This window comes from Pistacia vera, unplaced genomic scaffold, assembly GCF_008641045.1.
Source record: "Pistacia vera cultivar Batoury unplaced genomic scaffold, PisVer_v2 Contig408, whole genome shotgun sequence".
In the NCBI taxonomy this organism is placed as follows: Eukaryota; Viridiplantae; Streptophyta; class Magnoliopsida; order Sapindales; family Anacardiaceae; genus Pistacia; species Pistacia vera.
In genome coordinates, this window is record NW_022196233.1 from 485,018 (window position 1) to 557,106 (window position 72,089).

The following is a 72,089-nucleotide window of genomic DNA, read 5'->3' on the forward strand; positions in this document are numbered from 1 at the left end:
TAAGTTCCAGTCGATTGGGCCTTTTGCTTTCATTTGGGTGTATAGTCTAGGACATCTCTTCCTCCCTTGAAGTTTTAGATTTTGCTCTGACACCCCTCATGTATGATAAACCAAGTCACCTTCCCCAACCTTTAGGATGCATTTAGTTCAAGGAATGTTGTATTACTGGGAGGGTGTGTTTGGTTGAAAGAATGTTGTATTACTAGGAGGCGCGTTTGGTTAAGAGAATATTGTATTATTGGGAATTTTATATTAATGGAAAGATGAATTACCTTGAAGATTACTGAGAATGTTTAGGGAAATGTGTTTGGTTATGTTGGAATAAATTAGTAAGTATGTTACATTGATATGTTTGGTTATGAGGTAAATGGGTGAGTATGTTATATAGATTACTAAATTGCCCTCCTTTTAAAATATTAATAAAATATTATTTTTTGCATCATTTTTTTTAAACCCCTACATTTGAAATTTTGTTAAAACACCCCAGTCATATAAAACTTTAATTTGTAGCAAAATCACCCCCACCCACCCCAAGCCACTATTAGCAACCAGCCACCACCGCCGATGCCGTTGACCAATCGTCAGAAAGGCGTACAATCAATCGGATCTGGCCGGTTATGCGTCAGAAACAACTAGATCTGGCTGTGAAAAGGCCTGATTTTTGGCTGTGATATGGTTGTTTCCGACCAGATCGAAGGTTGCAAACAGCTAGATCATCGTGGATCTGGCCAGAAACGGCCTTCAATCTGGATGGAAACAGCCAAATCGGCATGGTTGACTAGATCTCGTCAGTCGTGCACTGATATGGCGATTGCCACCGGTGGTCTTGGGTGGCTGGGGGTATTTTGTTAACTTTTAAACTTTTTTATGGCTAGGGTGTTTTAGTTAAATCTCAAATGTTTAGGGTTTAGGTAATAGTTATTTGGTAGACATTTGAGGGCAATTGTGTCCGAAATAGTATTTAATTAAGGGCAAAATAGGTATAAAAATTCAGTGCATACTTTCTTTGAGAGATAACAATACTAGAACTGGATTGAGCAACTTCTATACCAAGAAAGTATTTAAGCAGCCCCAAATATTTGGTCTTAAAGTGTCTAAACAAGTGTTTCTTCAACTGCTTAATGCCATCTTGGTCACTTTTTGTAATGATAATATCATTAACATATAAATGCATTGCTTTGTTGATGTATGTTTATAGAAGACTGGATGATCAGACTCACATCGCACCATACCAAACTCTTGGATGACAATACTGAAACGTCCAAACCAAACACATTCTGAATGTGGATCAGGGTGATTAGTTTGAACAATATTAGTTGCCCGAAATGGGCGGCCATGCAACTTGTAGCATTTCTCCTTGGTATGCCCCCATTGATTACAGTAGCTACACTTGGGTCGACCTCCCTTGCCACCACGGTCCCTCTAATCTCGTTTATAAGTGTTCTGAGTCTAAGAAGCCAAAACTGAAGAGTCAACAAAGGGAGATCTTGTCACAACACTAGGAGAGGAGACACGAAGTAATCGAGCAAACATTTCATCAAGAAATGGCACAGTGGCAATAGCCAAAATTTGATCTCGTACTGGAGTGAGATCAGGGCTGATAGTAGCAAAAGTAAGGATCATGAAAAATTTGTCTTGTTGTGCTAGGTCTTCTGTTGCAGACTTGCTGGCAGGCAATAACAAATCAAATTTTGCTTTAAGAGAAGTCATCCTGCCAAGGAAGTCTGACATACCCATATCATGTTGTTTGAGAGTAACCATACTAGACACAACAGAATATAAGCGCTAGATATCATTCGTATAAAGCAATTTAGTCTGGTGCCATACCTCAACACAAGTTTTGTATATTTTATAAATAGGGTGAAGGGGAGGGTCAATCGTCTGCCATAATAAACTATATGATAAATCACCAGTCTTTACCCAAACTGCCTTATCTTCTTTGATACCTTCAGCCTTAGTAGTCAAGTAATCCTCCAGGCCTTGTCCCATACACCACAATTCAACAGAAGCGGCCCAGAAGGAATAATTAGAACTACCTATTAACTTTTCAGGTGTGATTGGAGGAAGAGAGAAGAATGAAACAAATCTTGATGTAGATTTGGATCCTTTAGCAGACATGATCAATGTATAAGAGAGATTTAATTGATCCGAGTAGTAGCAAATTTTTTTTTTTAAACAATATTTCCGACGACAGAGAATGTTTTCCGACAATGATGATGATGTGGCAGGCATCAGACAGTGATAAGACCCAAGGTTCTACTTGTTGGTGTTGTTGAGGTTACTGGTGTCGACGGTGAGATGTCACGCTTGCCGGAGAAGGAGATCAGAGAAGAAGCTATTGAAAAGTTGATCGATGCGTGGGATGGCGAACGAAGATGATCTTTTCAGGGTTTGAGGCGAGAGAGAGACGAACAGGCTGGTGTTTTCGGATTTTAGAGTCAACACCAAATGGAGGCAGCCTAAACTTTACCAAAAAAAATTGCCGAAACATAAAAGAAGAAGAGAAAAAAAAATTATAGGCTTTTGATTTCTTTACTCTAATACTATGTGAAATCAAAAGATATTTTTCTTAATATCATTGTGATCAATGTACAAGAAATATATACATCTAGTAATCCATGAAATAAGAAAATGAAATAATCATATTTCTAATAAATCTGATCCTTATCCCTAATGTGATCTTGATCTTGATCCTAATCCTAATATGATTTTGTACAACTCAACAACCCCAAACCAAACGCACCCAAAATGTTATTAATGGAAAGATAGATTACCTTGAAGATTACTGGGAATATTTAGAGAAATATCTTTGATTAAGTTAAAATAAATTAGTGGGTATGTTATATTGATATATTTGGTTGCAAAGAATAAATTGGTGGATATGTTTATAGATTATTAAATTGCGCTTCTTTTTAAATATTAATATAATATTATTTTTTGAATCATTTCTTTTAACCCTTACATTTGAGATTTTGCCAAAGTACTCTAGCCACATAAAAGTTTAATTTCTAACAAAATCACCTCCACCCAGCCCAAGCCACTGCCAAAAAGGCGCAAGACGTGCCAGATCTGGCCGATCGTGCGTCGATATAGCCATGGATCTGGCCAAAAACAACCAAATGGTCGTTAATCTGGCCGGAAATAGCCATAACCTATTTTGACCGTTTTCAGCCAGATTAATGGTTGTTAATGGCTAGATCTATAGCCGTTAACAGCCATGGATCTAGACGTTAACGACCATATGTATTCAGGTGTCGTGCGACATGGATCTAGCCGTTAATGGCCAGATCTACCACTGATTTGGCTATTAACGGACCGGTGCACAGTCGACCAGATCCAGTGGTCGTGCGCCTTTCTGGCGATGTCAGTCGCTAGTAGTGATGGCTGGTGGGTGGTGGTCCTAGGTGGCCGACAATTTGTTTTAAATATAAGGGCATTACTATCCAAAAAGTTAATTAATAAGGGGTAAATTTGTAATGACAAGTTCATTAAATTAATTTCAAAATAAGGGTATTATTATCCAAAGATTTTAATAGTTAAGGGTAAAATTGTAAAAAAAAAAAAATTAAGATTACGAAGTAATCTTAAAATACTTAAGAAAATAGAGGTATACAGATTACCAATATAACCAATGGTAATTACTATTGGATTTGGAAGATTACCAGAATCTTATAATACTTGACAATCAAACGTGGTAATTAAAGTAATATAAGATGACATTACGTTAATAATGAGGGATAACTCCCAACCAAACACCTTGTTAATGAAACTATAGTTAATTCTCTAACCTATGTCTTCTAGTTTTAATTAGAAAGCAAAGTTCTAATTATTTCATAACTCATCCTAGTATTTCATTAATTATATTTATAACATTATAAAAGTAAAATTAAACTCCATTTACTAGTGTAAATATCACATCAACAAAGCCTATATATTTATCCCACCACAAATGAAATGAGAACCTTTCCATCTTTATTTTAAAAAGTTTTTATTTATGAATTGAAGAAAAAAATCACATATAATACACCACTTCATTTGGTTCACTATTCCGATGTTTTTTAGAATAGTATTTTGGAAAAAGTAAAATTGGATTATCTTTATGGAAAAAAGTAATTATTAATGTTTTGAGAGTTAAATAAAGTTGAATTGGATTTCGAGCATATTGAAACAAATACACTTTTGGGTTTTTAAAATAAAATAATGGAATAGGATAAGATAGTAACAGTGAACCAAAGGGGCCTGGTTAGGGAGAATACCATAAACTACATTTCACTTAGTTCAAATTTATCATTCGAATCTTAACTTCCATACTTTTCGTTAAATAGACTTAAAGCTGGAAAATTGTGCACTTATACTCCTATGGATTACAAGAATAAATTACCCTATTACCCCTATTAAAATATGGTTTTAAAATTTGCATTCAACTTCCCCATCTAAAGGTGGAGTTTCAAAATTATATTTCTTTACAAAATTATTAAACACTTTCTCATAAGAATTATCTGCATGGCAATTTCAAGAACTTTAAGGATAGTTTATGATATTTTTCCGATTCAACTTCGATGGGTACAATACCTTGGTGGCATTCTAAATTTAAAGGAATAATTATTTATATTATTTCTTAGCTAATTAATAAGGGGCAGAACGACTTACACATACCCAAAGTTTGCCTAATGACAATTTGGTATCCAAAAAGTTTTGAAACGACAAATAGATACCTTCCGTCATGTTCTGTTAGTGATTTTCGTTTGATAATAGTGAAAAGACTAAAATACCTTTGAAAGTTTAATATTTTAGCTTTTTATAAATTTAAAAATTTCTAAAAAACCCCCTAGGTTTGCTAATTTACTAAATACCCCAATATATAAAATTTTTATAAAATAACAAAAAACACCCCCGTCACCCGCAGTGCCAGATTCCGGCCACCACCTTCGGAATCTGGCCGAAAAATTGTGTTAGGACACAGACCCGTCAGATCTATGTCATAACGCGTCGATATGGTCTTTTCCGACCAGATCCTCCACGGATCTAGCCAGAAAATACCAGATCGACGTGTTACGACACAGATCTGACGGGTCTGTGTCGTAACGCAATTTTTCGGTAAGATTCCGGCCTCGATGGTCAGATCTGGCCGTAGATCTAGCCTTTTCCGGCTAGATCAGCCATGGATCTTGCCAAAAATGCCAGATCTACGCGTTACGACACAGATCCGACGGATCTGTGTCGTAACGCAATTCTCCGGCAAGATTCCGACGGTGGTTGTAGGAATCTGGCACTGCAGGTGACGGGGGTGTTTTTGTTATTTTATAAAAAATTTATATATTGGGGTATTTAGTCAAATTAGCAAACCTAGAGGGTTTTTTAGAAATTTTTTAAATTTATAAAAAACTAAAATATTAAACTTTCAAGAGTATTTTAGTCTTTTCACTATTATTAAACAAAAATCACTAACAGAACATGACGGAAGGTACCTTTATCATTTTAAAACCTTTTAAGTACTAACTTATCGTTTTGATAAACTTTAGGTATGCGTAAATCATTCGGCCTTAATAAGGTGGGTAAACCATTTCTTTAGTGTAATAGTTATTATTACTGTAATAAAGTTTTGATGACTATAAATAATAATATATGAAGTACTTAACGTAATCAAGCCACCTAAATTTGTTTATATTAAAAAAAATACTACTCTTCTTTCTTATCCAATCCACAGAATCTCCTTTAAGAGAGAACAAAGCAAAGGCCAAGGGATCAAAGAGTAATTTACAAGGGAATGTTTTTTTCTTTTATTTTTTTAATTTTAAAAAGTGACGTGAATTTAAATATATATAATAAAATAATTTAAAAAAGAAAAACAGGTCCCACATAATTGCTCCGGACCCACAATCTGACTGACGATATCTTCCCATATATATCCCTTCGTAACTACTTCATTTCTTGCCCGTTTTCTCTACCAGAAAAATTAAACCCCAAAATTAAAAAAAAAAAAAAAAAAAAAAAAAATTCACTCGATTAAACACAACTCTTTTGTAGCCGTAGATCGATTGAAGTTTAGAAACAACAAACCGTTTGTCTGAATACATCAATCTGTCTTTCCTGAAGTATTTGTATACAAGAGTTAAATTGCAATACAAGAGCGAAATTTTAACTCCTGTATACGAGAATACTTCAAAATCAGATTTTAGGTTTATATCTGAAAATTGAAGTTAATGTTTTTNGAGATACAAAAAAATTTGTGCCAAGAAGCTCTAAACATACTTGAGACGCTAGAAATATTTTGGCTTTAACAAGAAGATGTTCATGCTAGCGAGTAATGTACTCGTAAGTTAAAAGATATGGTATCAACTCTAAAGCATAAATCATTGTCCCAAATAACTTTAGATAAATATTTTATTTCATCTTAAACATTTAATGTAATATAGCATATTTTTTTTACAAGATACATATATATATTACTATATAGAGGCAACTTTCCTTAAGACAGAAATTAGAAAAATTATAAATTATTACAATGTGAAATTTATTCTTATTTATAACTATCCCAGATTGGGACTATAATTTTTTATGACTGCGTAGAGTTTATTTATATATAAAGTATCATTATAGAGAGGTTTTACTATATATATGGTTTTGAAATATACATTCACCTTTCCCATCTAAAGATCAAGTTTTAAAATTGACATTTCTTTAAAAAGTACTAAACACTTTCTTGTAAAAATGATCTGAATCACGATTTCAAGAATTTTAAGGATAATTTATGATATTTTTCCATTTCAGCTCTCGCTTTCGATGGGTACAATACCTTGGTGGCATTATAAATTTAAAGGAATATTTATTTATATTATTTCTTAGCTAATAAGATGGCCAAACCTTTTCTTTGGTGTAATAGTTATTATTACTCTAATAAGGGTTTGCTGACTATAAATAATAATATATGAAGTATTAACATAATCAAGCTTAGGCCTGCAATTGAACAGAACACGAACGAACACCCCGTTTGAAACTCGTTCGATAAGCATGAAGGAGAGTTTAAATTTGTGTTAAAACTCGAACGAACACAGGATGACTATTGGAGTTCGTTCGATTAACAAAACGATCAGTTCGTGATCGTTTGACTAACTCGTAAATATCTGTTTGAACAACTCGTTTGATAACTTGTAAATACATGTTCAAATAACTCGTTCGAATAAAAAATATACACCAATTTTCCAATTCACGCTCTTAAAAACAAATATACAACAATTTATAATTCATACCCATTTAATTCAATATTTGAAAATAAACTAACTTCTATCTATATTTATATTTTAAATAAATCAATAAAAACTCAATAAATTAAAATAACTAACCATCATAAATAATAAAACTTCCAAATAAATTTAACAAAACAATAAATCGTTCAAAACAAATTTGGTTCCATATCAAACATGACACAAACAAAAGGAATTTACATTTTGCATAGACATTATATCACAACCAAAAGGATTCCAACAGAAGTGAACATGTCACTATATAGTATATAGTATGAACCTACAAAAGAAAAAAAATTGAAAATCATTATTAATAATAGACTGATTTTAAATATGGCTACACTTAAAAAAGTAATCATATATCAATATACTGGACTCAATAGATGGGAAGATCAATCTCCAATTGCTCCTTTGTCTAAAATACACAAAGGAAAAAAAATTAAGTTAGAATAAATATCAAGCTATTAAAATAATTAAATCATTAGTGGTATGAGGGTTTATTGTAATATATGATCAATATAAATGTGTGATTAATTTAAGTTTAATTAAGCTATTATATTATCAAATTTGTCATGTTATATGTCACTTGATTATACAATAGGTTATGTTCATAAATTTGCCATATAATATTTAATTAAGCTATTATATTATTAAATTCGTCATGCTATATATCACTTAATTATACAATATGTTATGTTCATTAATTTACCATACTATATTTAACTAAACTATTATATTATTAAATTTGTTACGCTATACAATACTTGATTATACAATATGGTATGTTCATCAATTTACCATACTATATTTATTATTTATTAATTGAAATGCTATCTTATAATATTTAATTATTGATTACATTTGAAAAAATATGAAGTTATTATGTTATTGGATTTACTATATTATATGTTACTTGATTATACAATTTATTATGTTATTAAATTTGTCATACTATGAATTATAATAATTTATTACTTTTTAATTAAAATGCTATATAGTTATATAGTTAATTATTGATAACATCTGGGAAAAAAAAAAATCCAAACATATTATATATATAAGAAAAACAAAAGTATCATAATATTTTATTATTGATTACCATTGAAAAAAAATTCATCCAAACTAAACCAAACATAATATAAAAAAGAAAAAGAAAAAATATATAAAAATTATAATAATGTATACCATATTTTTCGTACATAAACGAACGAATAATCGAACAGATTGTGCGCTAACAGATGGATCAGTCGAACGTATAATGTTCGCAAACATAATCGAACGAACATCCCATGTTAGAACTCAAATCGAACATATTATCGAACGAACATCGAATTGTTTGCGAACAATTTGTTATCAAGTTGAGTTAAACAGTTATCGAATGAACATCGAGCTGTTCGCGAACAGTTTGGTTTGTTTGCAGCCCTAAATCAAGCTACCTAAATTTGTTTATATTATTATTTAAAAAAAAATAAAAAATAAAAAAAAACTCCTCTTCTTTCTTATCCAATCCACAGAATCTCCTTTAAGAGAGAACAAAGCAAAGACCAAGGGCCCAAAGTTAATTTACCAGGGGATGTTTTTAATTTAATTTTTTTAAATTTAAAAAGTAACGTGGATTTAAATATATATGATAAAATAATGTAAAAAAGAAAAACAGGTCCCGCATAGTTGCACCGTACCCACAACTGCCTGACGAGCTCATCCCATATATATTCCTTCATAACTACTTCATTTCTTGTCCGTTTTCTCTACAAGAAAAATTAAGCCGGAAAATTAAAAAAAAAAAAAAAAAAAGAAAGATGAAAAATCAAACTATCAAAATCAAATCACCTAAAACATGCTAACGTCTGAAACACGCCAATTCGATTGACATTTCACATTATCAACTCTTTGAAGATTTTGAGTTTTGAATTGAAGAAAAGAAACAAGCCATGGGCGTGCCAAAGGCAATGGACGCATTACGACAGCGGGCGGCTACTGTAAAAGAGTCGCTGCACAAGAGCCAGACCATCACCGATAACATGGTGAACATTCTCGGCTCCTTTGATTACCGGCTCTCGGCGCTTGAGACGGCTATGCGTCCGACGCAGGTTGAGTTTTTGATGGAATTGAATTAATCTGGAAAAATATTTTATTTTTTTATTTTTGATTTTTACGATTTATTTATTTATTTTTTTGTTGTTGTTGTTTCGGTAGATAAGGACGCATTCGATTAGGAGAGCGCATGAGAATATTGATAAGACGTTGAAGTCTGCTGAGGTTATTTTAGGTCAATTTGACCTCACTCGCAAGGTTTGTTTAATGCATTTTGATTTTGAAATGAATCGTTGTTAAGTGAAGATGAAATGAAATTTATAAGTTTACTTTATTAGTTGTTCTAGAAGACTATTATAATTTGAGTTTCCGATTTGAACCGTGTAGATTAAGAAAAGCTGTAGGGAAATATAATTTTTTATGTTTTGTATAAGATTTATCTCTTGTATATTTCTATACAAATTAAAGATGATCTTTTATTTGTTTATATTAAATATAGTTATAGTTTTGTTTGATAGAGATACTTAAATTCTTATTAGATGAAATTTGCCTGAAACTGAGACAAATGGGAGCTTTCTATTGTGCCCTGTCAATGGTAGCATATGTTTCACATGGGAATTTGTAAAGAGATTTCTTCAAGTGATGCTTACCAATTTGTCTTAATTATTACTACTGTTCTTAACTGAACTTTTCTCTTCCAATGCTTTACTTTCACTGGTACCATAGGCAATTTAACTAAACTTGTAACATAAATATTATGGGATCCATGGTATTGGTAAGCCTGAAGAGGGAAAAAAGAGTCTTGAAGTTGGTTTTCATCTTTATACTGAGTGTTCTACAAGGGTTAATTACATGGTCACGAGGGATCATTATTTCTTTAGTTATATTGTAGATTTTGATGAGTATTGTTTACATTGTAATTTGTAGCATTTGATTTTCAGTGCTAATCTTTTATTCGATTGAAATGTTTAGGCAGAGGCAAAAATTCTTAGGGGTCCACATGAGGACTTAGAAAGCTACCTAGAAGCAATTGATCAGTTGAGAAGCAATATTAAATTTTTCAGCAATAATCAAAGTTTTAAGAGCAGCAATGGAGTGCTTAACCAATGTAACAACTTGCTTGGAAAAGCGATCTCAAAGCTTGAAGAAGAGTTCAGACAGCTATTAAAAAATTACAGGTTGGCTTCTCATAGATAAATCTTTATTTATGTATTTATATTTTCTCCTTGAGTAGCCCTTTCTTCTTAGAATCTCATCTTCTTTGATTTTCTAGCTAAATTTTGTTTAACAAGCTTCAGTTCTTTCTGCACATGTCTGTTGTACCCCTTTACTCTGCTTCCTAGTGGTTTGTGAAATATATTCAATTTTCTCTCAGATTTAATCATATGGCATGATAATTTCGCTTAGTACTTTGTAATCCCAACTTCACTTGCAATTGGCAAACTTAAAATGTGATACTGAACTCTGTTTGCATCTTATTGGAATTGTTGGATTGCAACAGTTCTTCAAAAATGATAAGGGTATCAGTCTTTGAGAGATGGTTAAAGGCTATTCATATCTTTGTGGTCTACTACCACTAGATGGAAGAAAATTTCTTCTTTTTTGCTCTGAAGATTGCTAAACTTTATATTTGGTAAGAAAAAAATTATGTGAAGTGCTCCAATTACATGGCAATTTGGTTCCTTTGGTTATTTGTCTACGAAGTGATTCAGATCTTTACGTAGTTCCCTCCATTTATTATGCCTTTCAGTACCTCATCGAATCAGAGACAATCAATTCCTTCTATTTGTACATGTTTGTTTACCTTTTGATGAAGTTAGAACATTCCTCTATTTCAATTATGTGCTCTATGTTCGATGAATCATTTTGAATTCTTGAGAAGTTTCTAACTGTGTAAGGTTGTTTCTAGTGTGCTATGAATATAGATTTTCAAGTAAGTTGTTTCTTTTCTGAATTTCAGCCAGCCTGTGGAACCTGATCGTCTTTTTGATTGTCTTCCCAATTCTCTACGGCCATCAGACGAAAATGATGGTGGTAAGAGTCATTCTGAGCAACAGAAGAGCTTGCAAACTGCTGTTTTTAAACCTCCAACTCTTATACCACCAAGGGTTCTGCCATTGCTGCATGATTTAGCCCAACAAATGGCTCTAGCTGGCCACCAACAACAGCTATTTAGAATATACAGGTTTTTCTGTTTTTTTACCTTAATTCAGTGCTGTTGTTCATCCCAAGCTTATTTATTACAACTTTAGCTCTTGAATCTAGTTTATTTTTAATTTAGAAATTGATATATGTAGGGGGAGAATGCTTTATAAAATTAACCTCGATATGTTTGTAGTGCCCTTTTCAATTCCATGCTTCAGAAGAGTTGTTGAATGTACAATGTTCAACTTTCATATTTAATGTTTTGCATATGGACTGTTTGATGCTGGCTAAGATGATAAGCAATGACTTATTCATGATCTAACCAACACAATAAGAAGCAAACGGGTTACCAAAAAAATAAAAAAATAAGCAAACATGGTTAATCGAAGATGAATGGTTTTTTCTTTTTTCTGGTTGCATGTTAGATTTTTGTTTCTTCCATTTTATTTTAATGATTATTTATTGATTACATTACTTATAAGTATCTATAAATATATGACATTGGGGCTTGGTCTGCATCTTTTGTTTATTTCTTCCCTATCTTTTGAGTATTGAAGGCCTAGTATACTATGTTTACAGGGATATCCGTTCTTCAGTTTTGGAACAGAGCCTCAGAAAACTAGGCGTAGAGAGACTGAGTAAAGAGGATGTACAGAAAATGCCATGGGAGGTTTTGGAGGCTAAGATTGGGAATTGGATACATCACATGCGGATTGCTGTAAGGATTTATATTTGCTTCTGCTCAATCAGTTGATAATAATTCCTAATTAGATTTTAATGCTTCACAGGTAAAACTGCTCTTTGCTGGGGAAAGGAAAATCTGTGATCAAATACTTGAGGGTGTCAATACTCTCAGGGATCCAATTTTTGCTGAAGTCACTGCAAACAGTGTGTCTGTCCTTCTTAGTTTCGGAGAGGCTATTGCCAAAAGCAGGAGGTCACCTGAAAAGTTATTTGTGCTTTTAGACATGTACGAGATAATGAGAGAACTTCAGTCAGAGGTATGATAAAGTTTGTGAATTTATAAGAACTGTACCATGATTACACAATTTTTTGACATTTTGTTAGTTAATTCAGTTATGCATTAAATTTTTGGAATGAACAATACTCCACATATAAAATTTGCGACTATGGTGTAAAATTCATGGAGTCATCAAAAGAAAAAATCCTTATTAAATGAAGATGAATTATGTGACAATAAAAGAGTAATGCCACATCATGTCAATAGTAAGTATGCAGCAACAACCAGTAATATGGTGTCGAGGGTCCATCTTGGGTTCTGAAGTTTGGATTTTAATTGTCTGAACTTCATTTTTGGTAAGTTATATTTTCAATTAGTGAATACTGCTACATGCTTTACTTTGAGTACATGACCTTTCACTCTCTCTTTGGTCCTGAGTGGATGAACTAAATGAAGTCATGCCCTTGTAAATAAGAATTATTGGAGTTTTTGAGGCCCCACTCTCAGCTTTTCTCCTATGAACTAAGTGTCACTGGAGTACATTCTATGGGGCGTGAACTGGATTTATCAATAAGGTATTGATCGTAAGATGATGGCTCAATGTTAGTTTGTTTATTGGGACACAACAGAAACTGTAATTCTGGAAGGGGTTTGAGAACATGATGAGATATTTGAAGCCATAACAACATTTAACTCCATAATACACAGTGAAAATCCCAGAAAGTGATTGCTTCAGTAAATTTAATGTTGATCAATATGTATTTTGGATATACTAAAGGCAAATGGGAAGATTTTCTATTAGTACGAGTAGCCCCTCGCTTTAATCACATTGATATGGGTTGCGCGATTGGCAATAGATCATTTCTAGACAATTGTAAGTGCTTGCTAACTGTAAAATTCAGATAAAAGGACTTTTAATACTCTGTAGTTTCTAATTTGGGAAGCAGGAAGAAAGGATAATGGGGAGAAAATTGCAAAATTTGCTTCAAATACAGATAAATGGTAAGGAAAATTTGCTTCACTGAGGGCTTACTGAAAATTCTTGATAAGAGTAACAGAAAATTCTAGAAAAGTTGTGCAAAAGGACATTAAGATGTTATTTTAAAAAAAAATTTAGAACTTAAAAAGAAAGACTGGGAAATATGAGTCTCAAGGTTTAACTTTGGTTTGGAACTTTCAGGCTTCTGGTAGGTTTGTTTTGAATTTTTTATTTTTCACTGAAAACACACTTTGGAGACAGATGTCAATTTATTTACTTGACTTGTAGACTGATTTCTTTTTTTCCTTCCCGTTGGTTGGTTGGTTGGGGCAGATCCATTATCTGTTTGGGAGTAAAGCTTGCATGGAAATGCGAGAAGCTTCAATCAGCTTGACAAAGAGGCTAGCTCAGACAGCACAAGAGACATTTGGTGATTTTGAAGAAGCAGTTGAAAAAGATGCTACAAAGACTGCTGTTTTTGATGGAACCGTCCATCCTTTGACAAGCTATGTGATAAATTATGTAAAGTTTCTATTTGAGTAAGTTGTGATTGTTGTGCTTTCTACTTCTTGCTCTACTAGTTTTTTCATGAGAGGATATGGCTATTTTCTTTGATTATCTATGATTACTAATTTGCTTTGATGTATACACAAATATATATCTAATTGATGGCTCTGCTCATGAGATCGTAACTTGTATTAGTTTCTCTCAAGTTTTATCCTATCATACTTTCAAATTTAATATGTCGGTTTTAATTGCTGTCTTGTATTGCCATCCATTTATATTTTCCTTGTGCTGTAAAATTGTTTGTTTAGCAGTAATCGTGCATCATCATGCATCTGACTGTCAACAATTTTATATGTTCAGCTACCAAACAACATTGAAGCTACTGTTTGAAGAGTTTGATGAAGGTAATCCAGCAGCTAAATTGGAAGCTGTAACTACAAGGATTATAATGGCTCTCCACAATAACCTGGATGGGAAATCCAGGCAATATAAAGATCCTGCATTAACCCAATTGTTTCTTATGAACAATGTTCACTACATAGTGAGATCTGTGCGGAGGTTTTATTCTATCCAGCTATCTTATTGGAAAGGTAATTGTCCCTTGTCCACACGTGTGAGTCATTTTGATCATTTTTTATTTTCAGGTCAGAAGCAAAAGAGGTATTGGGAGATGATTGGGTGCAAATACACCGAAGGATTGTGCAGCAGCATGCAAATCAGTATAAGAGGGTTTCTTGGGCAAAGGTTATACCTTTAACCATGCATATTTTGGCATCAGAATCCCTTCTACTTATCTTGATGAGGCTTAAAGCCTTTATGAGTATCTACTCCTTGATTTCGTTGAAACATAGATCTTTTTTCATATCAACCATGTCTCTTACAACCTGAAACTACACTTCCTTTTTGTCTCTGAGTTATTAAACAAACTTATTCTTGCATCAGTTTCTATTTTTTCTTTCTTACTATCTGGAGCATCCTTGGAGTTAAGTTAGTGTTGTTCGAAAATGTTACTGAATCTGAACTGTTGGAATTGTTTGGAAATTTCAAACCTGCGTTAATACTATTGAAATATTTATACCTTGTATAAAAAATTTAGTCACCCTTTTAGACAGACTGCATATGCATTGTTCCCTTGGACATTAGCTCAGGTGATTAGACATGCGTGAGATTGGATTCGGTCTTACTTTCTACATTAGTAACTTTAGACAGCAATCTAAATATCCTGCTAGCTTACAAATCAAATTCTGGGGTTCCCTTGAAGACATTTTTATTGGTTGTTAAAGCTTTTTGTCTGTGACGGTTTGATTTGTAAGATAAATCATCATATGTGAGGATCAAAGTGCTCTTTTATTTTGTTGGGCAGGAGTTGGACAAGGGGTATTTCAATCTGGTTGTGAGCTTATACTCGGCTAAATTTAATTTGGTGTTTGGGAAAATTCATGAGAACTTAAGCACTTTTTTGTGTCTAATAAATCATCACAGTTCCTTTAAATTGGAGTTCTCTTATTTCACATTTACTAGCTTTTAGCCCTTATTATCCATGATGGGTTGTACTTCACTCTTTCATTTTGACAAAAATGTAATGTGGACAGTTGGGCTAATCTGTTTGGTTTCTGTAAATGTAGATTCTGCAGTGTCTCTCTGTTCAGGGTCCAGGTGGTTTTGGAGGTGATTCAACCAGCGTTTCGAGAGCGATGATAAAAGATAGGTTCAAGATATTCAATACTCAATTTGAGGAACTTCATCACCGGCAATCTCAGTGGACAGTTCCCGACAGTGAGTTGCGCGAATCTTTAAGGCTCGCTGTTGCAGAAGTTCTCTTGCCTGCCTACAGATCTTTCATCAGACGTTTCGGGCAAGTTCCCCGTATCTCGTTTCATTCATATATTAAACTCATAAGACCAGCATTCCTCCTTCCCTTTGTTTATGCAAAATGAGATTTGTGTTTGTATGCATACAGGCCTATGATCGAGAACGGAAAAAATCCCCAAAAGTACATCAGATACAGTACCGAGGATCTAGAACGCATGTTGAATGAATTCTTCGAGGGTAAGCAGTGGAACGATCAAAGGCGATATAATTGATTTTGAAATTTCTTAATAATTCCCCTGAGATTTTGTTTATTCTGTATGCAAAGCTAAGCTTATGTAATGTGCCAAGTGATATATCCCTTTCCCTGCATGAGTTTTATATTTAAAATTAAAAACTGTTGTTCATTAATTATCCCTGTAACATTATTGAATCAAACTTTAAAAAAAAAAAAAAAAAAAAAATAACTATTAATGTGTAACGATTGATCAAAGAGGAGTTACATTTGGCTTGAATAAAATGTAAATTAATCCAATGTCTTAATGTCAATTATTCTAATTTCCTAAAGTCTGTCAAAATATTTGTGGAATATTATTAGTCATATTATTGCTCTAAAAATAAGCTCTATTTATCCTTCTTATATATTACTTTCTTCTTCTTTTGTTTTTATTTCCTTTTACTTGTAGAAGCGTTACCCTAATATATATTTTTTTATGAGTGAATCTCAACAGGACGAGATAATTTTATTAAAATAAAAAAATTCCTAGACGGAGGACGAAGCATCACCCCAATATGATATTAATTCGGATATATATAAGTTGTAAAACTAAATTTATACAATTTAATAAAAGAAATTTCGTTTCTGAAATGTTAAAAATTATGACTTTAATGTTTATCGCGTTCACACTTGTATATATTATTATTATCCTTATATATATACAGTATATAAAGAGGACGTGCTAACAAACGCCTAACTGCTTAATTTGACTGGCCGAGAATGACCTGTTTGACCACAATCACACCCTTATCCAGCCTTAAGAATTAGACCATTTCAGCTAATTAAGACGCCTTTTCACTTTCCTATTTTGCCTTTTCCACATTATTTGACAGAAAAAATAAAAATAATTCTTTCTTTATTTAGTCAAATAACACTTTATATTATTTATTTGTATCAACAATTATGTCCCAAAAATACATTAAATTATTTTAGAAATGTTATGTGTTTCCTCACGCGGTTTCATCTCTTCTAATTCTCTCTCTCTCTCTCTCTCTCTCTCTCTCTCTCTCTCTCTATATATATATATATATGTTTAACAATAAACACTAATCGTTCATCCTGACAACACCACAAAAAATTCAAAATCAAGTTTTCATCATCTCCATTTCTCTCTTTCTCTCAATTAATCTCTCTTGGATTTCTCTTTCAAGAAGATTAATTCATCCATCCATATGGCGGCCGCGTCTTCTTCAACTGAGTTCCATTACAAAAACATGCCATATACGGTGTTGGTACCAGAGAATCATGGGTCGTCAGGAGAATCTACAAGTGCAAGAACAAATAATATTCTTCAGGTTGTCACAACCTTAATTTCGATTATGATTTTTAGTTGTACTTTGATTATGGTAATGACGTCCTCTCTTGGTCCGAAACCGCCCCTTGTTCAAATAAACTCCCTAACTCTTTCAAATTTTACTGTATCAAATACAAAGTTAGCTGCCCAATGGGTGGCTAATATCTCTGTGTACAACCCTAATGTCGCCTTGGAACTCTTATTGGAACGTATCGAGAGCATGATATTTTATAAAGAAAACGACGCATTAGCAATTACATCAGTTGATGGATTCGACTTGGAGGTGAAGGAAGGAAAAAATTTGAAAATGAAATTTGCAACAAGTGGGTACGAGGGCGATCAACCGATCGTAGAGTATCCGGTCTTGAGAGACATTGAAGATGCTAAAAAGAATGGAATGGTGCGTTTTAGCATGAGATTGAGCATCTGGACAACGTATAAAGCTAAGTATTGTCTCACTTGGAGAAGACGATTTCTTGTGAATCCTTATTGTTTAGGGTTAAATGTTAGGGTTTTAGCAGGAAATGGTAGCTTGACTAATAATATTGGAGGAGAAAACAGTTTTTGTGATGTTGTTGTAAGGCTCTCTGATTCATGAATTTCATGAAATACAATTTTTTTAACTCTTAATTTTCATATTATTATTAGACTTTCTTCTTTGTTCTGGATTCAGGTTATATTATATTTCTTAAAAATAGAAATTAGGTATTATTCATTTCTGAAGGCTTGAATTTTCAGAAAAAATTATCTTAGAATATTAAAATTTTTTAAAGCTTCTAATAAATTGGTGACTGAATTTCAAAATATATAAACCACTAAAATCTTTCTTTATTCAGAATATTATACCACGAGTGTAGTGAAATTTAATTACTTTAAATGAAAATGATTTAGTTTTAATTAAATGGAATTAACTTAATTGGGTATAACACGAGGAATGACTTTTATGAGGTGGACTTTTCAAAAGATTAGTCTCCATTGAAAAGTTTTGTCAATAATTAAACACACTTTGATTNATATAACAATAAACACTAATCGTTCATCCTGACAACACCACAAAAAATTCAAAATCAAGTTTTCATCATCTCCATTTCTCTCTTTCTCTCAATTAATCTCTCTTGGATTTCTCTTTTAAGAAGATTAATTCATCCATCCATATGGCGGCCGCGTCTTCTTCAAATGAGTTCCATTACAAAAACATGCCATATACGGTGTTGGTACCAGAGAATTATGGGTCGTCAGGAGAATCTACAAGCGCAAGAACAAATAATATTCTTCAGGTTGTCACAACCTTAATTTCGATTATGATTTTTAGTTGTACTTTGATTATGGTAATGACGTCCTCTCTTGGTCCGAAACCGCCCCTTGTTCAAATAAACTCCCTAACTCTTTCAAATTTTACTGTATCAAATACAAAGTTAGCTGCCCAATGGGTGGCTAATATCTCTGTGTACAACCCTAATGTCGCCTTGGAACTCTCATTGGAACGTATCGAGAGCATGATATTTTATAAAGAAAACGACGCATTAGCAATTACATCAGTTGATGGATTCGACTTGGAGGTGAAGGAAGGAAAAAATTTGAAAATGAAATTTGCAACAAGTGGGTACGAGGGCGATCAACCGATCGTAGAGTATCCGGTCTTGAGAGACATTGAAGATGCTAAAAAGAATGGAATGGTGCGTTTTAGCATGAGATTGAGCATCTGGACAACGTATAAAGCTAAGTATTGTCTCACTTGGAGAAGACGATTTCTTGTGAATCCTTATTGTTTAGGGTTAAATGTTAGGGTTTTAGCAGGAAATGGTAGCTTGACTAATAATATTGGAGGAGAAAACAGTTTTTGTGATGTTGTTGTAAGGCTCTCTGATTCATGAATTTCATGAAATACAATTTTTTTAACTCTTAATTTTCATATTATTATTAGACTTTCTTCTTTGTTCTGGATTCAGGTTATATTATATTTCTTAAAAATAGAAATTAGGTATTATTCATTTCTGAAGGCTTGAATTTTCAGAAAAAATTATCTTAGAATATTAAAATTTTTTAAAGCTTCTAATAAATTGGTGACTGAATTTCAAAATATATAAACCACTAAAATCTTTCTTTATTCAGAATATTATACTACGAGTGTAGTGAAATTTAATTACTTTAAATGAAAATGAATTAGTTTTAATTAAATGGAATTAACTTAATTGGGTATAACACGAGGAATGACTTTTATGAGGTGGACTTTTCAAAAGATTAGTCTCCATTGAAAAGTTTTGTCAATAATTAAACACACTTTGATTATGATTTCATACATGTAATAGGGAAAGTTGTTAATAGAAATTCCTTATAAAACATTGAAAAGTTTTGTCAATAATTAAACACACTTTGATTTTGAGTTCATACATGTAATATGGAAAGTTGTTAATAGAAATTCCTTATAAAACATTGAAAAGTTTTGTCAATAATTAAACGTACACTTGATTTTGAGTTCATACATGTAATATGGAAAGTGCTTATTAATATAAACATTGTATGTAACCTATATAAGTTTATCTCTATGATAATATTCATGAGTCTTGGAATTTTAAGGGTTTTATACTTTTATTCATGAATAAAGTGCATGTATATATATATAGTAGAACCTCTTTATAGTAATAATGTTGAAGCCAATTAAATTTATTACTATAGGAGATTATAATTTAATAGAGGTGTGGTTACAAGAATTTCTATTTTGATTTCGTATTTTATAATTCATGTTTTAGTAGTATTACGATTTCAATTAATTGTTTCAATAGCATTAGGATAGCATGTAAATAGATATCAAGAGTCACTGTAAAATTGAGTGATCAGATTCGACAACTTCACTACAATAATCAAATGGATATTGATGTGTTCCTTAATAATTCAAATGAGCAACTAGTCGTGTATATTTTAATTGAAAAAGAAATCATTACTGAAATTAGACAAGAAGAGGAAGGAGATAATCTTGAGGATGATAGTACGAAAATACCAAAAAATTTATGTCAAGAAGCTCTAAACATGCTTGAGAGCTAAAAATATTTTGGCTTCAACAAGAAGGTGTCTATGGTGATGGCTTATTATGTACCTACAAGATAAAAGATACAGTAACAACTTTAAAGCATAAATCATTGTCCCAAACAATTTTAAATAAATATTTTATTTCATCTTAAACTTTTAATGTAATATAGCATATATTTTTTGAAATATGCATATAATTATTACTATATAGAGTAAGTTCCTTAAGACGGGACCTAGAAAAATTATAACTTATTATAATGTGAAGTTTATTATTATTTATATCTGGCCCAAGTTGGGATCGGAAGTTTTTATGACTACATGAAAGTTATTTCTATATAGAGTATCGCTATAGAGAGGTTCTACTGTATGTATATATGTATATATGTATATATCATATGAATGATGTATATAAGTGTTTGATTCATGAATCAAGTGCATATTCATGTATTTACAATATCAATAATGCTAGATAAAGAAATAAATTTTACAAATATTTCTATACAAGGTGATGTTGCAGAAAATAAATGGAAGAGTGAATACAAACTTCCATTCATTTCTGTCACATCACTTTATATAAAAAACTTTATAAGAATTTTATGTACATATAATATTACTCTTGACAGTATATATTGTAAATCATCATAATATGTACATTGTTAGAATACAAATAGTTCTACAAGTGTCTTTTCACCTAGCCGGCGCAAGTTTTATCCAGATAATAATTACATTTGATCAGCTGTTAAAACACTTAAGGGTGCATTTGGTGTAGGAAATGTTGTATTAGTGAGAATGTTATATTAAGGGGGACATAAATTATCTAGAGATTACTGAGAATTTTATATTAAATGTGTTTGGTTAGATTTAAATAAATTGGTAGATATGTTATATATATTACTGAATTGTCTTTTTTTTTTTAATATTATTATTTAGATTATTTTTAACCCCCTATATTTGAGAATTTAGTTAAAACACGCCCTTAATAAAAGTTAAAAAATTAACAAAAATACCCCAGCCACCCAAGCCACTGCCAGATTCCGGCGGTGGTGGTCGAAACGAAGCACGACCAATTGGATATGATTGACCATACGCTGATCTGGCCGTTAACAACCAGATCGGTGCACAATCGGCCACATCCGGTCGGTCGTGCGCCGTTCCAACACCAATGGCCGGCGATGGTGGCCAGTTTCGGCCACTATTCTTGGGTAATTGTTTTCAAGTTCAAGGGTATTTATGTCCTAAAAATTGTGTATATAAGGATAAAATAGTCCATGAATATTTTTGTAAATTGTTTCAAAGCAAGGGCATTATTGTCCAAAATTTTTAATAGTTAAGGGTAAAATTGTAACAAAATTAATATTACCAATTAATTTTAAAATACCTAAGAAAATTGTGATATTTAAATTACCATTAATATAATCAACAGTAATTACTATTGATTTTGAAAGATTACCGAAATCTTATATTATTTGACAATCAAATATACTAAAGTAAGTAATATAAGATAATATTATCCCAGTAATCTCATAACCTAAGAATTATGTAAAAAAATTTAGGGGGTGTTTGTCTGAACTTATGAAAATTAGCTTATAAGTATTTGAAATTTTAAGAAATTACGTGTTTGGTTAAAGTACTTATAAGTGACTGATAAGTAGTTGACGTATTTGGTAAAATGTCGCTTATAAGTACATTTTATTATAAAATGACTAAAAAAGGTACTACATTAAATAAGGGTATACTATGGAATTTTAAAATTAAACAAGAATAATGTGGTAATATACTTGGTCAAACTAACTTTTAAGCAGAGTGCTTATAAGCAAAAAAAAAAAAGTACCTCCCCCCAACTTATTTTTTTTTTCTTATAAACTCAAAAAATCTATAAACAAACATGTCAGCTTAATTTTAGAACTTATAAACTAGTTTGATCGACTTATAAGTTTAGATAAACAACCCTTAGTGTATAAGACGCGGTAAACCATCTTTGTAGATACATGCCTCCACTTTTTAATCTTTATTACTCATCCTTAAGCAAATTCTTTATTACTTGCCTTTAATATAAAAGTCTGCTACTTATGATCTTCCTCGTTTTAGTAAACCACAAAAGGCAACTGAATCACATATCAGCCCCCCTCAATATCACTCAATGGTTGACCTCCTTTTAGCATTTTTTTTATTACCTTACCCACCCACCATAACATATCATTTTTCATAGATATTGTAATTATATACGATTATCTATAGAGATATGTATATAGTCAATCTTCAATATTAATGTCTTGAAAGTTTTAATGTGTCAATCAAACGTGAGGTGAGTGACTACTCATTACTTTCATAAAATGTAAAATCCAAAATCAACAACCAGTTAAAAACTTATAATTTTTTAGTGCTTTCTTTTAATAGAAAAAATTCTGACTAGTTTTTTTTATTTTAATAGTATTAGATGAAACCGTTAATTATTGACCGTAAACAAGGTCTGCATTACGAAAAGCAATGTAAAATAATTCAATTATATTTTTTATATTTTTTTTCGTTTCAATTTTGACTTAAAATTATTATGTGAATAAAGAGGAGTGAAAAGCCATATATACACATATAACTCTCTCTTTTTACCATTTTGTTCTGATTTGGCTTTCTCATCTCATACTTTCTCTCCTCTCTCTCATTTTTCTCATCTCATACTTTCTCTCCTCTCTCTCATTCTTTCTTGACGAATTCTCCGAGAGAGAGGGAGAACGTACACCAAATCATGGAAGAATCGGGAGAAACAAATGGTCAATCCTCCACCACAAACCATCATAAACACCCACTTCCACCGCCACCGCCCTTCTACGCTGCTTCCACCGCTCCCACATGCATTCCGCCCGTTGTACCTCCCGATCCAAATCCGGCAACAGGTTACCCACCAGCCATAGGTTACCCACCTGCAATGGGCTATCCTCCATATAATCCACCAGGCTTCCCTGACCCTAGCCCTGACCCTAATTCTTCATACGACCAATATCACCCTCATCAACAACAACATTTTATGCCACCACCACCGACAGTGCCACCGGATACGTGTTACACGCCGCCTTACCGTCGTCAAGACAAAGGCGGGTTCCCCAAAGGGATGTCGTCAGGAATGATTTTGTTAATTATTTTTGTTTGCTTGGGTGGTTTGATTTTGTGGATTGTCGTACGTCCAAAGTTTCCAATTTTTCATATCGATTCGTTTTACGTAAAAAACTTCAACGTATCATCTAATAATAACTTTTCATCTTCGTGGGAAGGAAATTTAACGATCGAAAACAAACGTTGGGGAACAAAACTTATTTTTGATCGTATGCAAAATTCTATTTTCCTCAACGACGATGATTTTCTTGCGTCGTCTATTTCCGAGGGTGGTCAAAATAACCCTTTGTTAGTAGTTGGTTCAAATGAAAAGAAGACGATTAGGGTGAAGGTGTCTACGGCGGATAGTAAACAACAGGGGGAGAAGCCTCCGGATAAGAAGGTGGTGGCGGAGATGAGGAACAAAAAGAAAGGTGGGTTAACGTTTGTTTTGAAAATTTATGTATGGTGGGAAGTTGATTCGGGATTATTCCTTAAACGTTCAAGACCTGTGCAGACGAGAATGTTGTGTACGGATTTGAAGGTTAATTTTGAAGGCAATTCAGGTAATGGAAAGATGAAAGGAAATCCTGATGACTGCAACGTTGATTTGTGACTCTTTTTATTTTTATTTTTTCTTTTAGATTTTTCTTCTTCTTGTGGTCTTGATCTTCTTCAATCTTAATTAAAGCAACTGTGATTAATTGAGCTGTTAATATTAGAGAAATCTCATACTCATACATTGTTTGTAAAGTTGCCGAAAATTAATGTATTGGGAAATCAATCTTTTATCACTTCTTTATTGTTCTTTTATCAATTCAGGTAATGGAAAGATGAAAGAAAATAATGTTGTGACTTAATTGATTAAAATTAGGGGTATATTTGACCATTTTAATTACTATTATTTTAATTTTTCCCTTCTATTATATTACAAAACTCATAATTATTTCAACATAAGTTTCTAACCATTGTTTAAATATTAGGTCACGGGTGTAGCTAGAAACTCATTTAAAGGGTCAAGATGTATGCTAAACTTAAGAATACTATTAGGGGCCGTTTGGATCGGAGGTATATAAGATAACAGGGGTAATCTTCATTTATTTTGCAAGATTCCGGTGTTTGATTTGCTAGTAATAAAATATTGTGGTAATTGCAAATAATGTTTACAGTTGGTAATGTAGGGGATAATCTTATTACCTTATTAGGGGGTGTTACTAAAACATTACCGGGGTATTCTAATTTTTCTACCCATTTTCCCCTTAATTAAAAACCAATTCGGACACAATTGCCTTCAAATGTCTACCAAATAATAATTACCCCTCCCCCCCCCCCAACACTTGAGAAATTAGCTAAAACACCCTAACCACAAAAAAGTTTAAAAGTTAACAAAATACCCCTAGCCATCCAAGACCACCGTTGGTCGTGACTCACCACCGCCAGCCGCCGGAGTTAGTTATCGTAATGGTGCACGACTGGCGAGATTTGGTAAGTCATGCGCCGGTAAGGCTTTTTTCGACCACAGACCTGTGGTCCATGGCTGGAAATGGCCATATCTGGTGTTTCTATGGTTGTTTTATGGCCAAAGATGTGGCTGTGAAATGGCCATAGATTTGGCTGTGAAATGGCTATAGATCTAGCCATTTTCTGGCCATGGATTTGTGATCCATGGCTATTTCCTGCTTTGCCAGTGCACGACAAGCCATATACGGCCAGTCATGCGCCATTCCGTCGACTGCTGACGGTAGTCAACAGTGGCTTGGGGTGGGTGTGGGTGATTTTGCTACAAATTAAAGTTTTATATGGCTGAGGTGTTTTAGCAAAATTTCAAATGTAGGAGGTTAAAAGAAATGATTAAAAAAAATAGTAAAAATAATAATAAAAAATACTATTATATTAATATTTAAAAAGGAGGACAATTTAGTAATCTATATAACATACTCACTCATTTATCCTCTCAACCAAACATATTATTCACCAATTTATTCAAACCAACCAAGCACATTTTCTAAACATTCCTAGTAATCTTCAAGGTGATATTTCTTTCAATTCATATAATACACCCCTATGAAACATTGTATGATTCAAACGCCCCCTTATAAATAAAATTATAACATGAGTATATTCATTATAATTAATATTTTTTCAATTGTGCTCAACAATACAAATACAAGCACCCCCAAATTAAACTAGAATAGAGATTTTATAAATAAATATATTTTAAGTTTTTTGCGAGTAAAATATCATAACATGCGTTTAGTTCCGATAATGTTTTATTATCAAAATGATAGTATGTATTACTAGTGAGATATATAACCTTGAAGATTAATGGGTATAATTTATTATTGTGTTTGGTTTGAGTGAGCTGTATAAATAATTAATGTATTTGGTTGGCAATAATTACTGTTGTGTGTGATTTTTCCACCAAGCTCGAAGTATTGCGAGGTTATAGCCCGATTCAAGACCAGCTTGACTAGAGGTGTAAACGAGTCAAGTCGAGTCGAGTATCACCCTAAACGAGCCTGACTCGGTTAAGCATTAGATGAGTTCGAGTCGAGTCACGAGTCGACCAAGTCAAGAAAATTCGGCTCGTGACTCGACTCGAACTCGTTTGACTTGACTCAGAAAGCTCGATTATGACTTGTTTAACATGAGCTTGAATTGGCTCGATTATGACTTGTTTAACGTGAGCTTGAATTGGCTAGATTATGGCTCGTTTGGCCCTTTTTTAATATAACCTGTAGATCTTGTTTTACACAAATGAGATCCAATTTTTGATAAATTTGCATCTAAATCAACACAAATCAGTTCCAAATCAACATAAACAATGTATTACACAACAAATTATACAATCTACGACAAAAAAAAAAAAAAAAAAAAAAAACACAAATTTCCATCAGAATACATCAAAATTATCATCAAAACAGCATAGACTCAAACTTCTGGAAGTTGAATCTCCAATGGTTCCTTCTGTATCTAAAATTTAAAATAGAAAAAAAGTTAATATCAAACGGCAAAAAAAAAAAAAAAAAAAAAAAAAAAAAAAACCAGCAGTAAAAACAAGGGCAGCAACAAATTAGCCTAACCAACACAAACAGCAAAAGCAAAGGCAGCAAAAATCCCAGCCAACACAAACAAGGGCATCAAAAAATCAGCCCAGCCAACACAAACAACAAAAGCAAAAATCTTATGCAAAGGGATTCGAACCTTTCAAAGCCAATTACATATAAATAATTGTGATTTCATCAATGTAAGTCAACTTAGAATATAACATTGTTCACACAATTAAACCATGAAGCTAAGTAGCTAACCGCAAACACAGCAAGATGATAAATGCACAAAGCTCATGCAAAAAACCGAAAATTTCTAGCAAGAATTATCTCAAATGCAGTCATACTTGATATTCAAAAACAAAATATTTTAAGAATATCATAAGAAATCTCCAGAACCAACACTAAAGAAGCAATAATTCATGAGGCTCATACAGAAACCCAACTACAAACAACTAAACACAACTACAACAATCCAAAATAGAAACCTAACTACAAACAACTAAAGGCAACAAATTTACAGAACAAAAACTAAAAACAAAGAAATGCCCAGCGCAAACTTGCTCATATAGCTTAAAAAATCCAGATTTTGTGAAGGAACAAATCTGTTGTAGTCGAGATACGCTAGTTAACAAACTCCTCACAAATTCTTCGCAAAAATGGTGTCGTCGACGATGGACAAGGCGACGAGAAGCGGTGGTTATTGGTGATTGGGTAGTTCTTGTGTTTGTGGGTGCGTGGTGTGATTTTGGGGACATTGTTTTTGGGGAAATCGGGTTTCTTGATTAGAAATGTGAAAATAGGGTTCTTGATTTTGGGGAATGCATTTACGTGATTTGGGTTAATTTTGTGAATTTTTAAACCTTTTAGTCTTTTACATGTCAAATTACAAAACAAACCTAAAACTTGTATTATGCACAGAAAAACCCTAAACGAGCCACTATTGGCTCGTGAGCCGAATCAAGCCGAGTCGGGGTAGACTCGAACTCGGCTCGATACCTCACTCGAGTCGAATTCGAGCCAACTCGGCCCGATTAAACTTGAGCTGAGTTCGAGTATTTAACGAGCCAAGCCGAGCCGACTTGCAAGCGGCTCGACTCAGCTCGGCTGACACCCCTAAGCTCGACTCTATTAATTGTCCGACCCAGCATAAGCTCGTTGAGTTATAGCTTGACCTAGCACAAGCTAGTCGCGGCCAATCTTCACAATTGTTCAACCAATTCATGGATAACTTCAGATCCCGGATATCTCGGGAAGGATAAGATCAACAACAATCTTTGTGCAATCACAGTGCCCAATCGTAAGAATATCAGAGTTGCATTTCAAACATAATTGTAATCAATTTATTTCTTCTCTTTCCCTTGTATTAACTCTGTATATAAACCCCCTCCAATGATGAGAAAGGGGTTAGCAAATTATTCTAGGATTGTCATTGTAAGTTGTCATAGCAAATACAATAACAGTGGACGTAGGCTCAAGAGTTCAACTCGTCGAACCACTTTAAAAATCTCTTTGCCATTTACTTTACTGTATAGATTATTTATTCATTGCTAGTTATCCGTAATTACGCACACATCAGTTCCAATCCTGACTAGGTCAATTGGATCACTCTAGTTGGTGTAATTCTTGCATCAACATTTTAGCGCGCTAGAGGAAGGGCCCTCCGCCAAAATCCCAGAAATTCCGACAAGCAATCCCAGTAACCTGATCACTCCAAGTCCATAATAGTGCGTACAAGATCGAAAACCACAACAATGTGGAGACCACCCACCGGGAGGTGCAACAGGACACCGCTAGGCGTTGACCACTAGTGTCGCCGACTCAACGAACCACAAATAACTAGGGAGCAAGGACGTCAAACCCCGAGAATGGCCAATTGGTGGAAATGATCAGAACAATGGTTGCACAGGTCGTGCAATAGAACGTGGTTGAGTTAAGGAATCAACAACCAACCACACAAAACCTTGACCAACCACACTTCACCAATATCACCCTAACAAGTTAGAATTCAACCGGTGACCAGTCTGGCTCATCGGCACCAAGGGGAGATCGGCACCCTTGACATCACAGAGCACACTCCGCTAATGAGCACGAGTCCCACGGGTAAACTAACCTAGGGAGACGACCAAGAAACATCCAATAAGGGAAAGCGAAGGAAATGGTCACCCACAAGACGCTCGACCTGCTCGGCAATATCCCCAGCATCAACGTGTCAGTTTTAACCCATGTCCAAGACAAGCTCGATCCTTGCAAGCTCACGAGACGAGTCATGTTCACCAATCTAGCCATGACCGATGTTATGGTTATAACCAACATTGTGAGCAACGCACCGACGAGTATGATAGCATCCACCAGCCTAGCCATCATGACTCAACTTCGCGCATCAATGAGCATAACGGAGGGGGCTCACAAGCAACAGATTTAAGAACTCACCTGCTTGAGGTAAGGCTGAACAAAGCTAGTCGGGGGAATCACAACGAAGACTTAGATCGAGTGCAGAAAATGTTTAACGATCTAAGAGCTCGCCTAAACAATGCAGCGGAAGAAATAGTAAGCTCTCCATTCACAGAGGAAGTTCACCAAGCCCCGCTTCCCCAAGGATTCAGGGTGTTAGAAAGCAAGTTCAATGGGAAAGAAGATCACAGAGACCACCTAGACACTTTCAATGACCCGATGAAGCTGCATTAGGTCTGTGACTTAGCAAAGTGTCATTGCTTCGCAATCACATTGGTAGGGGATGCCAAAAGGTGGTACAAAAGACTTAAGGCGAACTCCATCAGTCTTGGCAACAATTCTCCTCGCTTTGCTCGCAACAATTTCAAGCGAGGAGACAGTTCGCAATGTCGCTCAGCTACTTGAGCAACATTCGTTAGGAGGGAGACAAAACACTGACCTTGTATTTAACAAGGTTCTAGAATGAGCAAGCAAAGGTCACGGATGCACCCAAAGAGTCAATCCAGACTTTGCAAATTGCAAGCATTAGGCCGCAAACAGAGCTTTGGAAAGAGCTCCAAAGTGAAGATCATGTGAGCCTAACCAAGTTTCACCAGATGGTTGCAAAGCACCAGCAAGTAAAAAGCTAGCTAGCAACCTTAGCCAGAAGCTCGCCGCGAAGAGCCCCGGATATGTGACAAGATCGCCCATCAGACAAGCGGAAGAGACAAAACCACAATGACAGGGATTGAAACAGGTCCCAAAAGAGACAAAGAATAGATAGTCGCGGGGACAAACAACCTTTCTCGCGATATGCAGAATACACCCCCCTCATGCAAGACTTAGCCCACATATATGAAGTCTCTCGTGATACAAAGAGACTACCCACTCTAGAAAGAATGAGGGGGGCATCAGGTAGAAAAGATCGGCAAAAATATTGTCAATACCACTAGGACATCGAACATAATACCAACGAGTGTCGGGCCTTAAAGGATGTCATCGAAGCCTAACACGAAGGGGCCACTTAAAGGAATTTGTTAAAGAGGCACTAGCTCATAAAAACACTAGTGAGCAAAATAACCAAGTCCAGCAAGCCTCGACCAACGCCAACAATGAAGTCCTAGTTGTCCCAACATAGTAGGGAGCTCAAGGTGTACTTGCAAGCAATATGCTCGAGAGGCCAGAACAGACTTGGTCCCCTGGATAATGAGCTGTGAATAGAAGCCGTCGAAGCGGCCCAGACAAGAGACCGAGGTTGTAGGATTCACAGTCGAAGAATGTGAAGAATTCCCTCGCCATAGTCATGATGCGATTGTAATCACTGCTAGAATCGAAAATGTTAGGGTATTAAGGGTAATGGTCAATAATGGAAGTGCAATGAACATCATTTTCTTAAGAGCTTTCCGAGAAATAAGGTTCATGGAGAGAGACTTGAAGGCATGTCAATCGTCGCTCTATGGGTTCATTGGGGACATCCTGGTCCCCAGGGAAACGATCGACCTACCTGTGACTCTAGGGGCAGAACCCAAAATCAAGACGGTGATGGCAAAATTCTTAGTGGTAGACTGCCCGACCACATATAATATCATCCTCAAAAGACCGATCTTAGACAATTTGAGCATAGTCACTTCAGTGCACTACCAAGCAATGAGGTTCTCGACTCCCGAGGGGGTCTCGACGATTAGAAACTATAGAAAGGAATCTCAGGATTGTTACAACTGGGCCATCAATGCTGTACTAAAATGGCCGCTCTCAAGAACCATGGTCATTGCAGAGTCCGAGCCACACCCTAGACCTCTCAAGGATACAATAGATCCTCGCATCCATAGGGAAGAGCCCACAACAGGGCCAACAGAAAAGTTGCGAGAGATACCTGTCAGCGAGGAAGATCCAACTCGTGTATTAAAGGTCGACAGTAGTCTGAGCAATGAAATGGCCGATAATTTGGTGGGGTTTCTGAAGAAAAGCCTCGATGTATTCACATGGGTGCATGCTGATATGGTAGAGATCAACCCTAAGGTCATGTGCCACAGATTGAACATTGACCCCACAGCTCGACCAATAAGATAAAAGAGAATTTCTATGAATGCAGAGCGCTCTAAAGCGCTTAAAGACGAAGTTGACAAGCTCTTGAACATCAACTTCATAAGAGAAGTGAAGTACCCAGACTGGCTTGCAAACCCAGTTCTGGTTAAGAAGTCAAATGGCAAGTAGCGAACCTGTGTTGACTTCATATATTTGAATAAAGCCTATCCCAAAGATAGCTTTTCGCTACCTTGGATTGACCAGTTAGTAGATGCAACAGTCAGGAATGCACTACTCAACTTCATAGATGCACACTTGAGATATAATCAAATCCTGATGAAGAACACACTTCTTTTATTACTGACCGCGGTACTTATTGTTACAGGGTTATGCCGTTTAGCTTAAAGAATGCTGGGGCAACCTACCAGCGTTTGGTAAACAAGATGTTCATCGATCAAATTGGCAAAACAATGGAGGTGTACATTGACGACATGCTCGTCAAATCAAAGGTCGCTGAAAGCCACATTAAGCATCTGGGAGAGATGTTTGACATCCTCAAAAAATACAAAATGAAATCAACCCTCTGAAATGTGCTTTTAGAGTAAGCTCGGGAAAGTTCTTGGGGTTCCTCAAAAATCAGCGAGGTGTTGAAGCCAACCTTGAGAAGATTCAAGACATGAAAAGCCTGACTAGCACAAGACAGGTACAGAGCTTGACAAGGCGTGTGGCCGTACTTAGCAGGTTTATTTCCCGAGCCACGGATATGTGCTTACCATTCTTTGAGACCCTGAAGGGGAAAAGGGTTTCAAGTGGACGGAGAAGTGTAAGAAAGCCTTCCAAGAATTGAAAAAACATCTAGGACAACCTCTTTTATTGTCAAAGCCTGTCCAGGGCAAGCCACTATTGTTATATTTATCGATATCTAAGTCCGCAATTAGTTCGGCTTTGGTACACAAAGAAGGGGGAGTGTAGTGGCCAATGTACTATGTAAGCAAGAGATTGCTCGACGTGAAGACAAGATACCCCGAGATGGAGAAGCTCGCATATGCCCTTGTCATTGCCATTAGGATACTGTAGCCTTACTTCCAGGCGTACTTCATTCATGTGCTGACAAACTTTTTGTTGAGGAAGATAATGGAAAAGCCTGAGGCATCGAGCAGATTGATTCAATGGACAATGGAAATGAGTCAGCATGATATCAAGTACATCCCGCAGACAACAATTAAAGGTCAAGCTTTGGCAGACTTCATTTCAGAATTTTTTTATCAGCTAGGAGAGGAAATAAGCCCGCTAGAGGCAAGCAACTTAGAAGAAAGTGAACACCAAAATTCAAAGTTTGATGAACCATGGAAGTGGACTTTGTATGTAGATGGGTCCTCAAATGAGAAGACAATAGAAGCTAGCCTCCTGCTCGAAAGTCCAGAGGGGAACTTGATCAGGGCCACAGTCAGATTCCAGTTTGTCGCCTCCAACAATGAGGCTGAGTACAAAGCATTGTTCGCGGGGATCCGCCTCGACAAAGAGATGGGGGCAGAGTCCATCAAGATCTATAGCAACTCTCGGCTCGTGGTCTATCATATTAGTAGCGAATATCAGGCGAAGGAAGACAGAATGGAATCCTATCTCCAACAAGTGAAATTCGAGCTTGAGCAGTTCAAATCCTTCATTATTCTTTAGATCCCAAGGGAGAAAAATTCAGTAGCCAACGCTCTAGCTCGTCTAGCCTCTGCAATGAGCCAAGAGAAGACTAATTCAATATTTGTTAAGTTCCTCCCAAGTCTGAGTGTCTCCGCACCACAAGAACTAGTCTCAGTGACAAGTCAGAGATACAGCTGAATGGATGCAATAATTGACTACCTAAGAGATGGAATAGTAGAAGAATGGAGAAATGAAGCCCAAAACGCTCCGCACAATGCCAGGCCAATACGCGCTCGTCAATGACAAGTTGTATAAGCGTGGGTTCAATTAACCATTATTGCTGTGTGTTGACCATGAAGATGCAGACTATGTTCTGAGAGAGATCCATGAAGGCATCTGTGGGAACCATGCAGGAGGCAAATCTCTAGCATACAAACTGCTTTGTTAGGGATATTCCTGGCCAACAGTTTTTGACAATGCAGCAGACTGTGTGTGCAGATACAACAAATGCAGAGGTTCGTAGATGTTCCATAAGCTCTACCCTAAGATTTAACTACTTTGATAAGCCCTTAGCCATTCATAATCTGGGGCATCGACCTGATAGACCCTTTACCTCAAGGAAAATAGGGCATTAAGTTCGCAGTAGTAGTTGTGGACTACTTCACCAAATGGGCAAAAGCCGAGCCTTTAGCCATCATCACGTCGAACAAGCTGAAGGATTTCGTCTACAAAAACATCATTTGTAGATTTAGAATCCCCCACATTATAATAACTGATAATAGAAAATAGTTTGATAGTGAAGACTTCAGATCTTTTTGCGAATGGTTTGGTATTAAGAAGAGTTTTGCCGCTGTTTATTGGCCTCAAGCCAATGGTCAAGTAGAGATTGTGAACAAAGTTATCAAGCACACTATTAAGAAGAAGCTCGATGCCCTAAAGGAAAGATGGGCCGAAGAATTACCCGAGGCCTTGTGGTCTTATGGAACGACAGCCAGAAGCTCGACAGGAGAAACCCCGTTCTCTCTATCATACAAGTGTGAAACAATTGCCCCAATTGAAGTGGGGATTAGTTCGTTCTGAAGGGAATTTTTAACGAAGAAACCAAATAAAGATCTTCTCCGCCTGAAGCTAAACCTAATCAAAGAACATCAAACCAAATCCCAGTTAAGGCTCGCCATGTATCAGCAGCGAGCCAAACGATACTTTAACACCAAAGTCAAGAACAGGGACTTTGAAGTGGGCGATCTAATCCTAAGAAAGGTTGTCCAAGATACATAAAACTCAAACTTGGGGGCACTTGGGCCCAAATGGGAAGGTCCATTCAGAATCTCCAAAAAGCTCACACCAGGAACCTTCCACCTGGAACGCCTCAATGGCAAAGCAATATTGTGAGCCTAGAACGCCAAGCATCTACGAAGGTATTACCAATAAGCAGCTCAAGTTCCACTCATGTTTTATTTCAAACATTTATTGTAAGGTCGTTTACGGCCAAAAAGTTCTATCAATAAAAGAGGTATTATTCATAACTTTTCTTTGTTCGCCATTTTTATTTACTTATCGTTTAGCATTCATCATTTATTGCTTCAAAAAATCGCGACCTACGTGATCATATCCAAAAAAAAAAAAAAACTAAGAATCAAAAGTTCAGAAAAAGGCAGCTTAGCTCGATAAGCCACGCTAAAATCCAACTCATTAAGGGTGAAATGCCCCAAATCGACGAAGTTACACTTGGAAAAATTCAAGTAAAACACGTAGAGGGAAATTGGTCATAAGCCGGTGACCAAAACTTGAGACGAACAATGAATCTTGGAGTTCTCGCATAAGATTTCCTCGCATATATTCGAAAAGTTCCTCAAGAAGCAAGCTACGCATAACTTGGAGCAAATTCAAATTTTTTATGACAAGTCCAATTAGGACGATTGAAACGACTCTACAGAAATAAAAAAATTGCTAGACAGGGACATGCAAATATATCTTTCATTGATTATAAAGTATGGTTACAAACTTAAAAAAAAAAAAACGAACAAAAAAAAATTCCCTAAGCAGGCGGAGGAGCAGGGGCATCACCAACGGCCGGACCATGAAGCTCATCACTAACTAGGACAGATGGTTCCTCGACGGTATGAGTGATGGTAGCCTCTTTTGGGTTGGGAGCATGTACATATTTCATAACCTCGCTCAAAGGAAAATCAGCAGTAATGGGGGGAAGTGTGGCCAGAGGAGTCGGATCCCTGACCTCTTATTTAAGGCCAGTTTCCTCCTCGACTTCCTCGACTTCCTTTTGGTTTTCACCTTCAGGCTCAGAATCATCCGAGTACACATAAGTCATTCCCTAAGCTTCGGTCCTCATCCTGTCAACCTCTTTTTGATAAGCTCGCGGAAGAAAGGAGAAGTCGATCGAAGGGTGAGCTTCCCACAATTTCTGCACAAGGAAGACCGACGTCTCCCAAGGTCGATTAGTGATGGCCTTATTCAGCTCCCCAATTTGAAGCTTGAGCTACTTAGTATCAGCCTCGGCATTTCGTCGACCTTTTGCTTCCTAGGCAAGGTCGAGTAAGGCCTGTTTCAACTTTGCCTCCCAATCTAAGGCAGTCTTCTATGCCGAGGTAAGCTCAGAGTTCAACTTATTATTAGCATCTCACTGTTATGCCAAGTTCTTCTCAACCTCGATTGCCTTGGTTTCAACCTTTGCCTGAGCGGCCTCACTTACCTTAATCTTGTCAAGGAACCCCTTCTCCTTAACCTTGAAAATCGCCATCTCTTCCCTAAACCGCTCAAGCTCGACCTGCTTCACTTCTTTCTCTTTTTTCGCAACCTGGGCCCTAGCCAAGGCATTCTCCTTCAGCATCTCCGCTAGCTGCCATCCCTGATGAGTGCCCTCCAATATGGGATAACACTTATCATAGATAAGCTTGCTCGCCATGGCAACCTAGAAAAGGAAAAGCGAAAGTCAGCGAGGAATAAGGAAAGCATGTATAAAAGAGAGAAGTGGGTGAACTACTAGTACCTTTGCCATATAGCTACACACACAAGCCGACATCGGGGGGAAGAGTAAGTTTGCGGTGTAATGGCATCCCTAGCCGTCGCAGCCCTGATGCTGATATGCTTAGGGAGTTGGTCAATTAATGCATCAATCGTAGCTCAAGCTGCCTTATCTATCTTTGCTTCTCCTTACGAAGGCGAGCTTAATTTACTTCCCGTTTTGCCACGGGAATTAATTTTTTCTTGGCCAAGTCTTTGGCCCTAGATTTCTTTGGGTCACCAGCTTGCCCTGCGACCTCTTTGCCCGGGCCACCCTATTGCCCGTCAACTTTCTATTTTTTCGAGGCTCCTTAAGGCTCGATCGACTTTCCTTGCCTGAGCCATCATGTTGCTCGAGTGCTTTTTATTTTCTCGAGCCTCTAGTTTGCTCGGATGCTTTCTTTGCCAATCCCTTTTGGGGCTTTGGGGCACTTTTCCAGCTAACTGCCTTAGAGGTAATCGTGGGCTTTTTCGCACTTGGGCCTTTCCCAAGCTCATCCCCGCTTCACTTCGTGCCAACCGCATCAATAGGCTATTTCTTTCCCTGAGCAACCGACGGCTTCTTAGCAGCCCCAAAAGCTGGCGCCTTTTTCTTCAGGCCCTTCAGTTTCTCGGCCCACATTTCTACAAAAAGAAAAGTAAGCAATAAGCGACCTACTTACACAAAAGGAAGAAGCGCGAGCAAGCGAACACTTACCTTTCTCAAGAATGGTAATAAAATTGGCGTTATCCTCATAAAAGTCATATGCCCTCAAGCGAGGAAGCGAGATGTTCTCGTTAACATTGCGCTCCCTATCAGAAAGGTCGCTGAAGCACTGTGATGAGTGCAAATGCAACACCTAATTTTACCTTACTAAATTTTAATGCAAAGTCATGTAGTAGCAAAGAGCAAGTAAGGGTCTTTCCCACAGAGGATTTGTAAATTAATTATCTACTTCTAACGGGGTTTGTCACAAATTATAAAAACTCAACAAAAACTAAAAAAAAAACTCAAAGCAAATAATGTAAATAAAGCAACTAATAACGAAAGAGAAATCAATGAGAGAAATGAGATTGAAGGTTTATTCGCCACCACTAGACATGGATTACATATAATAAAAGCGCTCTTTAACTTTCTTTCCTCTTGATCACATCAGCTTAGAAAGTACCAAACGTTGATAATTCTCATCTCTCCTTACTAAGTCATTGGACTAGACACAGTCATAACCCAATTCCTTATTTATTAAATAACCTAGGATACGATCTCTAGATTCAAAGTAATAAAAGCATTAAGTTGCGAGAGACCTATTGAATCAAGGCTAAACTCATATGGTCGGTTTAGTTATCTTGAGTGACTACCCCCCATGTATGCAGGCATACACTTTACCACTAGTTATTTAGGTTAATAAAGTGATTCCATCCTAAACAACCTAAATTGGCATAAATAGATTAATCCTAACGATTTAATTGGCCACTTAAATAATTAGAACAATCTAGTTAAACCCTATTTTCAGAGAGATAATCACATAACCAAGAGGGATTAAAAGATAAAAAGATACAGATTTTATTAATCACAAGACATGTCTAGGGTTTTGAAATCACCCTCAATCACAAAAGAATTAGTTCTTCATGAATAAATATGAGAACGTCATTGTATTATTCATAACAAATAATAATAACAAAGAATAAAAAAAACTTAGTGAAACTTGGTTGGATTAATGGAGTTGATGATGATCTCCTCCAATTCTTCCTCTCCAAGCCTTCTTTAATCTCCCTTTTTCTTCAGTTCTTGAATATCTTTGTTCTCTCTTTGTTATCTCTAAAGAATCCCCCAAAAAATCAGCTAAAGACTTATATTTATACTCCTAGGGTTTTAAGGTTAAGATTCTCACTATCCTAATCACTTTAGAACTCTTAAAATAGGAAATACACATCATAAATTTAATGTAGAAAATTCCAGAATCGCAGTTGTGTCGCGGCACTATACCTGGGCATAGTTGATTCTACCCCAGAACTTGAAATCTTGAAAAGACGGTGGTTGCATGATAATGTTTGAATCTTGCCAAGTTAAAGATATGAATTGTAGCCCTTTGAATCATATTTCCAACGGTCTAGGAATCGTCTCGATCCAAAATCTATAGCTCAAGTTATTGTTGAATTACTAACACATGTTCAAAACTAGAGCGTTTTCCAGGATTTTCACTTCAACTTCAAATCGCCATAACTTCTCTCGATCCGTTTGTTTCTAGTCATCAAAAATTCTCTCACCAGCATCATCTCTCATCCGAATATTATTTTTAAGCTTTATTCCCTGAAAACACAACAAAAATACTCGTGATCCCGAAAATTGCATTTATGAAACAATTATGTTAATTCATGCAAATTAATCCTAATTTCCCACAAACGATACCTATAAACCACTAAGTATAAGTGTATTTTCAAGCACTTATCACGTTGAAGCCTCTGTAAGCTCGTAGCGGAGAGAAAATTATGTTCAACGTTAACTACACAACAAAAAAGTTAGGTTAATTTGACCATCAAGCTTGAAAGCTCTCCTCACACTCACTAGAGGTCAAAGTCTTACTAGCTTCTGAAGTAAAAACCCTGGTCTCCCCGGAGTCATAAAAGAAAATTTGAGAATCCAAATGTAGGACCTTCTTCGAAACATTGACCAAACTGTTAAAATGTACCTTCCTCGCCTTGGAGAGGTAGTATGTCTGGTCTTGACCTTTCTTCAACCTATACAAATGGACGAGCTTCTCAATAGATGGCTCGCCCAGCTCAGCAATCATGAATGCTATGTACAAATCTATGATTATGACGTATGAGTTCACGGACAGTTGGAGAGGGACGATGTCGAACCGTCTCAAAACGCTGTCAATGAAATGGTGAGAGGGAATAGACATCCCACATCTCAGAAGGGTCTCAGAGATTACCACCTAGCCTGTGGGGGGAATCTTCTGAGAGAAGCCTCTCGAAATCCTCAAATTGAGTTAAGGTGCACAAGTCTCTTTTACATGCCTAAGATCATTCATAGTAATTGAGGATTGTGGTTCCTTCCGGTGCCTATGAATTGGAGATCGCCTTGACTGAGCAACCTCCATAAAAGCATGATCGGACGAGCTTGCCATGTTAGGATCTGAGCTCCATGCGATGACTTCCTTGGAAACCTCAGGGATTATATCCCCAAGGACTGCTAAGCCCGCAGGGGAATCAAACATGCGACTGCTTGACGAAGACATGACTATAACTCGCCTCTAGGTACCTGAAACAGAAGCAAACATGTGTTAGAGCTCGAAAAACTCGGTGACCTATCCACACTTTGCTTTCAATTCATGTACCCGAGATAGCTCGCATCAGACAACAAATGCACGCGACCTACCGAGGATTCCGGCGGCCATCATGATAAACCCTCCTTAAACCCAAGATCTTTGGAGACATACTTTAAAACCTAAACAAAGCCCTAAAAGACTCAATGTGGCCACTGCAATAGCCACCCACAACCACGAAAATCAAGAAAACAAGTAAAGGAAGGGAAAAGAAACCTTACTGGAATAAGAGAATAGGATGAACTCGCTGGAAAAGCACCGTGAAGATGAAGAAGTAGCGATGGAATAAACAAGAACGCTTGAGAATTTTTGCAAAGTGCTTAAGTTTTCTGACGAGTTCACCCACTTTTATAATAGTTTGCTTGGAAGATGAAAGGGCGAGGTTCAATCATAGCTGTCGATCTACAATGAATCTTGATCCTCCATTCGTTGAGCAATCTCGGCCTTTAAACTTGGCCACGTGTCAATCATCCACGAGGGGCAATCAATCGTCAGACTACCAGAATCATAACCATCGCCGCACTTCACCTCAACTTTATGCGTGGACAACTGTAGTCACCCACGCGTGATGAAAAGTAACTGCCAAAGGCTGCTGCATTTAATGTGATATGACCGTGTGGAATTTACACAAGTACCCTTTCTTTTCAAATTTTGAGTTTGTTGAGAATGTCACAAAAGAGAATATGTCAAGTGTGGAGTACGTCGACTAAGCATAAGTCCGACTCATGAAGCTCGACTGAATCTGCATTCAATGCTCTACCGATCAATGCCGAGCTTGATATCAAATCGAGCAATAGTCTTCGAAGCTCAAAACAAGCACTGAACACTAAGGGGCAGATGTTGTGTGTGATTTTTCCACCAAGCTCGGAGTATTGTGAGGTTATAGCCCGATCCAAGACCAGCTCAACTCTACTGATTGTCCGACCCAGCATAAGCTCGTCGAGTTATAACTTGACCTAGCACAAGCTAGTCGCAACCAATCTTCGCAGTTGTTCAACCAATTCACAGATAACTTCAAATCTCAGATATCTCGAGAAGGATCAGATCAACAACAATCTTTGCACAATCACAACGTCGAATTGCGAGAATATCGGAGTTGCATTTCAAAGTTCAAACTTAATTGTAATCCCTTTATTTTCACTTTTTCCTTTGTATAAACTCTATATATAAACCCCCTCCAATGATGAGACAGGGGTTAGCAAATTATTCTAGGATTTTCATTGTAAGCTCTCACAGCAAATACAATAACAGTGGACGTAGGCTCAAAGTTCAACTCGCCAAACCACCTTAAAAATCTCTTTGCCATTTACTTTACTGTACAAATTATTTATTCACTGCTGGTTATTCGTAATCACGCACACATCAATTCCGATCTCTACTAGGTTGATTGGATCACTTTAGTTGGTGTAATTCTTACATCAACAATTACTAAATACTTAGATATTATTTTACTGAAATGCCTTTGCAAGATTAGTGGGTATAAGTAAATAATTTATTAATATAATAATATTACTATTAATTTTAATTAATGAATTAATTATTAATTTAAAACATAAATCATAAAATATAGTAATAATAATAATAAGGGGCATTTATGTCCAAAAAAATATTTAATTAGGTTAAATAAGTCAATTTACACATATGGTTTACTTATTATTTGACATCAATGGGAGGGCATTTATGTCCATAATTTCTATTAAGTGAGGGTAAAATTGGAACAAAATTAGGATTACCGGGTAATATTAAAATACCACCATCTAAGTCGGTGATCACATTACCTCCTATATACCCGTTGAATATTACTTCGTAATAAAAGATTACTGTAATTTTTATTACCTTTTGGGGCCGTTTGGATCGGGTTAATATTGGATAATTGGGGTAATTTTTTTTTTTAAATTGAGCAGATGATGATGTTTGGTTGGTTTGTAAAAAATTATTCTCAGAATATTTTATGACAAACAATAGCATTTGGGGGGTATATTTCCGGTAATCTTAATACGGGGGGGGGGGGGGTGTGTTGGTTTGATGGTCCTGTTATTAAAACTTACCCTGGTATTACAATTTTTTTTCCCATATTGTCTCTAAACAGTTGAGCTTTTGGTCCAAATTAACCTTATATTTGTTAATATTTACAAAACACCCAATCACTCATGCATACACTTTTGTTGTGGCTTTTTAAATTTTGCAGACGACATTGCCCTTGTTATTGTCATTATTTACAAAAATGCCATTATACCTAGAACTAGCCATCACCGGTAGCCACCATCAACCGTCACCGAAGGCTGCCAAAAGTCGCCATAATGGCGTATGATCGGCTGTATATGGTCGGACATGCGCCGATGTGATCCATGGTCGGAAAAAGTCAAATCTGGTCGTTTCACGGCCACATAGGATGTGGCTGTGAAACAACGACTGATCTGGCCGTGACACGGCTGACGTTTCACAGCTAAAGACCGGGCCATTTCACGGCCAGAGATCTGGCTGTGAAACAGCCATAGATATGGTCATGAAACGGCCAGATCTTTGGCACTACTGGCGTCACGGCCAGATTTGTGGCATTGCCAGCGGCCACCAACAGTGGCTTGAGATGGGTAGGGGTGTTTTTGTTAAGTTTAAAATATTTTTGGTTGCTAGGGTATTTTTGCTAAATCTGAAAAGTAAGGGGTTAAACGAAATTATTCAAAAAATAATAATAAAAAATAATGTTATATTAATATTTAAAAAGGAGGGCAATTTAGTAATCTATATAACATACCCACCCATTTATCCTCCCAACCAAACATATTATTCACCAATTTATTCAAACCAACTAAACACATTTTCTAAACGTTCCCAGTAATCTTCGAGGTGATCTTTTATTCTGTTAATATAATATCCCCCTATAATAAAACATTATATAATCCAAACGCCCCCTTTGAACTAAACAAGATAATGCCTAGATTAAAAGATAGATTACTGGAGTAATCTTCTTAATTAGGGTCATAATCAAATGCCCCGTTATTGTAATCTCATTATCATATTAGGACCCCTTAAATAATGCACCAAAATATACCCTTCTAATTTGTTAAAATTTTAAGATAATAATGATAACCTTGATGTTTATCTTTAATTGTAACTTTAGCATTTTGATATGATTTTTTTTTAAAGTAAAAAATATTGAGACACAAGAATTATAGTAGTTTAATTTGACAACCGAATTTTAGAAATAATCTTTATTTCATAAAGTATATGAAAATACTATATATACAAACTTTATTGATTTTGTTCTTTGTGCAATTAAATAAAAGGTACTCCCTCCGTTTCACAATAATAGTCGTTTTAAGGCTATTATCTTTTTTCAAAATAAAAGACGTTTGACCAAAAAGTTACTCAACCTTCTCTCTCTTTCTCAACGAATGGGCCTTGTCTCCTCTCTTCCACTTTTTCTTTGGCTCTCATCTCTCTCTCCCTTTCTCTATCTATGCCCCTCGTCTCCTCTCTCTCTCTCAAATGCAGGTGAAGAGTGGCTCTGAGAAGAGTACATCATAGATCAAGGGATTAGAGACTGTGTATTTGGAATTCTTAGCACTCCAACCTGCTCATATCATTTAGTAGTGTAAAGCCGGAGAGATAGTTAACTCTAAGGATCACTAAGCTGGTCCAACCAGATAGTCGGGGATACAAAGTGAAGATTGCAATTCTCCTAAATAGCCGTGAGAGTATTTCATGATGTGAAACCGAGTAACCCTTTGAAAGCAACGTAGTCGAATCAATCCTTTTGCAAGGAAAGGGTTTCAACCGATACTATTATGTGCCCTTTCAAACCAGATGAGTTAAATAAGAAAATTCCTTTCTTGATTACTAAGGTTGTAGAACCTACAAAAAGGAAGGAAGAACTCTTTCAATTGAAAGCACGTATGCTACGATCTCTTGTGTACTTTGTAGCCTCTCCATTTTTTTAGAAAAAGATAAAGTTGGATTTTTGTTTAAGTTATCGAGATTTTCAATCGCAAAGTGGCTGCCCTTGCTCAATTTGGGTTAGACCTTGATGTTGTGACTCAAGCATTACTCAATCTAGCAGTGACCAAGACCCATCAAGCGAACAAGCCCACACGAGACTTTTCCTCTTTGGGCTTTCTGGAAGACGGTTGAGTGGCAGGTATTTCTTCCTTGATTCGATGCAAAAATGGGATTTTTTGATAAATGGGAAATTCAAAATGCTCAGAGATGGAAATGTGGGAATGTCTACAATACTTAGGTTTAATCAGATACAATTTGAAGAATTTTGTAGGTTCATTGATCAGGGCTTAACAGAAGAACTTGGAAGAGTTCACTAGTAAGTAGCTTTGATAGCATTTAATTGCCTTGCCTCCACTGTTTTGTGCTTTGTTTATTTGTGAAGTAAAATGTGTGTGAGAAAGAAAAAAAAATGTTATGGTTGACTATTTTTGATGTTGTTGCATTATTGTGTTCTGGAAATTGGCTACCAAACAGAAAGTTAGTTTCTTCTAGAATAAGCCTTAACCCTAATTAGCTTGTCAATTTTTCGGTCTTATCGCTATTGCCTAGTTTTCCAGGTGGAAATTGAGGTCCTGTAAATACATCAGGCTATAAACGCAGTGGAGATTACAAGTTGTAAACTTTCAAATAAAGAATTAGAACAAATGATGTTAACGGTGCATTTTGTTAGAGTAGATGCCCTAGAGCCAATCAATTATTGTAGAATTGACTCTTTGTAATAATGTTCATTAATCAATAAAAGGCATTTTAATCTATATCTCGTGAATCATTATTATTGCAATATGTATTGATATATGTCCTTAGAATGGTGGAACCGTGACGAGGGTATCAAGTGTTTCAAATCTTGATAGTGAGAACCCTATGAGGACATATGGTGGCCATTCTAGAAACGTCCATAGCCCCAGTATTATTCTGAAGTAAGGGCAGAGATAATACGGTAAGGCTATTATAGTGTTAAACGACCCTGTCGAAAGACAGTGACTGATCTCACTTGTCAAGGTTGTTTGGTGACAACCTGGTGCAACACATGGGTGCTTGTTGTGGGCGAATACACCGTAGCAAGTTCACTGGACTGACCCCTTAGAGGATTCCATATGGATGGTAACCCTAGTGTCTATGGAATAAATCTTCTAATGAATGGTGGTGCATGTGATCCTTAGACTTGAGATCACCAGAGCACCTTGTGCACCGATTGGTGCAGTTTGACACTAGCCTAAGTAGTTCTTTTCAGAGCTGTCAATACGATGGTGATTGGCTGCATCGAGGAGTGTATCAAGACTATGGTGGATAGACAGAGGATTCATCACTCCCGGGTACAGGAGAAGTTATCTCACGGCGCAATTCAATATATGGCAATGACTCTAAAACTGTGGCCACAGTGGGATTGAGTTGTTGCTCTATTCGGGTTATAATACAGGTCATTGGTCCAAAAACTGAATACATAATATCGAGAGTAATCGAAGGTTGACACTATTTCTATGCCTTCGTCTCGTCGAGATAACGTATGATGAAAGGATCAAATTGTACGGTAACCATATTATTGACAGGTAGCTGCTCTGCTGAATCCAAATCTATCAGGGGGCCATGATGCCTTGCTAGGGGCCAATCTTGGTCTGTGTATAGTGAGACCATTAATTGGTGTTAATCGCGATACTATACACTGCCGGTACAATGAGGAGCCTATGGGTCACACACATAGAAGATAATTTAAGAGCCAATAAGAGAGAAGGGTATTTTCGTCTTTTTAGGCAAAGGGTATTTTGGTAATTTTACAGTGTAATTAAATTTGCTGAGGTCGTAGCCTTTATTTAATTTGTTAGATAAATCAAATAAGTGAAATTACGTTTAAATATGTGTTCGTACATATTTAAATATATTATCATTATTGTTAAATGTTAATATATATTAAATATATATTAATTGATTTTAATTGAGATAATGATGGAAAATAAAATATCAAATTGGGAGTATTTGGTAACATGGGGTATTTGGGTTGGAGCCCAAGCCTGTTCCATATGGGAATAGGGCAACTTGATTTACTATAAAAGAAAAGTGTGTGTTAATTGAAAAAAAATTGATTTCTCTTTAAAATTAAAAAAAAAAACACACAGCAACCCCTCTCATTCTCTCCCACGGCAGAAACACTTTTTGCCTAAAATCAATTCGATTTGATTTCCTTTCTTCTTAATCTTAAAGCCAAAGAGGATCTAGCAAATCCCTCTTTGGTTCTTTTGTGATTGTCTTCGTGTGGACTACGTGGGTTCGATCCTACGCTTGGATCGGTAGCAAAACGTTCAAAGAAAAACGTGGTGAAGCCTCCAAACGTGCGTATGTTTCTAAACTCATGAATAACCTTTTGTGCAGATTTTACTTTAATATAAATTGTAAAATTATATCCTTGATCTTGGCTTATGTAAACGATCCTTATATTATATTTTTTTGTTTTCGCTGCGTATATGGGACCGTTTACTAACACCTTTATCATGTAAGTGACTTTTTTGTGTTTTCTTAAGGTTATTATTTTTAAAATTGATAATGGTACATTGTTGCATGACTCATTTGACTTTTCAATTTATGAATGTTTAGATTTTGAAGATAATCATAACATCAACAGTGAGGTTAAATTAATTAACACTGAAGGCAGTACAAGTATTGCAAATCAATATGGAATGGTGGATGTCAATAGTGGAGGTTTTATTTAATTTTTTTTTTATGGTCGATGTCAATACACTTTTTTTGCTTTCGTCAATTCAGTTAATTTGTTACAATATTTTCTCTTATATAGTACATGTTGCAAAAAACAATATAGAAGGTGCATCAAGACCGATTGTCAAAATTGAAATTTCTGGAGTTTGGAATAACCAGGAAAAATCAGCAGTGGGTGTTGTAATGCATGATACACGTTGTGGAAATTTGACTTTACTAGAACAATATGTGTCAACTTCTAACACACTACATGCAGAATATTTAGCCTTATATCATGAATTGTGCGTAGCTCGTGAAAATGGTGTTAAAGAAGTCCAATGTTTGTCCTACTCTTAAGAGCTAATTAACAACCTTAATTCGGTATTGGGTGATGATGAACAAAAATGTTCATCAAGAGCTAGAACAATGATGAACAAAAATCTGTATTGGGTGATTTACTTGATTCCTTTACATATGTCGAAGTCTATAAAGTGCCTGTTAGTGTGATATGTTCACTGTTGTTATGGCTCGCGTGGCCTCCAAGAGACGATCGAGCCTTGTACTCCTTGGTGAGAGTGATCGTTAGGTGTTTTAGGTGTTTAAGTTTTTCTCAGCTAGTTGTTGCTTTTTATTTGGGTTTTGGCTCACTTTTGGTAACTCTTGCCTATTTTTTGTTTTGGCCTATGTTGCGGGGCCTTTAGTGTTAAGAAGGGCGTGTGGCTGCCCCAAGATGCAAGTCATGGATTTGGTTACAAAACCTTCTTTGTTGGATTTCGCTTTTTGCCAGGAGATGCTGCTTGTTTTCTCCTATCCTTGGGTGTGCCTTGTAGGAGTTTTGCTATGGTGAGTCTTGGTTTCTCTGTTGGCTGGGATTGAAGCTTTTGCTAGATTTCCTTGAGGGTGGTTGGAGTTTTGAGACTTTTTGGCTGCGGACGTTTGTGTACAGACTGTGCAGTTTGCTTTATGCCCAGATGGCTTGCTTTTTTTACTGTTGGCCTTTTTTGTCTAGTATTTCTTAGACTAACTACATGTTTTGTTAGGACTGTAATCCTTGTTTTTCTTTTTGTTGTTCTTGCTTTGGTTTCTTAGGCTTGTCCAAGGACCGTGACTTTGTAGGGTCTTTTGGTTAGGACTCATTCTTTTATTCTTATATATTACCATAACAAAAGCTTATATTACAAAATAGAACAAGTTCTTTTCTTGCTTGCTGGAGTAGAATTTCTTTACAGCAAAAAACACAGAAATCAAAATGAAACATGAACTACTCCTAAAAGACAATATCTTATCAGAACCCATATGAACATCATAGACAAAACAAAATAATCTAAAATATCATATAGGTCAATTATAACAGTTATTGACATTGAGCAATTGCTTCTCCAATTAACTCGAGGTCGAAATCTAACTGGATAGGAAGACAATTTTGTCCCTCCAACCTATGTTTTTTCATGTGCGAAACCTTATATTTGCTCAAACCTCCAACTTTCAAAATTGAAATCATACATGACTGTAAAGTTAAAAACGTATGATTCAACTTTGTTGGCGAGTATTCCTCAAATGACTTTTGAACAGCCTCTATGAGCGCATCTACAGAGTTGGGAGCTTGTTGGTATTGTAGTGCTTGTATCGCATTTAAAAAACCAAGGTCTAGAACATTCATATCTAGAGAATTCGGAGGCTGACATATCAAACGTATGTCGAAGCCATCCTTAGTAGCATTACTTTGAAAATACTCATCATCCAAACCAATATGAGGTTTCGCATTGTCTTGTTGGATAAATATTGGACTTCTTGCATCAATTCTTAGCCACTTATCTCGGATAGCCAGTAAGAGTTTCTCAACTATGTAAGATCGATAAATTTCTTTATTAATAGAATTGATTGTTTTAGTCTCCATGGTTCCTGCAAAACAATTTTTATTGCTCCTCCTTGCAAGTTCTTTATTTATGAAAAGAAATATCCGGATTTTTCCAGAAAATAATTCATTCCATGATTCATCAAACCTTGGGTGTGTCACTACAGCCATAAACATGACTTTAGTAATAAAAGTCTTACTCTTACATGTGCATTAAGACTCATCTTCGTCAGGAAGGAGGTAATACTTCTCTAACTGCTTTGTCATGTAGAACCACTTCTCATCATCATGAATAATATTTTCCATGGTTACAAACCTCAAACAATTGGGGTTGTTGCCTTGTTCAATCATCGATAAACAAAAGCATATTCTGACTTTCATGTTTTCCACCTTTAATATAGGTTTTATAGCATTTGAATGATGACATATAGAGCCCTCTTTCAATTGCCTAAACAACATTGTCATTGACAAATTTGTGGCAGTAGATAAATACCTAAGTGTCATCCTTCTTCGCAATGGAATATGTCGAAATTGATTGACGTCAATTTGAAGACGCTTGCGCCCGCAATTTAATGCCTTTTTGCTAGACACATTAGTGTTAGAATCCATCTTTCATTTTCTTTTCCTCGTTGACAGATGCGTTGGACTATACGCATACTACTGAAAATAATTGAGCCACCTTAGATGTAGTGTTTTCTTTAATTGTCCATTGACACTTCGCTTCAACAGAGATTCAAAAATAGCTTGCCTTTGTTCATTTGTAATTTTTTCTGACTCCATGCGTATTCACTTCCTTAGCTATGTCATCAACTTCATTCGTAGCTTCTATAGGTTAAAGAACATTCAAATCGATTTCCCCAAGCACACTTCTACTATTACATTGTTTGGCCATGGTGAGTAACGAAACAGAATGAGGAGATGCAAGTCATAAGAATGGAGTCAGTAACAGATGAAATAGGAGAGGAAAATGACATAATATATAGATATTAAATTCAATAACCTTTCACACTTTTATAGCACAAAACCAAAAATTTTCCACCTGTATTTCAAAAGGAGGAGTCAGTAAGAGGAGAGAGAGAATGTTTTATTGAAAAATGTGCATAACCTTAAACAACTATTATTGTGAAACAGAGGGAGTATAATTTTGTGTAAGTTTAGTATAGTTGTGAGGTATAAGGTATTTTGTAAATTTAAAAATTAATTTTATATATAATATATATATATGCCCAAAGTATTTATGTGAAATTTAATTGTCATTTGAAAATTTTTCAAAGTCAAGCGGGTCAAGTTGAGTGAGACAGACGAATGGAAGAATAAAATAAAGAGAGAAAAAAAAAAAAAAAAGAATAAGAGAAAGAAGATAAGAGTTTGATTGAGTTATAGATGAGTTTGTTAACTCAATAGTATATCACATCACTTTTTGTTGATGGTGTACATTTCGAAAACTTGGATATTTACGTCTTTTCACTAAAACTTTAGGGTGTCAAAAAATCCGTCACATGACCTCCGCGAGAAGCTCTTTGGCCACCGCAAGCTCCTCAACCCGGATCCTTGCGACGGCACACATGGTTTGGTTTTGTTGATTTGTTTATGTGAGTTTTATACTGTATTTTAGGGAAGTTTTTTTTTTTTTAAAGTGATTGACACAATTGTTGAAGATGAGTTTTGTTTGTATGTTTTGTGGTGAATTTTAAGGAGGTTTTAAGTGAATCCCACTAAAACAACAAAATACTAACCCTTCTTCCTCACCTAAAACAGTCTCACTGAGCGATATGTGTTTTAACTAAAACAAATTCCATAATACGGTATTCCATTAACGGTATGGTATTACAATTAACTATAACACCACTTCAAAATTTCCACTCCTCCAACATGCCACGTGTACACTAACAGCTCATCCGTCTTGTTTCTCTCTCTTTTCCGGCAGCTCACTGGCGTTGAGATTCCCTCCCAAATAAACTAACGAAACAAACTCTCTCTTAATTTATTAATTTTTCTTCTAGTTTTCTTCTCTGAGGAGTCTTTGTCTTTCAAAACTCTCAACTCTTTTGAGAAGAAGAAAATTAAAAGAAATGGCGACAGCGGCACATCATCTCAGCCCAAGCCCAGGCCCAAGACCCTCTCAAACGGACAAGGCCGTCACCGGCTATCCGGTCACCTCGCCTACGCGGCCCCACCGCCGCCGCCACAACCCCCCAAAGTCACGTGGACCCCACCTCCTATATCAACCCGACCGTCGAGCAGGGTCCACGCTTCTCCGCCGTCTCATCGTGATGGTCCTCGCGTTCCTCACCGTATGGCCTTGGCCTCCTTCATCACGTGGCTCGTCTTCGACCCCAACTCCCCAGTTCCGAGTCGACTCGGGCTCCGTCTCCCAACCAACACCACCGAGTCAACATCCTCCCTTTCCGCCGCGTGGCAGTTCACCCTGACGGTTAAAACCCCACGAGAAGCTCGCGATCTCGTACAACTCCCTCCAGGCGTCGGTGGCGTACGCCGGATTGAGCTCGCGACGACGCAGCTGGCGCCGTTCGCGCAGGATAAGGGAAACGAGACGCATGTCGATTTCCGTGGGCGCCGTGGACGAGTACGTCGGCGAGAGTGTGGTGAGTAGAATCGAGGAGGACCGGAAGTCTCGTGGGCTGGTGGATTTCAGTGTTGGGGTTTACGGGTGGGTCCGGTTTAAAACCGGGTGGTGGAGATGAGGTGGCGTTTGATGAAAGTGTCTGTGAGGGTGTGAATTCGGCTTTCGAATGATGGTGGATTCGACGGGAACTTAACGGGTCGGGTCGCCGATGTCTAGTTGCTATGTAAAGAACTGAATGTGAGTAAACTATGTAGTAATTATAGTTCAATGGTTTCACATCACATGATTTGGATTTAAAATTTATAAGTTTTATTTAATTGTTTTATATAGTTTTAGTTTTAATTTTCATGTCAAACCTAAATTGGTTGATTTTAGTTTGTTTAGAGTTGGATTTAGAGTTCTTGTTTTCTTGTTTTATGGCGATATTGATAAGGATCACGGTCATTTGAACTTCAATGGGGTTCTTCTAATACATCTAAACTTGCAGAAATTTATCATATGTTATTGTTTTGATTAGATTTGTATAAATTCTAGAAGAGAATGTGTTCAGAGTTTTTCCTATCGTGTATTCTGCGTTTTTCACGGGAGGTGGTTTGCCTGAAACTGAGATTATTTCACAGAAAGAGTTCATTATCTCAAATTCTAGCAGATAATCCATCTTGGATTTTGCAATACATACTTTCCTTGAGTTTAAAGTTTGATGAAAAGGCTAGTTTTTAGTGCTCGAATCAAGTCTCGAAAGATTCTCATGCTTTTAAGTATGAGTTGTACTTCGTGTGTTTGTGGTTTTGAACATGGAACTGTATTTTTCTTTCTGTGCTGCTTACTTGCAAGTACTTTCCTTTCATTTTCATTTATCAGTTTCATCTTTACTGTCATTTCATTTGAATAAGGCAAATTCAAAGTCTTAAGCTAGATATTAGAATCCTGTGCTTCTTGTGAGTGTCCGATTCTTATGAGAATCTCTTGGTTCTCTAGTTCTTTCTTCATGAGTGATGAGTGGCTATACTTTTGAGTACCAGTTGGGGTATCAACTTCTCCGCTAAAGAATCAAAGGTCTCGAAAGTCTGCTATGAATTTTTTGAGACCTACTTTCTAACAGTATGAGCCAATTATTCTTCTACTACAATGCTGCCCTGATGGGTAATGAATCGATTCATTCAAAAACGTTTTCACTCCCATAATATAGTGTGATAGTTTGTATTAATACTGTGGGAAATTATATTATGGGTGTCAGCAAGTTTCAGGGCTGAGCGAAGGTCACTGACAAGGCTCTGAGGGATGTACGATCAAGCATGTATTTCTTGTAGGTTTGTGCTCTGTTTTCTGTTTGTTGTACTGCATTTTAAGGTGATACATTGTTGAGTTAGGTTCGTAATAATGATCTGGTGACTTCCGTGGGAGCTTTCTGTCAACTCGAGCACTAAACTCTGTCGGTTGTGCTGGACATTTTTTTTTTCTTGTTTGTTCGTTTGATCTGTTGTATCTATTTTACTGATATCTACGGCCCTAGTTTTATGTTTATTTTTTGCACTTTTAAGACTAGTTTGGGTGTATAATTTGGGCATTTGGTTTAAGCCATGAAGGGATGGCTTAGATTTTAGTCTGTTTCTTCTTATTCGGAGACCCCATGAAATACTGTTGTGCAATTTGAGTTTAGAAACATCTGGATTTTGCTTCGTAGCTTCAGGTTTTAAATACTGTTATTGAAAGTCTTTCACTCTAGTATTATAAACAGCAAGATGTGGTAAAATTAGAAGTCACTTTCTGAATTCTAAGGTGCATCGTTACATAATTGCTTGTTGATTTTTGAACTCCATGCTTGAACGGAATGGTCTTCGAATGTTATGCGTTAGATTAAACCTGCAGTCTGCATGTCAAACATCCCAGTACCTTGTTCATTAGCATCAATTTATGAATATGGGATTTGAGTTTTAAGATCCCACTTTGGAAGGGAAAGGGGTGGACATGTGGTTTATAATGGTTTGGATATCTTTTCTTGACAAACCGGTTTTTCAAGGAAGGTTCTACCCAATCACATGAAGACTCATTGCCTAACCCAATTGTTTGAGTTGTTGGATAGGGTTCATATCATTATTCCAATATCAAATCACAAGGCAGTTTTGTTTGTATCAAAGATCAAAATTAGAGATTTGTTTCATTTTATCGCAGGGATAGATCTGGTCATTCCCTTCCCTTCTTGTCTACTTTATATATGAATGAACGTTCCACTTTTTTTTGGAAAGAAAGGGTGTGTCTCTGAGGTTGGGCTTTGATGTTGAGGACCCATTACAATAGTTGGGCTCATACCAACATTTTGTAACATCAAATTAATTTGAAGTCTTTAATTGGTGAGCAGAAATGATCTGAAGATGCAATAATGTCATATTTTTTAACCGAAACATGCACGTAATAAATTCAGTTCAACCAATTGTGAAACATGTGGGTGATGGTATTAGTGTTTGTTTAAAGTCATAATATTGTTAGATAAATATGGGAATAACTTGAAATTTCATTTGTATTGACCTGTTAGAGAAGACGAGCAGAAAAGATAAGCATAGAAATAGTGATCCACTATGGTGTATTGTATTGAGCAAGTTGAAGGAATTGGACAAAATCAAAATGGATTGACCTGTTCATTTCATTTGTGTATAAAAAAGATTCTTAGTCACTATAAGAGGGACCACCACCTTCATTTCATTAATTAATCAGTTTGATTGTAATTACACTGTCTAGAGTCTAGACTATGATTAAATTGGTAGTAGACTGGCCTTTCTCGGGATGGATCCTTGAGTCAATCAATCAAACAGTAAGCCCAGAAACTTCCTGAACTGACATAATTTTCAATTTATTTGTTTGTTTGGTGACTGTATTTCAACATGTTGTTAGCCTACTATTTTTTATTTCATAGTTTTCTATTTATTTTGAGCAGAAACATTAGGAAGCTTCCTGTTTTCTAATGGCTTGACTTTAATTCATTAAATTAACTATATAATTATTAAATAACCAATTTGATTTCTGATGAGTTTGGAGAAAAATGAAATTACAAATCAACCACATACATAAAATATGATTTTTAATTTATTAATCAGAACATCAAATATAATTCAGATTGATTTGATGTAACATAAATCTTTGAAAGATATAGATTGAAATTTTACCAATCTCACCTAACATACAAGCTCCAACCTCAAAAATAAATAAGGGGAAAAACTTACATTGACTTATAAATAATGTAATGCAATTAATTAGTTTGATATATTTTCACTTGAATTTGCATGCATGCAATTAATTAAATTAATGGCCTATCTATTCTGCTTTTAATCAACAAATTTATTAATTTTGAAAGAAATCACCAACTAATCAAACTGACTAAACTTAAGTTCTTATTTTTATTATTTGTGTAAAATAAAATAACATTATCAACCTTTGATCATTATTAGTAAAGCGATATGATACCCATAACTCTTCTCTTATAAGGATTGGACATTGGATTCGGGTTTTTATTATTTTTATTTTCTTCGGAAAATTGTGATCCTTAGATTAGAGATTTAAGGTTTGAGCTTGAGAATATTATTGAACAGGTAATACAATATTCCCTTCTCTATGAAAAATAAAATGGGCATTTGGTTTTTTCTTTGACATTTTAATTCTTAAAAAAAAAAAAAATGAAAGTGGAGACAAATTGTTCCATATTTTCCTCTAAATTAAATCATTAATATTTTGGGCATTATTATTATAATTATATTTTATTAATTTGGTCTACTTCAGTCTAGTACAAAAGCAAGGTAGGTGCCTGGTGGACTCTTTCATATATAAAATTATATCCAAAATCTTATATTATTAAATTTGAATTTAAATTTATGAATGAATTTTTCGATCTCCAATTATATTCTCCCTAAAAAGAATATTAACTGAATTATGAATTTATGATTGAAGTACTATTTCCCATGTGATTTGGAAAGAAACGTGGCTTTCAAGCTTTACATTAATGAAGAAATAATGAACTTTAAAAGCAATTGATAGAACATTTGGTCTCATTTTCTTTGTTTTTTCTTTATTTTTTATTTCATCTCTTCATCATATCTATTAGTTTATAAGATTTTGCATGCATAAATGCTTCATTTAAATAATCGAATTATAAAATATTCGTATCTTGTTTATTAGGTGGAGTTTAAAGAAATTAAATTGTTGAAATATTTTCATAATTAATTAACAATTACTAACATAAAACAACAATTATGCTCCTCTTTTTACTAAATTATTTAAAATTTACAAGTTTTTATTTGTTATATATGAGGATAATAAAAAGAATTAATAGAGTTAGCTAATTAATTACTATTATACCTGCCTTAATTATTTCCCATTTCGGAGATAAAACTATAATTTCTTGAGATATTTTTTTTTTTTTGTTTTTTTTTTTTTTTTTTTATACACTTACATATTAATCTTAAATCAAAATTGTTTTATTTATTTTATATTTTTATCTCTGTAAGTCAATGATATATGTAGGAATAGAAAATATGGAAATTATAAATTTAGTTGATGTTTTTCATTACTAACAACTAACAAGGGCTTCCTTGGAGAAAAAGGTTCTTCTACTTTCTCTTATTAATTATCATTTTTTAGAATTTTGTACGTCGTTGATCTAATAATATCATTATGACAATAATGTCAATATTAATCCAACCATCATGATCAAATTATTGTTAAATCAACCCTAATGTATTATTAGCTTCTTTTTCCACCAAAAATTGATTGTCAACTAATTAGCTTTGGTCATCCTAATTATGATTAATGTTATTAGATATAGCTTTGGTCATACTGATTAACATTATTATTAGGATTGTCTTAACATGTACTCTAAAGGCAGACGTTGAGAACACTGGAGGATTAAAATTTTAGCATTTCGACGCATTGAATTTTTTTTTTATCCTCTAGGGGGCATTTGGATCATATAATGTTTTATTATAGGGGGATATTATAGTAACGGAATAAAAAATCACCTTAAAGATTACTGAGAATATTTAGAAAATGTGTTTGGTTGGATCGAATAAATTGGTGAATAATATGTTTGGTTTGGAGGATAAATAGGTGAGTATGTTATATAGATTACTAAATTGCCCTCTTTTTTAAATATTAATATAACACTATTTTTTATTATTATTTTTTGAATAATCTTTTAACCCCTTACTTTTCAGATTTAACAAAAACACCCTAGCAACCAAAAACGTTTTAAACTTAACAAAAACACCTCACCCATCCACCCCCACTACCAATAGCCAACCACCACAACTGGCAGTGCCACAAATCTAGTCGTGACGTCAGCAGTGCCACAAATCTGGCCGTTTCACGGCCAGATCTATGGTCGTTTCATGGCCAAAGATGTGGCCGTGTATGGCCGTTTCACGGCCACAGATCTGGCCGTGAAATGTCGGCTGTTTCATGGCCAAAGACATGGTTATTTCACAGCCAGATCCGTGGCCGTGAAACGATGATTGATCTAGCCGTGAAACAGCCAGATCTAGCTTTTACCGACGCATGGCCGATCGTATGCCATTATGACGACTTTTGGCAGCCTTCGGTGGTGGTCAACGGTGGCTGCCGATGGTGGCTAGTTTTGAGTAAAATGACAATAACAAGGGCAATGCCGTCCGAAAATTTTAAAAAGTGAGGACAAAAGTTTATGCATGAGTGATTGGGTGTTTTGTAAATATTAACAAATATAAGGTTAATTTGGACCAAATATTCAACTGTTTAGGGGCAACATGGGAAAAAAATTGTAATACCAGAGTGTTTTAATAACAGGCGCACCCCCCGCCCCCTCGGTATTAAGATTCTCGGAAATATACCCCCCAAATGCTACTGTTTGTCATAAAATATTCTGGTAATAATTTTTTACAAACCAACCAAACATCGTCATCTGCTTAATTTAAAAAATAGTACCACAGTTATCTAATATTAACCCGATCCAAACGGTTATTATTATTATTATTAAAGAAAGCAAAGCTACGTTGCTTTATATCCATTCCTTTGGATTTGTGGTTCCTTTCCATCATTCTCTTCCACCAAAAATTTTTATCTTTATATGAATTTCTTCCAATTGATGCTAACATTCAAAAGATTCTACACCTCATAATTCAAATACCTGCTACATCTTACTATTTAATTACTTTAATTTAAGGGTCAATAAAGCTCTCAAAACCATGCAAATTAAAATTGTTTAATTGGATTCTCAAAATAGCCCTTTATTTCATTTTCTACTTTTTAAGTTTGTATTTTTGTGCCCAATAAAAGAATTCCCTACCATTCAAGATTTCTTTCTCATGCTCTTTATTCTTTACTCTTTCTATCTTTGTCTCTTTCCTTGGCCATGAATTTTAAAGCTCAAGCAAAGGTCATGCCTTCTTTCAAATCCCTTTTTCTCAATTGATAAACTTTTAAAAAAGATATATATCAACAACTTTGAGAGTATTGATATAATTTTTGTTATTGCAGCAATTCAACAAGGCGTATTTATTGGAATAAATAGTAAGAATTTGCTGTGAATATATATTATTAATGTTATTAAATTTATATCAATCGTTAACTCAGTTTAAAAAAAAAAAAAAATTAAATGTATTATTCAATTCAATCTAATTTTTATAATATTATCAGAAATAATTGTTCTTTTAAAGGGTTATTATAGTAAGCCTGTTAAGAGGTTATATAAGTTTATCTACTCTCACTATTTTAAAAAAATAATAAAAATCCATTTAGAATGATTAAAACCCTCTAAAATTAATAAGATGTCAAATAGGTCGATTTTTTAGCACCGTGGAAAATTATTTGATTAATATGACATATATAATATCTTTTTGATAATTTTTAGGTGCCATTGATGAATGACACCAATTTTATATCATAGACTTTCCCTTAAATAAATAAATTAGGAAAAGATGGGTGAATAATGACCAAAACATTGGACATTTTCATGTGCAAGAAAAGAATTGAATTGTGAAATGACAATAAATCCTGTACAACACGCGCTCAAATAAAACAATTAAGTAATAACAAAGAGAAGCTTCTATCGTTATTTTGGTTCCAGAGTTTAATTTTAAAAAATAAAAAATAAGAATTTCAAGGTTCGAAGAATCCCATGTGGGGACTTTTTTCCCACGTACACACACTAGGATAAGAATCAGCCTAAATGTTAGTGCAAAACAAAGCCGTTAACTTTTTCAGGGATATGTTATCCTTCCACGGGATATGAATATCCTTGCCTTCTTTCTTTCTATTTTCTCTCTCTGTTTTCTCAATTTGGTCATTCATGCTTTATTCTAATCCTTCTCCTAGCTAGCTGCCTTCTATCTTTCTCAAGAATCATATTAGAATTTCCGCAGAGGGTATCCGATTGAGAATGTTTCCGAATCGAATTACTGATTTTAGAATGGAATAGGACCCTACACTGATTTAAGTTTTCTTTCATTTTTAAAGATTTAAGGTATAATTATTTGATAATCATGTGCGGTCCAATAGTTTTTTTTCTTTTCATAATATTTTTATTAACAATAGGAAATGATTTTGGGTCGATCAAAATCAAATTAAGAGGCTCTGATGTCAAGTGGTTTGATAAAGACTCTTAGTGTGTATTACTCAAAAGATCCTGAATTTGAGTTCCTCTTCAGTTGCTAATAGAGATAGTCATTAGAGCTCTTATCCGACCATAATTTTAGGGTCTTGAGATTAGTTGAAGTACACGTAAACTAGTTCGGACACCTCCGATCATATTAAAAAAAAAAAAAAAAAAATTATGATTAAGAGATGATCATGGTAAGATTGGATTAGTGTAACATACCCAATGAATATTCAATTTAGTTCGAATGAATGTATCGATCACTCTAAACACTTTTTTATTTTCCAGCTCTTATTGAGGCAATAAAAAATTAAAATATGTAATTTACCCTCAAAATTTAAAAAAAAAAAAAAAAAAAAAAAAAAAACCCAAAAGAGCCTATATATATATATCAAGAATCAAGAGATGCCAGAAATATTTAAGACATAATATTCCATGAGTAAAAATGAGGTGATATGTCAAGGTCCTCTCAATTTTCTTCTTTCAATTCGGTCACATGTACCAGCATCTTTATGTGACACATACTTTATTAAACTAAGAACACAGTTGTAACTTCTGATAATCAATTAATTATTTTAAAAAAAGATTCAATTTCGTTAGTCAATGAATTTTCATTATTTAAAATTTACGGTTAATTAATGGCCTATTAAATACATGATTGAAGGGGGTCTCCGACAATTCTATAATTTTGTGTGCTTCTTTCAATTTATCCACTTTAATTAATTAAAATCATGTTGCTTCCGTTGACATAGATTTAATTTCACAAATCTTGTTTATGGACTGCGATTAGTACATTAATTAATTAAAATTTTATAATTATTTCCTACTTTATTCATAAATAGATTTTGCCCTTCAAGATTTTTCTTCTGTTTGATATTTTATCCTCCCTGTCATAATTTATAATTATAGTACATTTAGTATTATTAACTAAGAAAAATATGAAAAAAATATATTAATTCATTATATTTCATTGATATTTAAAAAGAATGTGAGCCATGCACATATATCAAGCTTCATCCCTACAAAATTATAAAAAAAAGTATTAACATATATATATATAATAATATATATATTTATATATATATATATATATATATATATAATATATATATATATATATATATATATATTAAATATTAAGTGGCTTCAAAAATCAGGATGACTAAACACGAAAATAATCGTATAATATAAATCCTTTATTGATGCGAAGTTTTTTAAATATGATTATAATGAACAGATAAATTTTAGTATAAAATAATTAAAATGTATACATATCACAATGTTTTTAAAAGTTCAAATCAAAAGAGATTTTTTTTTTTTTTTTTAATTGATACCAAAATGAGTAAATATTTACCGACACCCATCTTCGTGATAAGTCTTGAGATTGATTTTAATTTTCCACCATGTATGAACTCAAGCGAGAGAAATGGACAAAGTACTAATCAAATTAAATTGAAACGGCCAAGAAATGTACAACTTTTGTAGCAACCATTATGACTCTTGCATTGGTTTGAATTGGACGGTGGATGGTTTTAATTAAATTAAGAGAAAGAAACTTGTGCACATATGTATTGCATATTACAAGTAGGTGAAATGTCAACAAATCAAAGTAATAATTTACATTGAGAAAGACAGATGGAATTTATTTAATTAATTAATTAACCCAATTCTTAATTTTCATTATGGTTATTATACTTTGGATAAACTAATTGGTTGGGGCGATGGTCCATAAATCTAATTTGCAAGTTAATTATTGAGTAATTATTATGTTTATGTTGAGTGGAAGTTTTAGTCAAGTTTTAATTAATGTTAGTTAAGGGGTATCTCTCATCTATTATATATTAATTATTGGAATATCATGTCTGCTGTTGTCATCAAACATTAGAGAAAAGTGAAAACAAAAATATATTTGAGAAATATCCATTTTACTAGGTTTAATTATTTCAAAAATACAAAAATTCCCTAAAAGAAAAACTTAATAGGGTTAATTTATAAATAAAAAACCCTAAAAAATTACCGATTTATTTCCTAAAATTTAATTGTTTCATTTCCATAAAGATATTAATTAATAAAATAAAAATAAAAATATACAACGAAAATAATAATCCTTCTTTTGAGAAAAAAAGCTTATGAGCTTTTTGGCCTTAATTTATAATAGAAAGCGATACATGAATCAGTTCATCAAATAATATTTTTATAATTCATAATCCTCTCTAAAAATAATTCAAAATATTATTTTAATAAACTCCTTCTGCGACACGTTAGGCTTCAATGAGTAAAGAGTACATTCTGGAACTCTCAAAGAACAAAAGTCGGTAGTTGATGAGCTGGGGCCTTTTCTGTCTTCATGGTAAAGTGGGTCCATTCGAGCGTCATCGGTAGCGTGTCCCTTGGGCTTCTTCATCATCCATCCACTATTAACCTAACGGTCCTGATTGCACTTCACCATACTTTGATCTAAAAGTAATTAATCTTTTTAGCCCTTTTAACTTTTAAGTTTTTGTAAGTTTTTTGATTAACAAAAAGACGCGCTCCGCTTTCTTGATATTAGAGAAATCAATAACAACTTTGTATCAATGGGTCAATAATTTTAAAAAAGTTTTTATTTATGAGACACATTTCTTTAGCACTAATTTATGTTATGTTATTAATTTTTGGATTATTTAGGGCAAAAATAGCTCGACCAATTATTGGATCTTGTTTGTTAATTATCAGGAGCCGATTTATTGTAATCTATATGCTTTAATTAATTAAAACACAAACATAATTTATTCGTATTAAGAGCTTGTCAGAATTTATATTTGTTTCTTCCTATATATTTCGAAGTCTCTCAAAATACTTATCATAACACACACATAACCAAAAAAAAAAAAAAAAAAAAATTGAAATAAAAGAAGAATTCCATTATATTTTGATAAAAATTACAAATTTATTTACGAACTAATTATTATAAAGATTTGAAACATAAATTTATATTTATACTCAATCAATCTACAGTAAACGTTTGTATATTTTTAAAAGATGATATTTGTTGGTCAGTAGACGATAATTAATTAAATAAAAAATATGATTTCGTTTGTCGATAGACATGGGTAATTATGAAAAATAAATAATTTTTTAGAATTTTTGGCATTGAAAATTATGAAATTTATTGTTATTACAGTTAGTGGACAGTCTATACCTGAGAATTCTCGTATAAAAACTACTTTGTTTAGTTAGTTAAGACATCCTTTGTTTTAGAATTAATCTTCCATTAAACACAAACTGCAGACATTACATACTACTATTAAGAGTTAAACTAAGCCTAAAAAAACTAAAATTTATATATAAATTCACTCAACACACAACACGTTCACCCCAAGTCACGGTCAACTCGAAAGCAAGAAGGTCCCTCCTCTCCTTCTCCATTAAACCACACTCTCTCCATTCTCACCATTCTCACAACACCTACACCAATCGTCACTACTTTCATTTTCTTTCACTCCCCCCAGCACTACTTTCATTCACCTCACCCGCCATGTCTGCTAAAGGGACTGCGGCCACCACGGAGACAGACGCCGTAGACTCTCTCCGCCGAATCTTTGCCGCATCCTCATCTTCATCCTCATCGCCTCATCCCCATCCTCCTCGTCTGGGCCATTCTCCGCCCCACCAAACCCAAGTTCGTCCTCCAAGACGCCACCGTTTACGCCTTCAACGTCTCTTCCCCAACTTCCTCACCTCCAACTTCCAAGTCCCCATCTCTTCGCGCAATCCCAACGACAAAATCGGCGTTTATTACGACAGGTCGACGTTTACGCCAGTTACGGAACCAGCAAATCACTCACAGGACGCGATTCCTCCCACTTATCAGGCCACAACGAGATTGACGTTTGGTCGCCGTTTGTTTACGGCACCGACGTGCCGGTGGCTCCGTATAATGCTGTTTCGTTGAGCGAAGATCAAACTAATGGGGTTATTCCTTTGTTGTTCAAGATTGATGGACGGGTGAGATGGAAAGTTGGGACCTTTATATCTGGGAAGTATCATTTGTACGTGAATGCTCGGCATACTCAATTTCGGGTCGAAGCAAACCGGGATCCCCTCGGGAATAACGCCGTTAGTATCAGCTGGTGCAGAGCTGCAGTGTGAATGTGTGAAGAAGAGTGATCAGTGAAGAAGAAGATGGTTAACGCCGTTAGTATCGTTATCTCTTTGCTCTTTAGCTATGGAAGCCGTTAGTTTTTTTTTTTTTTTCTTATTTTTTAAAGAGTTGAATTGTACATTTTGCTATAGATCAATAAATGGAGAAAATGAAAAGAGACAGATAGCAAAATTACAATTTGTGAAATTTGTAATTTAGAAAAGAAAAATCAAATATGAAATTATTACAATAATATTAATTATTATTTTCCAATAGATAAGAATTGAGTGTCGACTGTTTGATTGGGAGGTTGTCATATCATCTTCTTGTGTTTTTTCTTTTTTAAATGGCCTTTTTCAATTGTGTCTTTGTTGTCATTACTCTCTTCTTTTTATTAATTATTTCTTAATTCTAGCTCTTGGATCCAACAAATGAGCAAAAAAATAATAATAAATGGGTTTTTTTTTCTTAATTTTAAATATATAGCTGACTATAAATTTTAATTGTTTCATAGTATAATGATTGATACCCATGATATTTTTTAATGAGATTATAATTAATTACTAATTAATATATTTAAAATGGGTTCCATATTTTGATTTAATTGTTTGAATACTAATGATTGACTATATAGGACTACATTAGTGTCGGTAGCTCGTTCGTATGTTGCTAATAATAATAAATGATACGTAAGATTCTTATTCGATAATAATTTTATTATTAATTAAAAAATATTTTTCATTTGTAATTATGATATATATTGCTTTCATTTTCTTAATGGTATACATAAATACAGAGTGTCTTCATATTGTTAGAAGGGTGGATGTATGGGTGGGCGCTAAAAAGGCCAAATTGAATGAAATCCAAAAGATAAAATTGGTCAAAAACCAAACAACAATGAAACAAATGGCATGGTACACTTGTGGTGTGCTTCATTGGGCTGCCCACTTCAAGACGATGAGGCCATGTGGGGTGTTCGGTTCCTTTCAGGGATAGAAAAAACTAAGCCCTGCCTTATCTAATTCCAGAAATTATATGTGCATAAATTTCCTCAAATGGGAATACTCACTTTTTATAAAAATCGCAATTCAACTTTGAGTTAAAGTTATTTTTCAAATACATGTAAGACTTTATATGTCATATGGAAATGTCCATATATATATATATATATATATATATGAAACTATTATTTCTAAGTATTTATCGATATTAGTAAATCATTCGTCAATATTACCTAGCGATATTAATATATGGTTTATCAATATTGTTTGACGTAGTTTATCCGACGTAATGTTGTACGAAGAAATAAAAGGTTAAATTATTGGGAGGGCGGTGTTTGGGTATGGAAGTGGGTTGATCTCTCACATGGTGTAAGTGGCGGTCCTTTTCATCCTTCACCAATTCTACCTACTAATCATGGCATGATAGAAAGAGACTTTCATTATTTATATAACACTTTTGAATGACCCTTATCTTCACTTTTGTTTAATCAATCTTTTAGTCCACCCAATCAATTGCTTAAAAATTAATGTATCTTAAATTAAATTAAACCCATAATTGTTAGGTGCAAAGGGTAAAGGATTTTTTTATTTATTATTCATAAAATTGTGTATAGTAATAGAATAGTCCATGTGATGGTAGAGTGGCTGCTATGACCGAATTTTAACAACCTTCTTCGCCAGCCATTTATGACCACATCAATACACCCATGTGCTTTTGCCCCTTGTTTTTTCTCTTCAAGATGAAATTTTTTAATATTTATTTAATTAGGTTGATTTTAAATACAGTAACATAATGGGCCAAAAGTTTTTGGTCTCTTTCAAATGTGATGTGAGAGTTGGGCTGAGGGAAGTACAAAGAAGCCGAGAGGTTGGGCTTTTTCAGGTTACAGATTTTACATAATGGGCAACGACCCAAATGAAAAAGATAGGCCTATAAGAACATAAAAACTCTCGGATAACCATATATTTAAGTCCTTTTTAATCTAAATTTTCTTCTCAAAACAATAATCATGCCTCAACAATATCATGTAATCTTAAAATTAATATTCAATAATTTAAAGAACTCACCATTATTGAAAACAAAGAAAAAATTAGTTATAAACTCTATATTTATGACTTTGCCTATTCTTTGAGATTTTTTCCTGCTCTCTTGTGATGAAGCAGTTGCTATTTTTATTATTATTTTTTACTTCTGTCGACTGCTACGTATGTATATATGACAAAAAAATTGTTCAATGTTATGTGATGTACATTTTTATACAATAATAAATTTAGAGTAACGCTCAAAATATTATCTCCTTTAATTGTTTAATTTATCTCTAATTCAAAATCGTTCAATTACATTAAAACATGGTAGTCTATATGAGTTTGTATGAAAAGTTTGTATATATAATATTATTCACAAAATTTATCACTAATATGTGAACATGAAGAATATAGTATAATGAAATTTACATAATTTTGAACCAACAATGGGTTGGCCAAATGGTAAAGGCTTGGGGTCAAGGGTTTGATTCTCCTGTGCTCTTAGGTTCGAATCACAAGAATAATTGCTAATTTCGAGGTGCACATAGGTTGGCTCAGACATCCCAGTTAACCAAAAAAAATTTTTTTTTACATGATTTTTTTCTGTGTATAATTTTATCCAGCCTTCTCTTGGACAAATACAAATTTTAAGATTGATATAGGGTGCGTTTGGCTCCCTATTTCTACCCATATTCTCAATCATATTCTCCAAATATTGTTTGACACATTATTCCAGAAATATTACAATATTTTTTTAATTAATTTTAGACCCCTTAGGTTTATTAATTTCATTAAATACCCTCAGAAAAAAGTTTAAAAATTAACAAAAACACCCCCATCAACCTATACTTGCCAGATTTTGGCAATCATCGTCGGTGGTAATCAGAATTTGTAAAACAGCCTACGCCACGACCAGATCCGTGGTGGATCTGGCCGAAAAAGGTCATATCGACGTTTTACGACACAAATCCGACCGGTCTGTGTCGTAATGCAATTTTTCGGCTAAATTCCGGCGGTGGTGGCTGGAATCTGGCACTGCGGGTGGTGGGGGCATTTTTGTCATTTTATATGTTGGGGTGTTTAATTAAATTATCAAACTTATGGGTTTTTTTATAAGTTTTTAAATTTTATCTCGTAATACTCCCATATTCCACTGCCCAATATTATTCTCAAAATCCTATCCAAAATAATAAACCAAACGCACCCATAAATATTATATAAATCTTTCCTCTTTTCTTTCGGGGTCATTGTTAACTAGTGAGGTGACGGTCGGGTAGCCCGACAGATTTAATATTATTTGTATAAGTATTTCCTCATACAATTCTTCACCATCAACGTAATCAATTTCGTTATATGTTAAATCAGTTTACTTTTCATACGCTAATAGATTCCATTTTGTCATCTCTATTGCATAATCAAATGGAAAATTGTGTTCAATGACATTGACCACTAAATGCAACAACAAAATAAGATATTTCAATCCTTCTCCTTCCTTAATGTATTCGTGGTTTCAATACAATCTATTTAATATAAAAAAAAAAGTCGTAAGCATGTAGAAGTTTCCTTCCATTATATGGAACAGGTGGGATATAGGTGAGCTTTAACTCTCTAGTCTTTGTTTTGGATCTTTAGGTTCACATCCATAATACAAATTTTTTTTTTCTTTTTTTTTTTTTTTTTGTGATAATTGGGATGTTTGGGCTAGTATTTGTGTACATCAACTAATCTCTGGGATTTGTTGAATACTCTGTAACTCCAAAGGACCAGATAAATCACAATGTGGTAGATGACCTCAATATTCGAATCCAAACACTCAATAAAGGGAGCAAATCTCCTCTAAATTTGCAATAACGTTGGTATATTTTTAAAAGATGACACGTTGGTCAACAGATGATGTTAATTAATAATAAAAATTGGTGTTTGTTTGTCGATAGACGATGGGTAATTATGAAATATAATTTTTTAGAATTTTGGCATTGAAAATTATAAATTTTATTGTTATTACAGTTGTGGACAGTCTATACCTGAGAATTCTCGTATAAAAACTACTTGTTTAGTTAGTTGAGAACTCACTTTGTTTTAGAATTAATCTTCCATTAAACACAAATTGCGACATTACTTCTACTATTAAGAGTTAAACTAAGCCAATAAAAAAACTTAAATTTATATATAAACACTCAACACACAACACGTTCACCCCAAGTCACGGTCACCTCAAAGCAAGAAGGTCCCTCCTCTCCTTCTCCATTAACCCACGTCTCTCCATTCTCCCATTCCCACAACCTACACCAATCGTCACTACTTTCATTTCTTTCACTCTCCCCCCAGCACTACTTTCATTTCACACCTCACCCGCCATGTCTGCTAAAGGAGACTGCGGCCACCACGGGACGGACGCCGTAACTCTTCCGCCGAATCTTTGCCGCCATCCTCATCTCTTCTCATCGCCCTCATCACCATCCTCCTTCTGGGCCATCTCCGCCCCCAAACCCAAGTTCGTCCTCCAAACGCCACCGTTTACGCTTCACGTCTCTTCTCCCAACTTCCTCACCTCCAACTTCCAAGTCACCATCTCTTCGCGCAATCCAACGACAAATCGGCGTTTATTACGACAAGGTCGACGTTTACGCCAGTTTATCGGAACCAGCAAATCACCTACAGGACGGCGATTCCTCCCACTTATCAGGCCCACACGAGATTGACGTTTGGTCGCCGTTGGTTTACGGCACCGACGTGCCGTGGCCCGTATAATGCTGTTTCGTTGAGCAAGATCAACTAATGGGGTTATTCCTTTGTTGTTCAAGATTGATGGACGGTGAGATGGAAAGTTGGGACCTTTAATCTGGGAAGTATCATTTTGTACGTGAAGGGCTCGGCATACATCAATTTCGGGTCGAAGCAAACCGGGATCCCCCTCGGGAATAACGCCGTTAAGTATCACTGGTGCAGAGCTGCAGTGTGATGGTGAAGAGAGTGATCAGTGAGCTGAGAAGAAGATAGAAGAAAGGTTAACGCCGTTAAGTATCGTTATCTCTTGCTCTTAGCTATGGAAGCCGTTAGTTTTTTTTTTTATTTTATTTTTCTTATTTTAAAAGAGTTGAATTGTACATTTTGCTATAGATCAATATGGAGAAAAATGAAAGAGACAGATAGCAAAATTACATTTGTGAAATTTGTAATTTAGAAAGAAAAATCAATATGAAATTATTATTAATATTTAATTATTATTTTCCAATAGATAAGAATTGAGTGTCGACTGTTTGATTGGGAGGTTGTCATTATCTTCTTTGTGTTTTTCTTTTTTTAAATGGCCTTTTTCAATTGTGTCTTTGTTGTCATTACTTCTCTCTTTTTATTATTTTTTCTATCTAGCTCTTGGATCCAACAAATGAGCAAAAAATTAATATAATAATGGTTTTTTTCTTCTTAATTTTAAAATATATAGCTCACTATAAATTTTAATTGTTTCATAGTAATGATTGATACCATGATTTTTTTAATGAATTATAATTATTTCTAATTAAATATATTAAATGGGTCCATAATTGATTTAATTGTTTGAATACTAATGATTGATACTTATAGGACTACTTATTGCTGTCGCTCGTTCGTATGTTGCTAATAATTAATAAATGATACGTAATACGTGTCTTCAATATGTATAAAGGGTGATGTATGGTGGGGCGGCTATAAGGCCATGAATGAAATCCAAAGATAAAATGGTAAAAAACAAAACAACAATAAAGACAATGGCATGAAAATGGTGCTTCAATTGGGCTGCCCACTTCAAAGATGAGGCCATGTGGGTGTTCGGTTCCTTTCAGGGATAGAAAAAACTAAGCCCTGCCTTACTAATTCCAGAAATTATATGTGCATAAATTCCTCAAATGGGAATACTCACTTTTAAAAAATCGCAATTCAACTTTGAGTTAAAGTTATTTTTCAAATACATGTAGACTTATAGGTCATATGAATGTCCTATATATATAATATATATATATGAAACTATATTTCTAGTATTTATCATATTAGTAAATCATTCGTCAATATTACCTAGCGATATTAATATATGGTTTATCAATATTGTTTGACGTAGTTTATCCGAGTAATGTTTGTACGAATAAAAGGTTAAATTATTGGGAGGGCGGTTTTTGGGTATGGAAGTGGTTTGATCTCTCACCTGTCAAGGTCCTCTCAATTTTCTTCTTTCAATTCGGTCACATGTACCAAGCATCTTTATGTGACACATATTTTATTAAACTAAGAACACAGTTGTAACTTCTGATAAATCAATTGATTATTTTTAAGAAAATATTCTATTTCGTTAGTCAATGAATTTTCATTATTTAAAATTTACGGTTAATTAATGGCCAATTAATAATACATAATTAAAGGGGGTCTCCGACAATTCTATAATTTTGTGTGCTTCTTTCAATTTATCCATCTTTAATTAATTAAAAAAATCATGTTGCTTCCGTTGACAATAGATTTAATTTCACAAATCTTGTTTATGGACTGCGATTAGTACATTAATTAATTAAAATTTTATAATTAGATTTCCCTACTTATATTCATAAATAAGATTTTGCCCTTCAAGATTTTTTCTTCTGTTTGATATTTTATCCTCCCTGTCATAATTTATAATTATAGTACATTTTAGTATTATTAACTAAGAAAAATATGAAAAAAAATACATTAATTCATTATATTTCATTGATATTTAAAAAGAATGTGAGCCATGCACATATATCAAGCTTCATACCTACAAAATTATAAAAAAAGTATTAAACATATATATATATATATATATATTAAATGGCTTCAAAAATGAGGATGACTAAACACGAAAATAATCGTATAATATAAATCCTTTATTGATGCGAAGTTTTATTAAAATATGATTATAATGAACAGATAAATTTTAGTTATAAATAAATTAAAATGTATACATATGACAATGTTTTTAAAAGTTCAAATCAAAAGAGATTTTTTTTTTTTTTTTTTTTAATTTGATACCAAAATGAGTAAATATTTACCAACACCCATCTTCGTGATAAGTCTTGAGATTGATTTTAATTTTCCACCATGTATGAACTCAAGCGAGTAGAAATGGACAAAGTAATAATCAAATTAAATATGAAACGGCCAAGAAAATGTACAACTTTTGTAGCAACCATTATTGACCCATTGCATTGGTTTGAATTGGACGGTGGATGTAATTAATTAAATTAAGAGAAAGAAACTTGTGCACATATGCATTGCATATTACAAGTAGGTGAAATGTCAACAAATCAAAGTAATAATTTGCATTGAGAAAGACAAATGGAATTTAATTTAATTTAATTAATTAATTAATTAACCCAATTCTTAATTTTCATTATGGTTAATTATACCTTGGATAAACTAATTGGTTGTGGGCGATGGTCCATAAATCTAATTTGCAAGTTAATTATTGAGTAATTAATTAGTGTTTAATGTTGAGTGGAAGTTACTAGTCAAGTTTTAATTAATGTTAGTTAACGGGTATCTCTCATCTTATTATAGATATTTAATTATTGGAATATCGTGTCATGCTCTTGTCATCAAACATTAGAGAAAAGTGAAAACAAAAATATATTCGAGAAATATCCATTTTACTAGGTTTAATTATTACCAAAAATACAAAAATTCCCTAAAAGAAGAACTTAATAGGGTTAATTATTATAAATAAAAAAACCCTAAAAAAATTATTAAAAAAATATCGACTTATATTTCCTAAAATGTAATTGTTTTATTTCCATAAGAAAGGTATTAATTAATAAAATAAAATAAAAATTACTCCAACGAAAATTATAATCCTTCTTTTGAGAAAAAAGCTTATGAGCTTTTTGGCCTTAATTGATAAATAGAAAGCGATACATGAATCAGTTCATCAAATAATATTTTTATAAATTCATATTCTCTCCAAAAATAATTCAAAAATATTATTTTAATAAACTCCTTCTGCGACACGTTAGGCTTCAATTGAGTTAAGAGTATATTCTAGAACTCTCAAAAACAAAAGTCGGTAGTTGATGAGCTGGGGGCTTTTCTGTCTTCATGGTAAAGTGGGTCCATTCGAGCATCATCGGTAACGTGTCCCTTGGGCTTTTTCCTCATCCGTCCACTAATTAACCTAACGGTCCTGATTGCACTTCACCATACTTCGATCTAAAAAGTAATTAATCTTTTTAAGCCCTTTTAACTTTTAAGTTTTTGTAAGTTTTTTGATTAACAAAAAGACGCGCTCCACTTTCTTGACTATTAAGAGAAATCAATAATAACTTTGTATCAATGGGTCAATAATTTTATAATAAAGTTCTTATTTAATGAGACACATTTCTTTAGCACTAATTTATGTTATGTTATTACTTTTTGGATTATTTAGGGCAAAAATTAGCTCGACCATATTAATTGGATCTTGTTTGTAAATTATTCAGGAGCTAGATTTATTGCAATCTATAAGCTTTAATTAATTAAAACACAAACATAATTTATTCGTATTAAGAGCTTGTCAGAATTTATATTTGTTTCTTCCTATATATTTACGAAGTCTTCAATCAAAATACTTATCATAACACACACATAACCAAAAAAAAAAAAAAAAAAAATTGAAAATAAAAGAAGAATTCCATTATATATTTGATAAAAATTACAAATTTATTTACGAACTAATTATATATAAAGATTTGAAACATAAATTTAATATTTATACTCAATCAATCTTACAGTAAACGTTTGTATATTTTTAAAAGATGATATTTGTTGGTCAGTAGACGATAATTAATTAATAATAAAAAATATGATGTTCGTTTGTCGATAGACGATGGGTAATTATGAAAAATAAATAATTTTTTAGAATTTTTGGCATTGAAAATTATGAAATTTTATTGTTATTACAGTTTGTGGACAGTCTATACCTGAGAATTCTCGTATAAAAACTACTTGTTTAGTTAGTTGAGAACGTCACTTTGTTTTAGAATTAATCTTCCATTAAACACAAATTGCTGACATTACCTACTACTATTAAGAGTTAAACTAAGCCAATAAAAAAACTTAAAATTTATATATAAATTCACTCAACACACAACACGTTCACCCCAAGTCACGGTCAACTCCAAAGCAAGAAGGTCCCTCCTCTCCTTCTCCATTAAACCACACGTCTCTCCATTCTCTCCATTCTCACAACACCTACACCAATCGTCACTACTTTCATTTTCTTTCACTCTCCCCCCAGCACTACTTTCATTTTCACCTCACCCGCCATGTCTGCTAAAGGAGACTGCGGCCACCACGGCGACGGACGCCGTAGACTCTTCCGCCGAATCTTTGCCGGCATCCTCATCTTCATCCTCATCGCCCTCATCACCATCCTCCTCGTCTGGGCCATTCTCCGCCCCACCAAACCCAAGTTCGTCCTCCAAGACGCCACCGTTTACGCCTTCAACGTCTCTTCTCCCAACTTCCTCACCTCCAACTTCCAAGTCACCATCTCTTCGCGCAATCCCAACGACAAAGTCGGCGTTTATTACGACAAGGTCGACGTTTACGCCAGTTATCGGAACCAGCAAATCACCTACAGGACGGCGATTCCTCCCACTTATCAAGGCCACAACGAGATTGACGTTTGGTCGCCGTTTGTTTACGGCACCGACGTGCCGGTGGCTCCGTATAATGCTGTTTCGTTGAGCCAAGATCAAGCTAATGGGGTTATTCCTTTGTTGTTCAAGATTGATGGACGGGTGAGATGGAAAGTTGGGACCTTTATATCTGGGAAGTATCATTTGTACGTGAAGTGCTCGGCATACATCAATTTCGGGTCGAAGCAAACCGGGATCCCCCTCGGGAATAACGCCGTTAAGTATCAGCTGGTGCAGAGCTGCAGTGTGAATGTGTGAAGAAGAGTGATCAGTGAAGAGCTTGAAGAAGAAGATGAAGAAGAAGAAGGTTAACGCCGTTAAAGTATCGTTATCTCTTTGCTCTTTAGCTATGGAAGCCGTTAGTTTTTTTTTTTTAATATTTATTTTTCTTATTTTTATAAAGAGTTGAATTGTACATTTTGCTATAGATCAATAAATGGAGAAAAATGAAAAGAGACAGATAGCAAAATTACAATTTGTGAAATTTGTAATTTAGAAAAGAAAAATCAAATATGAAATTATTATCAATAATATTAATTATTATTTTCCAATAGATAAGAATTGAGTGTCGACTGTTTGATTGGGAGGTTGTCATGTCATCTTCTTTGTGTTTTTTCTTTTTTTAAATGGCCTTTTTCAATTGTGTCTTTGCTTGTCATTACTTCTCTTCTTTTTATTAATTTTTTCTTAATTCTAGCTCTTGG

At 34.6% G+C, this 72,089-nt stretch overlaps 6 protein-coding genes and 1 pseudogene across 6 annotated transcripts; 6 read left to right on the plus strand and 1 right to left on the minus strand.

Moving 5' to 3' along the window:
• Positions 1–9,119: 9,119 nt before the first annotated feature.
• Positions 9,120–16,076, plus strand: LOC116142436 (exocyst complex component EXO70A1-like). Its single transcript, XM_031427853.1, has 11 exons — positions 9,120–9,334; positions 9,441–9,536; positions 10,251–10,456; positions 11,239–11,463; positions 12,003–12,141; positions 12,212–12,424; positions 13,697–13,902; positions 14,231–14,428; positions 14,515–14,614; positions 15,496–15,725; positions 15,831–16,076. Exons 1-11 carry the CDS (start codon positions 9,176–9,178, stop codon positions 15,952–15,954), a joined length of 1,896 nt encoding a protein of 631 aa, XP_031283713.1. The 5' UTR covers positions 9,120–9,175; the 3' UTR covers positions 15,955–16,076.
• Positions 16,077–17,026: 950 nt separating this feature from the next.
• Positions 17,027–17,848, plus strand: LOC116142407. Its single transcript, XM_031427825.1, has 2 exons — positions 17,027–17,251; positions 17,390–17,848. The coding sequence occupies exons 1-2, from the start codon at positions 17,129–17,131 to the stop codon at positions 17,846–17,848; spliced, it is 582 nt and encodes a 193-aa protein (XP_031283685.1). The 5' UTR covers positions 17,027–17,128.
• Positions 17,849–18,404: 556 nt separating this feature from the next.
• On the plus strand, positions 18,405–19,124 carry LOC116142409. The gene has a single exon (XM_031427826.1). It carries the CDS (start codon positions 18,405–18,407, stop codon positions 19,122–19,124), a length of 720 nt encoding a protein of 239 aa, XP_031283686.1.
• Positions 19,125–23,020: 3,896 nt separating this feature from the next.
• On the plus strand, positions 23,021–23,980 carry LOC116142410 (NDR1/HIN1-like protein 2). The gene has a single exon (XM_031427827.1). It carries the CDS (start codon positions 23,021–23,023, stop codon positions 23,978–23,980), a length of 960 nt encoding a protein of 319 aa, XP_031283687.1.
• A 22,894-nt stretch (positions 23,981–46,874) lies between these two features.
• On the minus strand, positions 46,875–47,417 carry LOC116142411. Its single transcript, XM_031427828.1, has one exon. The coding sequence runs from the start codon at positions 47,415–47,417 to the stop codon at positions 46,875–46,877; it is 543 nt and encodes a 180-aa protein (XP_031283688.1).
• An 18,667-nt stretch (positions 47,418–66,084) lies between these two features.
• Positions 66,085–66,689, plus strand: LOC116142412 (annotated as a pseudogene).
• Positions 66,690–70,844: 4,155 nt separating this feature from the next.
• LOC116142427 (NDR1/HIN1-like protein 1) lies at positions 70,845–71,946 on the plus strand. Its single transcript, XM_031427841.1, has one exon. It carries the CDS (start codon positions 71,011–71,013, stop codon positions 71,641–71,643), a length of 633 nt encoding a protein of 210 aa, XP_031283701.1. The 5' UTR covers positions 70,845–71,010; the 3' UTR covers positions 71,644–71,946.
• Positions 71,947–72,089: the final 143 nt, after the last annotated feature.

Excerpts from the sequence above, each read along its gene's own strand:
- LOC116142436 (XM_031427853.1), top strand. The coding sequence starts at position 9,176 with ATGGGCGTGCCAAAGGCAATGGACGCATTACGACAGCGGGCGGCTACT. Across the intron at positions 12,425-13,696 it reads TGAGAGAACTTCAGTCAGAG|ATCCATTATCTGTTTGGGAG; the intron begins GTATGATAAAGT and ends TGGTTGGGGCAG. Across the intron at positions 14,429-14,514 it reads ATAGTGAGATCTGTGCGGAG|GTCAGAAGCAAAAGAGGTAT; the intron begins GTTTTATTCTAT and ends TTTTATTTTCAG.
- LOC116142407 (XM_031427825.1), top strand. The coding sequence starts at position 17,129 with ATGGCGGCCGCGTCTTCTTCAACTGAGTTCCATTACAAAAACATGCCA. Across the intron at positions 17,252-17,389 it reads GAACAAATAATATTCTTCAG|TTAGCTGCCCAATGGGTGGC; the intron begins GTTGTCACAACC and ends TCAAATACAAAG.
- LOC116142409 (XM_031427826.1), top strand. The coding sequence starts at position 18,405 with ATGGCGGCCGCGTCTTCTTCAAATGAGTTCCATTACAAAAACATGCCA.
- LOC116142410 (XM_031427827.1), top strand. The coding sequence starts at position 23,021 with ATGGAAGAATCGGGAGAAACAAATGGTCAATCCTCCACCACAAACCAT.
- LOC116142411 (XM_031427828.1), bottom strand. The coding sequence starts at position 47,417 with ATGGAGACTAAAACAATCAATTCTATTAATAAAGAAATTTATCGATCT.
- LOC116142427 (XM_031427841.1), top strand. The coding sequence starts at position 71,011 with ATGTCTGCTAAAGGAGACTGCGGCCACCACGGCGACGGACGCCGTAGA.